This window comes from Genypterus blacodes, unplaced genomic scaffold, assembly GCF_046128005.1.
Source record: "Genypterus blacodes isolate CSIRO-AG114 ecotype Tasmania unplaced genomic scaffold, CSIRO-AGI_Gbla_v1 ptg000022l_1, whole genome shotgun sequence".
In the NCBI taxonomy this organism is placed as follows: domain Eukaryota; kingdom Metazoa; phylum Chordata; class Actinopteri; order Ophidiiformes; family Ophidiidae; genus Genypterus; species Genypterus blacodes.
Window position 1 is genome coordinate 5,408,312 of NW_027466835.1, and position 69,885 is coordinate 5,478,196.

General features: G+C 45.1%; 7 protein-coding genes across 9 annotated transcripts in view; 3 read left to right on the top strand and 4 right to left on the bottom strand.

The window, feature by feature from the left end:
* Nucleotides 1–3,345: 3,345 nt before the first annotated feature.
* pctp (phosphatidylcholine transfer protein) lies at nt 3,346–8,965 on the bottom strand. The gene is made up of 6 exons (XM_076143272.1): nt 8,754–8,965; nt 7,729–7,846; nt 5,690–5,769; nt 5,377–5,548; nt 5,219–5,286; nt 3,346–4,306 (listed from the first exon to the last, which is right to left on the bottom strand). Exons 1-6 carry the CDS (start codon nt 8,880–8,882, stop codon nt 4,232–4,234), a joined length of 642 nt encoding a protein of 213 aa, XP_075999387.1. The 5' UTR covers nt 8,883–8,965; the 3' UTR covers nt 3,346–4,231.
* A 2,464-nt stretch (nt 8,966–11,429) lies between these two features.
* Nucleotides 11,430–14,532, top strand: tmem100a (transmembrane protein 100a). Its single transcript, XM_076143000.1, has 2 exons — nt 11,430–11,673; nt 13,083–14,532. Exon 2 carries the CDS (start codon nt 13,180–13,182, stop codon nt 13,582–13,584), a length of 405 nt encoding a protein of 134 aa, XP_075999115.1. The 5' UTR covers nt 11,430–11,673; nt 13,083–13,179; the 3' UTR covers nt 13,585–14,532.
* Nucleotides 14,533–23,908: 9,376 nt separating this feature from the next.
* LOC142992565 (small integral membrane protein 36-like) lies at nt 23,909–27,440 on the top strand. Its single transcript, XM_076143045.1, has 2 exons — nt 23,909–24,772; nt 25,854–27,440. The coding sequence occupies exon 1, from the start codon at nt 24,319–24,321 to the stop codon at nt 24,619–24,621; it is 303 nt and encodes a 100-aa protein (XP_075999160.1). The 5' UTR covers nt 23,909–24,318; the 3' UTR covers nt 24,622–24,772; nt 25,854–27,440.
* Nucleotides 27,441–30,166: 2,726 nt separating this feature from the next.
* Nucleotides 30,167–35,057, top strand: mmd (monocyte to macrophage differentiation-associated). Of its 3 annotated transcripts, XM_076143042.1 has the most exons (7): nt 30,167–30,601; nt 31,178–31,259; nt 31,431–31,591; nt 32,112–32,186; nt 32,270–32,371; nt 33,038–33,107; nt 33,743–35,057. In XM_076143042.1, the coding sequence occupies exons 1-7, from the start codon at nt 30,576–30,578 to the stop codon at nt 33,944–33,946; spliced, it is 720 nt and encodes a 239-aa protein (XP_075999157.1). In that variant the 5' UTR covers nt 30,167–30,575; the 3' UTR covers nt 33,947–35,057. The 3 variants fall into 3 exon arrangements, with proteins under 3 accessions (XP_075999157.1, XP_075999158.1, XP_075999159.1); XM_076143043.1 differs by lacking the exon at nt 30,167–30,601 and having other exon boundaries at nt 31,456–31,591; XM_076143044.1 differs by lacking the exons at nt 30,167–30,601; nt 31,178–31,259 and adding an exon at nt 31,266–31,388 and having other exon boundaries at nt 31,456–31,591.
* A 251-nt stretch (nt 35,058–35,308) lies between these two features.
* Nucleotides 35,309–36,663, bottom strand: LOC142992569 (GTPase IMAP family member 8-like). Its single transcript, XM_076143050.1, has 2 exons — nt 36,365–36,663; nt 35,309–36,273 (listed from the first exon to the last, which is right to left on the bottom strand). Exon 2 carries the CDS (start codon nt 36,107–36,109, stop codon nt 35,363–35,365), a length of 747 nt encoding a protein of 248 aa, XP_075999165.1. The 5' UTR covers nt 36,110–36,273; nt 36,365–36,663; the 3' UTR covers nt 35,309–35,362.
* A 2,445-nt stretch (nt 36,664–39,108) lies between these two features.
* Nucleotides 39,109–47,569, bottom strand: hlfa (HLF transcription factor, PAR bZIP family member a). Its single transcript, XM_076142867.1, has 4 exons — nt 47,329–47,569; nt 46,441–46,800; nt 41,436–41,650; nt 39,109–40,841 (listed from the first exon to the last, which is right to left on the bottom strand). Exons 1-4 carry the CDS (start codon nt 47,441–47,443, stop codon nt 40,626–40,628), a joined length of 906 nt encoding a protein of 301 aa, XP_075998982.1. The 5' UTR covers nt 47,444–47,569; the 3' UTR covers nt 39,109–40,625.
* A 17,901-nt stretch (nt 47,570–65,470) lies between these two features.
* foxk2b (forkhead box K2b) overlaps nt 65,471–69,885 on the bottom strand; it is a 9,845-nt gene continuing 5,430 nt past the window's right edge. The window contains exons 3-9 of the mRNA XM_076143036.1: nt 69,235–69,388; nt 69,000–69,146; nt 68,719–68,912; nt 68,400–68,602; nt 68,023–68,307; nt 67,711–67,920; nt 65,471–67,277 (exon numbers count right to left, since the gene is read on the bottom strand). Coding sequence (XP_075999151.1) covers nt 67,066–67,277; nt 67,711–67,920; nt 68,023–68,307; nt 68,400–68,602; nt 68,719–68,912; nt 69,000–69,146; nt 69,235–69,388 — 1,405 coding nt within the window. The 3' untranslated portion in view covers nt 65,471–67,065. The remainder of the gene's footprint in view (nt 67,278–67,710; nt 67,921–68,022; nt 68,308–68,399; nt 68,603–68,718; nt 68,913–68,999; nt 69,147–69,234; nt 69,389–69,885) is intronic.

Below are 69,885 nucleotides of genomic sequence, written 5' to 3' on the forward strand. Positions count from 1 at the left end.
GCTGATATTGGTCTGTTTTTCCATCTGATGAAATTGATTACATTCATTACATCCCCATTATGACTCGCGGGGCAACAACTACAGAAGTTTAGCCGTAGTAAATTAAAGCATCCTGACATAACTGTGCTCGTTTTCAGAAAGAAACTGAATTTATTACAAAGAAAATAACTTCAGGGGTATAAATTGCTAATCTGTCATTTTGTTTTTCCAGACACTGATCGATCAGTAGTGAGGAAGAAGCAGAGGCAAATGTCTGCGCATATTAAAAACCCTCAACCTAAATAGAGTTGAATTTGCACAGGAGAAAGTAACAAAGAGGAAATGTATAAAAAGCCTCATTCAGGATCAAGGATTCCCATGAGAACACCAATATCTATAATTGTAATCTATTAAAAATCACTAAAAAAACACCGTTGAAGAATAGGCTTCCAAGCAGAGCCATTATTTTGTTACCTCTGGCAGACAGCGAGGCACCTGGGAAATCTGAGCTGACGTTAAGGGGGAGCAGCAGTCCAGCAGCAGAAGAAGAAGAGAGGAAAAAAAAAGCAAAACTATATCACTTTCTTAAGCTAATTAGCTCTGTATATTACCAATCAAAAGAACCTCGCTCTAAAACACAATGGCCAGCCAAGGAATATATTTGTCTTCCAGTTGTTGAAGACTGGCAGTGGAAAAACTCCAGGACTGAATATTACTCACCCGAGACATTCCAGGGGATAAAATGTTGCGTTAAACTGGGATCTCTGCGTCTGAGCTTTGTCACTGCTACTGCTGTGGAACCAAAACAAACGGACGGCCGGGGCTTTGCTGTAAGTCCATCGGACCGTTTTAGATGGAGTTAGGAAAAGGAATAGTCGTATTAAAAATGTATAAAGGTATGATGTCACCGTTTGTGTGACACTTTGAAGTATTGTTTTCCATAATAATCGACTTGCTTTGTAAATCTTAGGGTTGCGATTGCAGACACTCAGTTAGAAATAGGAGCTGCAGGACCGACCTATTTCCCTGTCAATAATCAATAATTGAACCCCTTTGCCTGTGATTTGAAGACATCACCTTGCACTCACGCAAGATCATGAACACCATTTCCAGCACCCATTTTTATTGAGGAAATAGGAACTGATACATTATTAATAAAGCCTCTGGCCATAAATACAAAAAATCAACTGTAAGGTATGTTACTCTTCTTCTACTGAGATTGTAGAAAGTGTGAAGTCCTCAAAAGACCTGCATTGATTAAATTTTTTTGACATTCCAAGGCTTTGTAATACTTCAAATGTACATTGGATAAATTGCCGTAGGAGTTGAGGAGTTCATAGCCAGTCAATGCACTCCCTACACCACAAGAGGGGGTAAAGAGATCAAGTAAAGGATCAGGCTCAGTGGTCAGAGAGTGATGGTCTCATGTCAAGCCTGGACAAACCGCTAAACTATCATGAACGGTAAATGTGTGTATTTAAAGCATAACACCCGCAGGAAACAGGCTTACTATTACTTCACACTATGTACTGTTTGACATCAAGATATTTTTCGAAAGCTGAAGATCAGTCTGCAAACCTTCATCTAATCATCTAACCTGCATGCGTTTGTAGGTAGGAGGAAACCAAAAATGACCATCATTCACGTAAAATGATCATTTACGCTGTGATCTCCAAAAGCAAGAACCTTAAGTAACAAAAGGGAATGAAGCACTTCATTTGTGGAAGGGAATGCTTGACATCTCTGCATTTTCAAAGACTAGAGGAATGGAGTTTCAGTTTCTCCCCATTGTAGGTGACTTTTAAGAGGGAATACAAGAGAAAACAGCCCACCAAAATGATCATTATATACCAACAACCAAAGTGATGTCATAGGAAACCAGGACCATCGTCTTCCCTCAGGAAACATCTGGGCCAACGCTCCAGTTTAACAACGAGTCAGCAGAGAGAAAGGAGGTGGGAGGTATGTCACAAGCCAGGGTGTGTGTAGGGACACACACACACACACACACACACAGACACACACACTCTGAACTGTGAGGTAAAGTGGCAATACAGCAGATTATAGGGGCAACGAGGAAATGACCCTTCAATTCATTGTTTCCACTGAGACATCCTCTGAGGGGCAGTAAGAAGACGGCTCACATCTCTGGCCAAGATTAGCTCTTTATTATTAAAATATCCTGTTTAACTGATTACACTGCATTATATTTTCATCTACACTACATGTTTTTTCATTGAGTGGATTCTGCCCTACAAGCATGAATTTGGATCTTTGTATTTGTATTCATCTTGTGACCATCATCAACTCAAATTAACTAAAACAAACTAAATTTGATTAAAAAGGGAATGTTTGGTATAAAGCTATGTTAAAATTACATTTCAATGACTATTTGATTTGTGTCAGGGTTCATATGACAAATCAGAAACACTATGTTAAGTCTATACATGTAATTAGACTTAACATAACATCTTCACACACATCACCAGTTTAAAGTCACTTATTTTAAAGTCACTTACCTCAAAAGTGAGTTTGAGCTTGATCCAGACTGGCGACTTGCCTGATGTCATTACGTCCAAAAAATCCGTGACGCAATATCGACCGCTAAATTCTGCGTCCAAACATTTTAAAAATCAATCTATAAAACTAGAAAGGGTAAAATAAACTCAAAACAAATCTGCCAACTCCAAACAAATTCTGTCAGGAGTTACGTCACGTATGTTTAGCAAACATTTTAGCTTCGTCACGATTTAGCTAATCATGATCAAGCTAGTTTCGAGGAAAGGTTCGTCTTTTTCGACATACGTGTTGTTTTAGTTTGCACTTGTATTCAATCATGTTTAGTTTTACAACTTATCTGTCCTCACAGGAATGAAATCTGCGTTATTCTAAACTTCTGAGAGCAAACACAGGAAACACAAAGGTGTGGCTAGTAAAGGCAATCACGGTGTCTCCGTCCCATTTAGATTATATACAGCTGTGCAGGTGACCCTTGAACTCTGACCCTAATCCAAAGTATCGGGGTTTTTTTTGTTATTTTATTCATTTGTTAGAGGCTGTGTTGTATCAGATTGAGCCTTAATGTGAGTGTGTACTGTGTGTAAATATTTACTGCAGCAAACTTCACTTTACCTGTCAAATTACAAGACAACTCTAAAACAGCGACAGAGATTGTGTAGCTCTCAGTGTGTAGCTCTCTGTGCGTAGCTCTCAGAATGTCTGACTTTCAGTGTCATTTCAAAAATTAAACATCACTGAATGTTGTGTAATGGTGAATTATTGCTTCATTGACTGGGTTAAACCACAGTATTTGTGATGAAAACATTGTGATGTGCGTTTTCTGCAAAAATCCAGAGATAACACAACATTTTTAACCTTTTTATTTTTTAAATCAGAAGAATATTACACAGTAACATCTGAATCAGGATCAGACCAAACAGATATTCTGCAGAAACAGGACAACCGATGGCCTGAGGTTAGTAGTCAGAGATCCTATAAATCATTACAATATTAGCTGAGATACATTTTATCCAGTGCATAATAGTGCATCCATAACACTTTGCATCACAACATGGCCCTAGCAGAGGTTAAGCACCTTTTTGAAGGGAATATCAAGATGCTTATGAGGTAAGACTCTCTTTAAAGTCACAGCTGCTGCCACATGCAGCTGTACAGATTTGTTATTTGCACATCATTATAACAAATGATGATTCCAGTGAACTGAAGTAGATAACTATACATACAATCAATTTATATTGCATCTGTCACATATTAAAAGATCAAATTTAACAAGAAAACATTTTTTTTAAATCATAGAATGTTTTTGCAAAGAGCTGCAATTTGTCATTATCATTCTAATTTTCATAAAACAAAAGGCCCATATTCTCTTAATAAATAATGAACTGGAGTATTCAAGAAAAAGACACAGTAAAACATCCCAAAAAACCTCACAAACCCTGGAGAGGTTGAAGCCTTATTGCACAGAGAGACATTACAGTACTTGTTGATACAGCACAATGGATTAACATTGATTTCCCACCAGCCCTTTAATGAGGGCAGCTCGTCATGCACATGTCCAGATAAACAGCAGCTCCACATCATGCCACTTCCTCCTGCTACACAAGTCATCATGAAAACATACTGACACCCAAATGCCTCCCATAAAGCAACAAAGACAAACAAACTGATTCGACTGAGAATAGCGGGTAAAAGTAGCCAATGTGCATACAGACCAAGTGCCAATGGATCACATTCATTTCTTCTGGCAGTAATTTGCATAGCCTTTACAGGCCTTCTGCATGTCCGTTAAGAAACCTGGAACGCCGCTCTGTTGAAAAAACAAACAAACAAAAGAACGTCTATATCAATGAGCGTCACGGACACATATGTCAAGGAGACACACCCAGGAGGGACAACGAAGAGAGGAACTGCTGACATCACCCAGCAACACATCTGCTACCAATAATCATGGAAAGCCATAAAAAAGGCAGCGGATGGAGCTCTCTCAGGCCTGCGAGTGAACCCTTTTAACACCCTCTTTAAAGCCGTCATCAAGGATTTTTTTTGAGTAGGTCAACGATGAACATATGTGTATTTTGAAGATTATGACGTGCGAGTGGGAAATGGTTTCTTTATGACTTCCACATGCCACTGAAAGTTAATATTCGTAGCACTCAAAGTGTTTACAATGCCTGCAAATCTAAGCCTCACCAGACATTTAAAACGCCATTCTGTGTATTTAAAAAAGGACACCTTTCTTTATGAATGTTCACAGCAGAGACCAAATCTCTGTTCTGGATGAGGTTTAAGCCACAAAGCAAGCAATGGGCCGGAATGCTTTAGGGCACAGAGATATAGGTTTACATGACAAAACAGGAAAAGGAAGCCGTTCTCCTAGAGCAAACACGGCAAAAGCTCTCAGAGTTTCTGACAATGGCAAATTGGACCGTCTGAGGGGGGGAAAGAAAGCGCCTTTGGCATGTTTGTCCTCTTCAGCAAAGAGAAAACATTTATTGTGTGGCCAGGAAGGAGGCAGAAGTCCACAAACAACATCCGCTTTGTGACATTGTTTAGGCTTTTACTTGAAATCAGCATAAATCCGAATTATGCTTACTCCAGGTTCCATCCCTTTTGGGACTCACCAGCCGGATTCTTGTTACACCAACAATCATTGATCAAACATAGAAATTCATTCATAGAGAACACGTTTGATATGACTATGAGGATATGAAGGACGCACCTTAGCTGCCCAGTTCACCAACCAGGGAGGAATCATGCCACCGGGGTTGTCAAAGTAATTCATGAAGACTGAAACAAAGGAACACGTATTATGAAGCAATGTTTCCTTCCTCATCAGGTTCTAAGACGTTAATGTGCGAGAGCGTACACACGCTTTACCTTTAGTTCCGCAGCCACCGTCGCTCTCCAGCGCCACACTCTGCTTATAGTCCTTCACCCTCAGCACCCCGCTCTTCTCCATACACGGTGTGACTGTGGAGCTTTTGGCCAGGATCACCCAGATCTTCCTGCCGTCCATATCGAGGTCTTGCCTCTCCCTCATGTATACATACTGACGGTGGGGCTGTTAGGGAAGACGGGTGAGGTAACCATGTGTGGAAGTATCAGATCCCTCCCCCCCTCCTTTCAGCTCTATGAAACAAACCTGGTTTACTTTAACAGGAGATATTCTGAATAGTCACAAGAAGGATACATCTCTGTTAGACAGCGGGAAGGGGTACTTCACTTCCCAATAGATTGCTTTCTGTCCATCGAAGTCCTTCTCATGGAGCTCTGTATGGGAAAAATGACAAAACGCTTAATGGAAAACATCAGAATGAAATCTAGAATAACTGGAGGATGGTAGATGGGCGGTGTATTACATTTAAGTATTTTTTCTTTAAGAATTCTGTTTTTCAAAGAACTGATCAATCTGAGAAGGGGTTCAATAAGCTGCAGTGGGGTTGGGTTGCATTGAAAAAATTAAAAGGAAGAAAATCAGATAGAGGCAGACACACACACACACACACACACACACAGTCAGGACAGCTAATTGAGTTAAGAGAATAATCTAATTACAAATAATAACAACCGCCGCCACAACAACAACAACAAGCTCAGTGCTGGATTAATAAGGGGAAACCTTCACTGCTTCGATGTCACAATAAATACAAGTTTTTCTGGAGGCCTCCCGAGTTCTGCAGAGGGGGAAAAGTGATCGGTGCTGGCGGCGCGCTCGGTGCTACGAAACACGGCCAAGAAACAAGTGGAGGCTCCGAGAAGGCCCCTCAGCAACACTTAAACCTTAAAACTCAGATGATCCCTGTCAAATGAATGTGACTAACGGTACACAAGTGGAGGGGGAAACCACGCCGAGTGATTTAGGTCATCGCGACCTCCAGCCAAAGTCGTGCTTCCAGTAACACAATTACTTGCTTCTTCTAAGGGATTCAGATGTGTGGGGTTGTGTTTCACTTCAACGTGTCAATCATCTCCCTACCCTGAGTTATGTACGCCTCAGTAAGCCAATACAGTGAAGTACACTCTCACGCTGCTAACCACAGTTGTGTTGTCATTGGCTTTGGCTATACGAGTTTTGTTTTGAAATGTTAGTGTTCCTCTTAATGCCCTTAGTTAAAGACATTTGAGCTTTTGCCTTTCAGTTTAAGACAAATTCACCAGCTTCATGTTGTTTTGTATCACAACAATTAATCAGTACATCTACACGCACTTTTCCAGACTGCGATTTAAGGGGAAAATGCAATTAAGCCGTGTACATGAGCGAGTACACAAGTCTTCGCTGCTAAGGGATGCATGTGAAGGCAGCATACTCGGATTAAGATGTTTACGATCACATAATCCCGGTCTGTTACTTAAAATGAGTTCACTTCTATTTGTTAATTCACGTTTGCCTTAATCCTACATTCCTGTCCTTAACCTCTACTTTCTCGGTCTTAGGAATCCCATAGAAACCTGTTAGGTAATTGTTAAAAAAGACAGTAACTTCATGTGTAGAATCCCAAACCCACGTCGCAATCTACCCTGAGGGAGGGATGATGAATTGTTACCAATGTACAAAGGCAATCTGTCCAACAAAGAGACTCCGCTCATATGTTTCAGATATCCTGCTGACTCAACGCAGGGGCTTTCATGGGTGGAAAACAAATTACTGTGATGCAAAGTGCGAGTCCCCTGATGCCCTTCTTCTCCCAAACTCCCCTCGCCTTTGTTCTCTGAGGGGGTAAATGATACTATATGATCGCTGCCACCACAGAGAACAACACAGTCACGAAAGAAAATACTTCTATTCTACTTTTACTGGAGGGGAAATACTACCTTAAGTCTCATGTAGCAAGGAAAAGCATATGTGGGGCCTGTTTTTGAAAGACAGACCCAACACCAAGTGACTAGTCTAATCTTTAGGGTATTTCAATAACATGTTACCTGCTGTTTACTGTAGAGGCACATGAAGACAAGGATAAAGACATGGAAATGGGTTATTCTTTGGTGGGAAATCATGTGTGTACATACAGATAAGAAGACAATAAAGACTTCTACACAATCTAATGACTTCCAATCCAATTATTTCAAGTATCAATTTATGGTCCAGCTATCAAGTGTGTGTGTGTGTGTGTGAAGTACAGGAATGACCAAATTACTAATGCAAACGTGAGAGTTGATGATTCAAAGATGGAAATCTGGCTGCTGAGGTCCATGACAGAGTGAACCTTGCCTTACTGCTTGTTGTTTTACCTTTGACATATCCATCCCATTGTTTCCGATACGCCAAGTCCATGTAGACATCTGCACAGAGCTCTGGAGTGCAGGCGGCCAGCACACCAAAGACTTTGTACTCATAAAGTCCAGTTTCCTGAAAACAGCACATGAAAGTTCTCTCTCTTCCAAATGCCACACCCACAGCATGCAACTAATCCCAAACCACAAGACTGTGATTATAACCAGTCCGCGTTACGCCCTTTCTCACTCCGAGCGAGGAAGTGTGTTGGATTTGAATCAAAGCTCGAGCCACTGAACGCTGAACTTTAGCTGGATTTGTGGAGGACGGTTCATCTCTACTTAAAGATCAACGTTCAGGCATTATAAAGGCATTATTAAGGCATATTAAGGCATAATCATGACATTTTGCATGTGACATGACTGGAATACAGCAGATGTCAGATGACCACTACAAAGTACATCCTATTATTACAGGAGCTAATGTGATATCTGGCATACGACATTTCTAAATTGTACCTCATTTAATTCCATCTTGTTGTATTTTGTTATATTACTTTATTACATTTTTTTGGGTCAGTTTACTGCTTTGTGTATTTGCTGTGAAATACATACAGTCTTCATTGCATTAAAACAAGTAACATGTTGCTTTTTATCTACGACGTATAGAAAAGCGGACTCTGTTAATGTTAAATATTAACGCAATCGTGTTATACGCGTTCTGCCGGTATGTGAATAAGCAAACAGCGTTAAATCGCTACATTTCTGAACGGGGTTATGCGCTGCACTCAATTCCGGATATTTCCCAAACTGGCCACTGGGGCGCCGCTCCAGACTTTACACACACATAAGCGAAATACAGTGAAAACATGGTTGTGAATAGACAATAATAACAGAGAATAAGTGGGAATTGTGACACACTGATGTCTCCAGCAGCGCACAACTGGCACCGAGGCAAACTCGTTGATCTGTGTGCGCGCGTGTGTATGCGTGTGCGTGTGTGTTTGTGTTTGTGTGTGTGTGCCAGCAGCTGGGGGTGTTACCTCGTCGTATAGCCGGTGGATCTGGACCCCCATCGTCTCGGTGAAGAGCTCCCATCCCCCGTCCAGCTGCGGCTCATCCAGCTCTTTCCAGGCGCTCTGGAAGTCTCCGTCGGCAAACCGCAGCGACATGACCGCAGGAGCACCGCAGGCACACACACAGACACACACACAAACACACCGACGAGGAGAGAGAGCGTCACAGCCGCGGTGTGTGAGGAGAAACACTGCTTATCCGGTCAATGATTTCAAAATAAAGCAAGTAAAACTAAATCAGCGATAACACATTAAGTGGATAGTTAAGTAGTAGTATTAGTATTGTTAATACATTGTTGTCTGCCTACTTCCTACCTCGGACAAATAACATTCAACAGTGACATGTGGAATCTGAGGACACATGGAAGATAAGAAATAAATCACATTTAATCGACCAAGACTTCTATCGAGTCAGATATGTTTTAATATGAGAGCACTCACATATGACAGTAAGAAGAAACGTCAGATTCGTCCAGTATGACGTCGTGATTTTCTCTCCCCCCCCGGCTGGAAATAATCTGAAAGCAAGGACAAGAACATGTTGTCCCTGACGTTCCCGGCGCCCGCGCAAAACTGGTGCCGGGTTTAATATCTTACCCCCTGTAACCCCTCTGTAACCAGAGGTTTCAGGGGGAGTTACAGGTAACCCGTCTTTAACCAGAGGTTTCAGGGGTAGTTACAGGGGGCGCCATACCCACTGGTGGTTTCGGACGTTGGTCCCGGTGGCCGGAAATAATTTAAGGCAAAAACGTGTTGTCCGTGATTTTCACAGGCAAGTGTGCCCAACGGACGTTCCCGGCGCCCGTGCGCTCAAAACTGGTGCCGGGTTTAATATCGTCCCCCCTGTAGCCCCTCTGTAACCAGAGGTTTCAGGGGGAGTTACAGGGGGCGCCAGACCCACTGGTGGTTTCGGACGTTGGTCCCGGTGGCCGGAACAAATCTAAAAGCAAAAACGTGTTGTCCCGCGCTGGCAAAACCGGTGCCGGGTTAAATATCGCCCCACAGGGGGGCGCCAGCGCGCAAAACCGGGAACAGGGAAGGTCCATTGCCAGTGAAAATCACGGACAACATGTTTTTGCTTTTAGATTATTTCCGGCCACCGGTGCCACCAGCCGAAACCTGCTGGTGCGTTTGCAGGTGAAAATCACTGACAGCAGGACCCCCGAGACAATATAAAACAATACGGGACTGCTGATCGGTATGACTGGGGGCGCTCTGGATGCTCATTCTCCTGCAGCGAAACTATCGCCTCATTCATTTTCCTGGAATGGTACTTAATCATATCGCTATAATCATATCGCTATTTTTCCGGTCCCACGCCCCCCCCTGGAGTAGCTATGCGCCCCCCCTAGAGGTCGCGCCCCCCACTTTGAGAACCACTGCATTACATAAACATGCATATTATTCCAGTGTCATTAACGTGATGATATGATGATAAATAAAAAAAAGATGAACTTGGTAGAACACAATCTGTTACTCATGTACTCATAGGTGTGGTTGTTATTGCATTGGGATGTCTCAATGAGTTAGATGAAGTAGATAACAAACCCCAGTCAATAATTATATGACTAAGATGAACTCATATTGTGCAAAATATGAACTCTTGAACTGAAAGGGGTGAATTGCAGTGCATTTGTATTCCCCTCAGACACACACTCCCATAGCTACAGGGGGACCTCCAGAAACCATGTCAACAACAACAACAGGGATCCCAGGGACAGCCTGACATACTGGGAATTTTTGCCAGCGTAAGGTCAGCGTGTATATCCAGACACAAGCCATCATGAATGCTGCTTGGCGGCAAGTGTGACATTCGTCTTTTGCTGTCTCGTTACAAATATCATACGTGAGCCAGCATGTGTACGTGTGTGTATGTGTGGAGTCTGTGTGTGAGAGGGGGGGGGGGGGGGGGGGTGTGTGTGTGTTTCCTAGAGCAAAAATGTATCAAAGTTGATGTTGACCAAAATGAAACTGCAGAATCCATGTGCACTTCACTTCAGATTGAATTAATTATTCAAAGTACTACAATACTCACAATAGGTGTGAGTGATGTTCTCCAGAAGTCCCAGAAAGTCCCAGATAATGTGTAAAAACAAAATCAAACAATAAGGGAACATCCCCGAGATACTATATGGTAACACAACAAAAACATTTAAACCCAAGGCTTCAATGGTCCCATGGAGTAATTATTTACAGATTTGAAGGAAAAAACAAACATGCATAATTGGGCATTGTAGTATTGAGGTGGGCATTGATTAAATAACAAAGCCCACACGAATTAAACATGAATCCCCCCTTCATTTATTAAAGAGTGATTAGATGTTTATTCTTGGTGTGGATCCAAAATGACCCGGTCCACACTGTGAAGGGACAGAACAAGAACAATGTGGAAGGGTTAAAATAAAAAGTAACTTTAGATACCGGTGGTGACAAGTTATTTCAGGAAAGCAACAATAACAGAAATGAGCGTGCTGTACTTTCAAAATAAACTTGACCACAACTAAGTGCAGGTGGGATCACGGAGGAATCATAAGCTTTATTTTGAAACGCATAACCAGAAGCACTTTTCTTTATTTTTTTATTTGTTAACTTGACACTAAAGTCATCGGTACTTGAAATAGTCGTTCTCAATGGGGATGGCAGTCCAAAAGAACCTGAGGAGCAGCAGGGGGACGTTTCTCATGAATGGGAGTCAAATTCCACCGCTTGGTGAAGCTGAATTCGGCTTCAGGGGAGAGAAAAAAAAGACTCTAAGTTCAAATTAGACCTATTTGACTTGTTAATGAGGTAGAAGAAGGAGATAGGAGTCGGTTTACACACAGCAACCAGCTGACTTTTCTGCAGAGGAGCACTTAAAAAACGGTGCGACATGGAAAACCGCTGCGAGGTAACTAAACCCTCCACTTTTTCTGGACCTTTGTCTACTAAACTGATCACCAAGTCGCATGTTTGCAGCTGAAGTCAGTTTTCATGCAGATATCAGTTATTCCTATACTTTATATGGTAACGGCGCGAATAAGTGTACTTTTAAAGGCTCTTAAATATAATAAATAATAAATGTACCATTTACAAGGTTCCCTTGTTTGAGCAGTTTTAACCCAATAGTGACTTTTACAGCTAGTTATTGCAGTTCAGCCCCATTTGCTTTCTTTTTGTAATTGTTTTGGTTTTGAAGTTTTTTTTATGTGTGCTGGCATTTATTTAAATGTATCCAAACAAAAGTCTTACTCATTTCTCCAATCTGTCTTTTATTTTTATGTCGTACAGTAAAAGCACATGTGCATTAAATTACATATGTTTCACTTCACCAGTATTCACCTCTATTTACATAAATGGGACAAAATACAAACACATCTTAATGCCACAACAGTCACTAACACAAATATGACCTCACAGTTTCATTAAGTACAAAAACTGACCACAAAAAGGTTTACTTCCATCAGATCTTTGCAGCAATTGTGTGTTGAATTGCATTAGGTGGCTCTGGTGTACATTGTAAAATGTTATGTGTGTGTGTATTAATACACAAGAAGAAACCACTGACACATTTCTGTTATAACAGAATTCTTTATTGTTTTACCTGAGATTTGCAATATTCTTACAATGAAAGAAAATATATAAATAACTGACTTTTCTGAACTGCAATCTCAGATTCTCTGCTTTTCTGTTGTGGGAAACAAAAATAATAAAAACCCTTTTTTCTGCTGGTTCAGCATTGTTTAAATACAAACTTGGTCAGGTACAGTTCATCTCTGCAGAACAGAAATTTAAGTAAAGCTTTATGTGGCAGTATAACCGCTGTTTACACAACTGACAACGTTGTAAATCATAATTAACATTGTGCTCCTCTTGTATTGTCACTTGGCACAACCTCTTAATCACAACTTTCCACTTAGCAGACATGAGGGGAAGAATGAGTGCTTGTGAAATTGCTGGTGATTTTCGAAGCTCCTCTCATTTCACACTGCAGTTTGTAATGTCATATCCTGCGCTCTCCAGGGAATGTCTCAGCTCGTGCTGGGCTGAGGCCTCCTGCGTCATTCCGACAACTTTTCTGACTGGAGTGAGGCGGCTTAGATTGTGCAAAGAGGTTACATGGTTGTACCGCACGGTGTGGTGGTGACAGATTGGTGTCCAGTTGTGAAATACAGCTCTCGATTGCAACAAAAAGCATCTGGAGGATCAGAGTCTGGGGGTCGTTTTTCTTCATCAAAGCTGTGTTACAGTGTTGAGCAACAAGTTTGACACTGTCCATTTCAGCGTGTTACTTAATGACTTGCTGCTTTCTCCACACAGCCTGGGAGGTCCTGACGGAGAACAAAGGTAAAAATTCAGCACCCAGGAAACATCTCGCGGTTGGTTACCAAGAAAACAATAACTGCTGGATCTTGCAATGCCAGAAGAAGCCAATAAGGACGCCATGAGAGTGCCAGCAACCCCAGAGAAGGTCAACAACAACGAACGTCCCGCTCCCACCCCTGCGTCGGTAAGCATCCCTCTGGTTAACGAGGTCCAGCTCACGGCGGCTACTGGGGGGGCAGAGCTGTCCTGCTACCGCTGCACCATCCCGTTCGGTGTGGTGGTTCTCATCGCGGGCATTGTGGTCACGGCCGTGGCGTACAGCTTCAACTCGCACGGATCCACCATCTCGTACTTTGGTCTGGTGCTCCTGTCGGCCGGACTGGTGCTGTTAGCGTCCAGCGCCGTTTGCTGGAAGGTGAGGCTAGAGAGGAAGAAGGAGAGGCGAAGGGAGAGCCAGACAGCCCTGGTCATCAACCAGCGGAGTATCTTTACTTGAATTTGACCCCAGACAGTACCGACGTTCAGAGTCCGAATAAGGTCCGACTCTGGGATGGTTTAAAGATGGAGAACAGCTGTAGGCAGATGTTTTCATGAGCCAACATGTGGAGGATTGCTGACCTGTGAAGCTTTAACTACGGACTCTCAAGGCCTAATGTGGCAGAATTGAAAGCTTTTTGAGACATTGCGAGGGATTTATGTTGTCAACAGACGCCGTGCATCTGGCCAGCCGGGAACGCAGCCAGAGGGAATATATCACAATTAAGATGAATTACCACTGTGCAAAAGCAATGTTAGAGGAAGTCTCCCATTAATCTGCTGTTGCATGCGGTGGCTTTGATTTGCAATGGGAGGGATCGCGGTTTGGAAGCCCAGGAGAGAAGAAGAGGGAAATTGGAAAATCCAGGACAATGATTCATGCCTCATTTACCACGTTTCTATCTTGCACATATCTTTTATAAAGACTCATTGTACTTGTTCATCTTACAGGAAATGGCTTGGAGTGGCCTGTTGAGGAAGTATGGTACTTACGAACATATTAAAAATGTAGCTGTGTGTGGAGTATTACCCACACTCTTCAATCTAACATGTATTCCATCCAGCAATCCACTTTAGATCATGCCTGAGAGAGTTGATGATGGAATATGACGTGTATAAGTCAAATTTATCCTTTTACTATGTATCTTCTTAAAGCACTTTGACCCACACTTACTGTACATACTCCTTATGTACAGCGTTGGCACAAAGCTAAACGCTATGTGATAACAAAATTTGGCGATTGATAGACCTAACTTGTCATTGTCCACATTGCATTTCCATGACTGTAAAAGATGATTTAAGTGTAGCATATGTTCTGTTATGATGTTATCATGTATGTCTCTTCTAATAACAGTATATGAAGTGTTAATCAGACGACATGAGGTTAAATAAACTCATTATGACTAAATATGGGATCAGTGTCAATTGCGTCACAGTTGGGAAGCCAGATTTGCCGGGTCATTTGATTTACACCTTACAATCTGTGTTAACAAGGGAAAACGGTTCTTGTCATGTTGCTGGTTCTGCAATTAAAGCAGCAGTGTGTAAGATTCTGGAGCAGCTGGAACAGACAACGTGAAACACGATTGACAGCTGCTGTAGTGATGCCCCCTGTGGTGAACTGTGGTATTTTTGGGGGTTTTCTTTCATCAGTAGCGACACAATAGTTTCCACAGAGCTCACAGTTCATCGATTCCTATCAAGATGCAATTGGAGAATCCTCGATAATGGAGAAGAAGTTGTTTTAAAAGCCTTTGCCGCCTCAAAACAACTAAATATCAGTTTTACAACTTGTATTCATATTTATTTTTCATGTATCTGGATAGAGATTGTCTTAGTTTAGTTTAATTTAGTTTAGTTCTTTACAGCTGAGAGTGAATGATTGTATGGGCGTCTTTGCTCTGGGGTCACACTGCCCAAGAGTTTCCCAGAAGTCATTAGATGCTGACCGATCCTATTAACAATCTATTCCTGAGCCGCAGTTTTTATTTTGTTATCTTTCCATCACGTGGTCAAATTGCACGTCATCACATTACATTGCCGGCGTCTCGACCCCAATCTCTGCGTGATCCCATACATTCACATACATTTCATATTACCTAAGGCCTAAATAAAGATCACCTGAGGCGAGTTTGTAGCTTTTACACGTGAAGTAAACATTTCAGGAGGTAAAATTCCCAATGGTAAAAGGAAGTTGAACTCTCCTGTTTGACCCTGGTATAGGTTTAAAATAGCCTGGACGTGGAAGTATATTTATAGGCAGCATTTGCGTTGCTATGCGTCCCTGTGACACCAGACACTACAACTAAACGGCTTCCTTGCGTCAGAGGAGCACCTACAACACACTTTGTCACTTTGGGGAGATCACCGTTGGCACATGCTCACATTGTAGGCACCCGGGGGGTTCGATAGTAACCAGTAACACACAGAAACATAGAAACGCCGCCCTCCCTGCTAAGTCAAGTGCAGCAGAGGCCACAGGGGGAGCGGAGGGTATAAAGACGGGGGAAACGGAGCGACTTGACCTGGAGTTTGACAGGTGCTCGCTCACTGGTCATACCCTCCTCACACACTTTCTGCCACCTCAGGCAGATACTCTGAACCGGAACAAAAATTCCGTAAATGAACTGAAGTGATTGCACATTGTTCATATCTTCGGACAGGAAACAATTAAAAGTAATGAGCTCAGCGTTACAGGAACCCCGGTGGAGTCGGTCGAGATGGAGCGTGAACAAACCTGAAACAGAGCCGCACTGACAGGTATCTTCATCAGCTGCTTCTATCGCCGGTGACAGCCAGTCGGAGGACAAGTGAGGTCGTCTGATTGTTCACATTATTCTGGCCTGCTCGTGCTGCTGGAGGGGAAACACATACTGGGCTGATAAGTATCTGATCCAAAGCAGAAGGCCACCACCAAGTGCACGAGACAGACAGATGAAAAGGAAAGTCCTTTTGAGAGAGAAGGATGGCTTTCGTTTCACAAATGTGTTATACAGATTTCCCGGTTCTTATTTTCATTTAGGGGTGTAGTTTGAAACCTTTCCAAATGCCTTAATGCACCAAGAAATGCTTCAATTCACTTCTGCTCTCATTAGCTGCAACACTGCTGTGCACACAGAGTGAAAAAAATACTAATTTGAATGTTGAAGCCCTTCTAAAATGTATATTAATGTTATTATTATATATAACTTGCTACAGAAGTTAAAGATGAATTAAGGGTATCTCAGGGTAGTTCAGTACCTTTGGGTTCATCTTGCAGGGATTTATTACATATTTTTGTGGGTAAACTACTAAACAGCCTTTATGATCCTTGTTTGCTTTTTCTACACACCAAATGAGGCATGTATTTAAATCTTTCTGTAAATAATGAAAATTAGAGGACAATAGAAAGAGTATTATATAAAATCTGTTAGAATTAAACAGTGCATTCTAAGCTTTTAAGCTGTGGTGCAGCTTCACTGAAACCAGCTGTTGTGTCACTGAACCTTCCCCATAAACGCTGCCAAAGTCATTGTGTGAGTCTGCGTATTTCCCTCACAGGCTTTTGTGTCTCAGCAGTGTCTTGAGGGGTCTTTGGGGTGTGGATCTGCTCAAGCCTGTACACACAAACAACAGCTGTGCAGCAGGAGGGGGGGCTGGTGAGCGTCGCCGCTCCCTCGCCCCAGACAGAACCTCCGCCCGAGGGGAGGCCGTCTCTCTCCGCAGACGCTCCGCTCCAGACCCAATGACTGGGTGTCAGAGCAAACACCGAGATGATGGTCCACATCCCAAGAGCCACTTTCAGTTGCTTCACACCCTATGAAGCACATCGATACCCAATGTGTTTGTGTACATAAGTTCAATACCCAAATTGGTCAAACGAGACATTTCTGGGACACACTGCTTCCTATCAGTATAAGGAAAACACCTCAAATTGAAGACACAACCTATTTCATCCAGTAGCACAAAAAGCCTTGTGTCATTCAGTTTTGGGGCATTTGGATTGAAATAATGAGGCTGAGATAATAGATCACAATAATATTATTTAACCTGTTCTAATGAATGTAACGGATTGAAAATACAACATTCCCCCCTAAAACGTAGCAAAGATGAAGCTGAATTCTCTTGTGCGAGGGCGAAGAACACAAGCTTACCACAAGCACGCAGACGAGGAAGAGGAACTTTGAAATTTTTTGATAAAGCAGACATTGGAGCTGTGTTGTTTTAACAGTGTGACAGTGAGCGGCCATCATCACCTATTCCTTCGCTCTTTGGCTCTTTCATGTGCTGCCAGTGGGTTTTTTGGAGTGTGTGAAGTCTTGCCTGCCCACAGTCCCGAGGGTGCTGCCTGCTCGGTTTGCCCTCTTTCCCGCACATAATAGAGGGAAAGCTCTTCCTGACCGGTTCAGCCCATTTTTAAATCCCACACCAACAGGACTGCCGTGTCAAATCCCATGCAGGCGAAGGTTGTACAAACAGTCTTCTGAAAAGCCTCCAAAAAGAACTGATCACTCCTAAAACAATCCACAATCCTCACGGAAAGAGATTTGCTTGGTTAAATTCCACAGAGTTTGGAGAATAATCCATTTTGTGTTGAATAAGCTTTTTTTTTGCAGAGAATCACAGCAATGTCTGTTTCCTATTTATTCATCATTAAACTATACTTGCCACAAATCCCACTTATTCCACTAAAAGTTCATTTTTTGGACTCAAAATAAAGAGGATGGGAGATGTTGGCGCTTAGGGCCCCCGGGTTTCTAAATTCCTGGCCGCGGTCCTGCTTGCTCCTGATATCACAGACATGGGAGCTTTGTTTTAATGATCGCAGTTGAGAGAGAGAAGTTTCTTCAGAAGCAAAGACAGCCAAGCAGACTGAAACCCTAGAGTAACACGCTTTAGCCAGAGCGTCATTAACTCCCATCAGGCACTGTGAGTGATTGCATCCATGTGGATACACACACACACACACAAAACAACTAACAGCTAAAGACCCATATGTGTGTATCAGACTTGAGCTGGAGTTATTTCAACTTGTTTGTTTCACTTTCCCTCCGAGGGCGATTTGTATCATCTCATATGACGCACAAACCAATGCGTCACTGCGTTGCTCATGTTTTACGGGAGGACGATGAGATACTGTAGATGACGAGGAGACACGGAGACAGAGGGGACTGAGTACTGGGATAGAAAACAGGAGCAAACACCAGGAGCAAAGCCGGTGCTAATCCACCATAACCACAGAATTAGGCAGATTAATTAAAGAGTTAAAGAACTGCTCTTACGTTGTTGAGCTCTCTCATGCTGAGCTCTCTCATTATTAGTTCGGTCTAGTTTAGCTTTGCAAAGGGTGCACCAAAAGTGCACCAAACTGGCTGCAGAAATAAGTAATAAATATAAAACCAAGGCAGTAAAGTTTAAATACAGGGTCAAAGGTGAGTTTTTAAAAGTCAGTTTATGTCTTTAATTTAATCTAGGAGAGCAAAATCTACAGAGGCCGGGGCAGGAACACAGAGCGATAATACGGCGTTTCAGAGGAAACAGATAAAAACAGATGACTTTCCACTGCTGCTCGACCAGCGGCTCAATCTGAAACGTTTTATTTTCATATCTGACGTTTCCCAGGGTAAACTTTGGCAAGCAGGAGCAGACATTTCCCCCGTCTGTAAATGAGCTATACGATATGAACGGCTGCGGGTGGAGAGGGGAAGGTGTGTCTGACACGGCCGCAGAGGTCATATAACAAACACAATGATGTCATGGGAAGTAGCTTCTTCACTGTGCTCGGTTTCCTTTCATCTGAACAGCTGAGCAGCTTTGTGGAACTGAATTTTCCTGCCTGAACCCCATAAACCTCCCAACATTGTACCGAAACGCACCGTGATCGTGTTCAACTTGCTGCAGACAAATAAAGTGACTCTTCATTTGCAAGCCAAATCTGTATCCAACGCATTTCAGATTCGTGTCTCACTCTGATGTTTGCATGTCTGAATAAATCAGTTCCGAAAATGCACAATATAGATCTGTTAAGGTGTTTACACAATGATTTAACGCCTTAATTGCCCTGTAATCAAAGTTTTAACGTGGATGTAAACAGACTGATTATTGACCTTCGTGTAGCAACTGCCTAGCAACAACCTGAACCGTTTGAGACTAAATATACGATCGTACAAAAGAGAAAGCCAAAGAGAAAAACACTACTTTGTCACGGCTTGTCAGGTCACTTTAACACGCCGGAGACCACGGATACATAAAGCAGCAGGTTCACCACGCCAGATCCTGCTGGGAGAAAGACCGGCTGACGTGATCTCAGGGGGTTCTTTGTGATCTTGGGGTTGTTCTCTGCTGTTTTAAAGAATCAGCATTCTTGTAAGTGCTGCCTAGGAAAGAGCGTACAAGCACATCTGATCAAGTAGATGGGACAATGGTGAGGACAGGAGTGTTTTACAGCTCCCCACGGACACACAAAGGGCAACCAAGTCGATTCGAACGCTCAAAGTAAACAACATCTTGAGCCCAGGTTCTGTCAGAGATTGAAATAAACAGTTTGAAGGATTTGGGGAACCTCAGGATGCTGTATTTGTATGTTCATATTGTCATGCTGTGGCTCTGAGGCAGCCACTTGAGTGCCAACTCCACTATGATGAATGTGGAGGGAGGTTTTTTAATTTCTTTATTCCAGTGCCGGACAGATGACACGCAGACTGGTCGTGGGTCCTTGACGAGAGGAAACCATGAACTCTGGGAGGAGTAGGTTCCCACACCCAGAAGAAGAGATGCAGAACGGCCTAACACAAACAGTCGGCCGCTCAGGAAGGAAAGGGCTCTCTTTGGGCCTTTATCAGATCTGCAAGATCCTCAGCCCGTCCGTCACCCGCTGCTGTCCGAGAGGCGCGACCCCACCCATGTCCAGTCTCTGGTCTTCTTCTTCATGCGAGCCACGAGAGCTGTTTGTGACCCTCGTGGACCTCAGACAGACAGGGAAGCAGGCAGGCAGAGACAGGGCCATGCTCCAATGTTTACTGGTGTCTAATCTGTGTTTTGATTATCACCAGCAGGATTTTGTTTGTTCAGTTAGACAATGTCAAAAATTGAGACACATTTGTCCATCAGATCAAAGAGATATTTTCTATATTTTTGGCACAGCAACAGTGACAAAAGCTCGTATTCCTTAAGTATTCCATTGGTGTGAAAACAGAAAAAAACAAATACAGAAGATGAATCAGTTATCAAACTAATTTTTCATCTCTACGCCTGTATTTTAGTACAAAGATTGTCGTTCAGCCACACGGTGGCGCTACATCAAGCAACCTGTCTTACCCAAACATATTTAAACAGATGCACGTACGTTTGGACCTTCTCTGATTCCACCCTGCATTGTGGAGGACATGCACCAGGAAACATCAGCGAGGATTGCCTCAGTGCTTCTTTTACGATATTCAAACCTGCAGTCATAAAGTCTGTCTTAACTTTCACACTGCATTGATTTATAGTGAAATCTTACTCGAGTGTCAGCTTGTGGACGTGGTTGCCCCCTCTCAGTGTCTCTGGATTTGGCCCCGGTCAGTGCCGCAGAGCAAGAGCTGCCCTCAGCTGTCTCCTGGTTACGTAACAGCCATCTCCTTGCTTACCTCATGGAACATCTCTAGAGTAACTCAAACAGTCTGGAGACACAGAGAGAGAGAGCGAGAGAGCGGGTGAGTGAGTGAGTGAGTGAGGATCACATTCAATACCCCACCCCCCCTTACTGCCCTGTAACCCTGAAGGCCTGTTTACAGTAAAGTCAGAGCTCCCATTTCCAGATTTCCTACCAAAGACATTTGCTCGATTCCTGTTTAAAAGAATGGAATCTGAATCACCCGCCCGCACTTTGTGCTCCGATTTGGCAATGGTGGTTGATATTGACAATTAATCAAATGGCTTTTAGTAAATTGTTTAGTTTTTAGGTCCACACATTTGCTCAATAGTTTAGGCTTAGCTGCTTTCACCAGAAAAACTGCTGTTTCTATTAAAACAGACAGACATGCAGCATGACTGACTGCACGATGATGTGAAGCCTCCAACATGACGAAGGCCCAGATAAACATCAGAAGAGTCAATATCTGACTCTGAGTAATAGCACTTGGTTGGATAGGAACGTGGCATTAATTATGTGATAAAACTTATATCAGTATTCTCAATGTACATTTAGTAGACAATAGTTTGCTAACATAAAAAAAATTTAAACTCACTTTTCTGCCCCCTAGTGGCTGAACTTCGACTTAAAAACCGGAGCCCAGAGAGAGGGAGAGAAAGAGAGAGAGAGAAAGAGAGATCATTATTATCACAGACATTATTTCTTCATTACTTTAGTGATTTATGATGCAATTTATTCTTTATCAATCATCAATCTGTTCTCATTCAGGTTGTGAGAGGCTGTAAGCACATGAACCAAAGTGTTCCATATGTATTCTCTGTGTGCTCAGCTGTTAAAGTTCACATCCAAAGGTCAGAGGAGAGGGGAATCTCGTGTGTTTCTTGTCCCTCATTTGTTTTTTAGGTAGGCTGAGGGTGGGGGGTGCAGAGCGAAGGTCAGGATATGTTTGATCAAGAGGAGGATCACCGCAGGGAAGCAGCGCCACACTGTGAAAACGAACAAACAAGCTGTGGGGCTTCGCCTCGGCATGCTTGAGAGACAAACCCTTGACATCCTCAGCGCACAGAGAGACTCCGGCCCCGAGGAGCTGCCTCTCCCCTCTGGCCTCCCATCATTCCCCCCCTGCTGTCTGTCTCCAGGTTCCACAGCGGCTGCCGGACTCCCTGGCACCAGTGTCTGGCGCTGGGGAAGATCGATCTCCAAGATATGAGCAGGAGAAACTCCACCCAGGCGGCCTGGTAAACACACAGACAAACCTGTTACATCCTCTTCACTAATCATTCCCTGAGAACACAACACACAGCGTGGACAGGTCCCACAAAATCCTGCATTCACACAAAACTCACTTTGCATTTCAGCTGAGTTGAGTGTGCAATTGTTTTTTAGAAAGCTTCCATTTTTAATAGGAATAAAATAAATAGCCCCTTTATGTTCGGGGCCTTTCAAACCTGCATTTGTAGCAGGAAACCCAGTCATTCATCACAGAGTGAAAAATGTGTTGATGCTCTCATCGCTCAGAGACTCCCCAATTCCATCATGCCGAGTGCACTTTGACTTTTCCAGATGCTGAGTTTTGGAGTGGGACCAAGATAAGTGACGCACAGAGGCCATCGTTTCTCAGTGACAGATGAGTAGCCGGCGAGGCCACAGGTCGCCGTTTGTTGGCTCGACAAGCCCACTGTCAGTTATCATCCGGAGGGTAAAAGAGGTCAGGCAGGATCGGGGTCAAGCCTTTGCTTCTGACCTGTGCTTCCTGAACATATAGAGGGATTACAGGCCTTAACATCAAAAAGCTGGATGAGGTAACTCAGTGCTTTGCTGCGTTTATGATTACACCAGGAGCCGTGAAAGAGACAGAATGACAACGTTCGGCTCCTTCTGCAGGGGAAGGCAGTGTGTTTTCATTGTTTTGTTTAAGTTGTGAATACTTTTATGCTTTGGTGGAGAAATCCAATATGTCAGAAATCAATAAGTAGAACTGGGCTGCATTATGGAATTTATGTATGAATAATCACAAACTATGGAACAGGATCTTATTTGTGAATACAGCTGTATTAACTGTACATAGTTCTTATTGTGTTAGATACATACTGCACACTATTTGTTGTGTTTTGTTTTTCTTGCTGTCTTCTTATGTGAGATATTCCTATTGGACCTAACTTCCTTATTAAGTAATCAAAGTTTTTTAAAGTTTCTTAACATAAAGATTCCAGTCTGAATTTAGTAATTGTGTCAAAATGTAATGCACTTTCCTAAAAACACTAAAAAGCTTTACTCATTCACTCAACATGTTGTATTTACATGCATAGTAAATGGAGCGTTCATCCAAATTGACTTAAGAATAAAGGGCTATTATTTTACTTTGACCAACATAACAGTAAGTTTACAAGCAAAATTAGGCTCAGATTACAATGTTGTAAAAGATTGTGAGAGATGTGGAAATTCTTGTTTTAAATGTGTTCAAATCAAAATACCAGTGCACATGTTTCGCATGTTCTGCTGTATGTACTTCCCCCGCTTCTCTGTCGGGGTCAAAGGTCAATCTCGGCTCCGTTCCTGATGCTTCGCTGGGCGCTCTCACTGCTAACGTTGCCACTTGCTGCCCTCTGCTGTTCATGAGCGTCACAATCCTCTCCAAAAGCACACAAGCGTATACAAAAGTCTTACATTTGGTGAAAGAAACGCATGTCACCAATGCGCGAATTTACATAACTGCTGTTTAAAATGCATATGCACACGACATGTATTGTCATGTTTCTGCAATGATTTTAAACCTGAGGAATTCCTTTCCACTGTCATAATCCCACGTTTGATGCCTTCTGCAGGCTGCACACAGGGATCTGGCTCACTCCATTCAAACCCTCAGTCAACCACAGCCTTAATTTGTTTGGATTAAGTTGTCAAAATGTTTCCATTTGTGGCCCCAGATTTGGGTAGAATGCGTTTCACCTTCCTGTGTGAGTCTTTCTGCATTCAAACATTTTCTCTGTGGCTTTGCAGTTCAGCTCTGTGCTCTCTGCTTTAGCCAGATGGCTCCCTCCGTCAATCCCCACTCACAATCAAGATTAAGATTACACGACACACATGCTTGCACAGGCATACACACACACAGAGAGAGACATGCGCTGACATTTAATACGTCAGCAGCACACAGAGATGATAGAATCTGATGTGCCCTTACACTTTCATTCTGAGGATGATATAACACACAGGACAACGCAGGAAGCAGAAGCCCTTAGTTGCTGAGTTAGGAGGGAGGATTAAGTTATTAAAGCGAACCAGTGATTGCGGAAATTCAAGGTTAGAGGAGTGAGTGTGGATTAAAGTATTTTTACCACAATGCTGCAGATCCACAGCGATCATCTGAGAGTAAGAAGACAAGAAGAGAGGACGAGAGGGTGAGGAAGGGAGCGAGCAGAGAAGGAGAAAGGGCAGATTGAAGAGGTTAGAGAGGTCGTCCTGCTGTCACGGGCTTTCCCTGCGCTTCTCAAGTCTGTGTCAACCGCCCGCTACCTTCGCTCACGGAACCCCGCCGTTCGTTCTTTGGAGGCCCAAAGGTCGTGGCCGCTTGAGGCAGGCGCCATGGGCTTTCTGGAGAACTACCAGGAGATCGACCCCGTCACTTTGAACCTTTGCATCCTCATCGCCAGCTACGTTATCTTGCTCCTCGTCTTCCTGATATCGTGCATCATGTACGATTGCCGGGGCAAAGATCCCACCAAGGAGTACGCCCCGGACCCTCAGCCTACCCAATCTCCCATCAGGCTGGTGGTGATGCAGAGCTCTCCTGCCCCGATGGGACGGTGGGACGCGGCCAACATGATCACCACCTACCACGAGCCGCCGCACACAGACTTTAGGGAGAAGAAGAGCACGATGGTGTGACAGACGGACTAACCTTTGTATATACTGGACTCTTTATTTTTTATTTTTTTTGTACATATACTTCTTTTTACGTTCCCTTTTTAAGAATTGCTTCTGTGCTTCTTGTCCGAACCATGTTTGGGTTTGACCTACACAAGACCAGACTTAAACGGTAAGGGACGGTGACGTGTGTTGGTGTCTTTAAGTGCTGTGTGTGTGTGTGTGTGTGTGTGTGTGTGTGTGTGTGTACGCGCGTGAAATCCCTCTTTACCTCAAGGATGGCTAAAGCCTGCGGTCAGTCGACTACGAAGAAATGTCACAACTGATAAAGGAATAAATGGTCCTCCCTGTCGTAGAGATTAATCTTCAACATTTGTTTCAGCCTGAAGGGACAGAAAGCTGTTGAGAGTGTGTGGTGTTCACTTCAGGCCACCGGCGACAGCGTTTGTTCCATTTGTCTCGTCCCAGGGCGGCAAAAAAATGAAAATGATCACAGAGGCTCCACGTTATCAAACTGATAAGCACAGCAAGTTATTTCCTTTCTTGTATCGCTCAAGTGCAGATATGGTACATGAGGTAAACGAGTGAAAGGGCTGTATAAACCTGATAGCTGTGTTTAATGAGTCAATAGACAAAGGCGTTCTATCAAGCAAATATTCTGTTATCTTTAGTTAGTGGTATCAAGGAAGCAAAGTTGACACCAGATTTCGAGGAAACCGAGGAACAAATACACTACCATGAGGTTAAAACTAGTCATGAAGAATTGAATGTTAGCCAGTTTGGCACATTTTCTTGGCTTTATTCTGCTTTGTTCTAAGGTACTGACGCTCACTTCCTCAAAGAAGTTGACAAGTTACAAACAGATAATACAGGAATATCTATTTCACTCCACTGGAAGATTTTCCAACTAGTTTTAGGAAAATAAAGGCCTCAATCTCAGGCAAGAAGGCTGATTAAGAATATACTATCAAAATCATCATCCGATACAAATATGCCCACATCCAATTCATTTCTCAGACCAGGGTACAGTCAGATCAAACCGAAACCTATGACTCTAGTTTTTATTATAGAGACAAGTCAAACATGAATGTGTGGAGCTATAGGTTGTCTGGTAAGGTAATGTTACCATGACAGCCGTCCATATTCACAATCGCCTGATCCATATTCTGTGATTGTATTTATATTGTATTTGGATCTTAGAGTTTCATCTTTGCTCCAAAATCCTCCTTAAAAGTTCATTTTCTCTCCTTCAGAACACTTTCCCCTCCAAGACAAACTGGAAATCCATTCAAACTCACTCAAGTGCATTAGGATGGCAGCACAAATGGGCTCCTATTCCAAAAAGCAGGTTTACTGAGTTACCCGGATCATTTTACTTGGTAAAATCTTGGAACCCCATATGATTTGGAACATGGACTGATGTTCCCGATTTTTTTCAAACGCTGCTTCTTGGAAGACAACTTCCCATGAATAAATACACAATCACACCTGATTATTCAGAGTAAGATTACAGCCTGTGTACTTTGGGCTGCCAACACCCAATGGCAGTTATTCCTGGAGCTCGGATAATTCCAAGTACACACGGATGCTTGGGTGGCTCCCAGTGTAACTCCAGCAGGAAGTTAAACTATCACATTCTGTGTAAATGTTCGGTAATAAATGAACTACCAAAAATACAAACATGGCTTATTGACTTTGACAATGTGAGCCAATGTCTTGCTTCAGGTTAGATTAGACAGGATTATGTTCAATGTGAGTGCTTTTTCACCAGGAACATCGTTGATACTTCATCTTAATTATGAATTGCTCATGTTTAAATGTCTTCAATGCAAGTTTCACCTTTTCTTCTTCTGCTGTTACTGAACTTTAAGATATGAAGCAAACACACATGTGTTCTGGATTAAGTTTCATTAGGACATAGTGAGTAGCTTCATCATCATCAGTATCATCATGTCTGTTATTGTCATTCAGAGTTTCATTGGATGGGTTTGGTCCAATTTGAATATTCTGTCAACCTGCATCAAGCTTATATTAACGCATAACACTTTCGGATTCAAACTTAATTGTCCCGGTGCAGTCAAAGGAATATTAATGTGACATGAAGGTGTAAAGTGAACACAGGAAGGCTGCTATGCCTGGATGCATACACTGTTTCTGTAATCCTCAACCAAAAGCGCCGACGTGTGTGTTCCACTAGAGCACGCTAGGCTCAGCTTGTTGGCGTCGGGCTCAATTAACCCCTCGTATCACAAAACACCAGAGCTGTAGATGTTGTTTCATCCGTTACAACTCAATCTGCGTGAGCGTGTCGCACAATCAATCTGTGGTGATTCATGCAGAATAATGTCCTCGGAATCTGCAGCACTTTCCCAGTTCCAGTCCCTATTAATGTACAGATGTTTTATGCTGCATTTTGTGATTAGTTACATTTAATTTTATTTCTTTGCCATACAGAAGTACAGCAGATTCCCTCCGTTACACTTTCCTTATCCTCCCTAGTGGAGATACGCTATGTGTACTGCATTCTAGCATGAAACAGTAAACCAATTACAAAGCTGGTTAACCCCTGGGTCACGTGTATACATAAAGCCTCTTTTATTCTAAAGGCATTCCCTCCTATTTGTTTGTCCCACAAGAACAGTACAAGTGGTTGTACAGACGGCAAAAGCTTTAATCGTCTACTGAACTCGTGTTCGTATCGCGCTGTGCAGGATTTTGATGACAGGATTTCACATTCTTTTGTTTTGTTGATGGAGCCTTTTAGTAGCAGTGAGTGAGGAACAGTTTAATACCCTGCAGCAAGATGCAACAAATCCTACAGTAGATGTCTCATACTTGTATCAAGGGTATAAATAAATAAAGTATCTAAACCAACTTGAACCCTGATTCCTGCTTATCACAGAGCTCAGACACAATCATTTCATTTAAAACCTGTATTTTAGCTGAATATACATCAACATAAATCGAGGACTCTGAATTCTTTTCCAAGACTCTAGATTTACTCTATTTGTAATGTAATTCTGCGATCATATCATAAACATGGCATAAGGATAAAACTGTGCAATGTGTCCACCACCAAGGACAGAATGTCAATGAATCATCACCGTCATTTGATAACAGCTAAATCTATGTTATAAATATTTTACTGATGCTGAAAAATGTTTGTTTACATCAGCAATGTCTATGTAAACTATATATGTTGTGAACTACAATCTGGTTTATTTTCTGAAAGTCTGGTCGGACAGGAAAAACATAGAATGTTGGGCAGCAGGTTTAGCTCTCTAGCTCTCAGTTTAAAGCCCTGAACTTCTGACCAGGAAACCCCACACAAACAAAGCGCTCTACGTCACAAGAAATATATATTCATATAAACACTTGCACACAATTTCTATAGTAACCCAAACTTCAAGCGCAGACTTCAAAAGGCAAAATTACAACATGTACAGTATATATACGATGTTAACATTTAAACGTACCTGAAAGTCAAGGTGGGACAGGACTAACTTTGAATGTTGGGCAGCAGACTTGGCTCTCTAGCTCCTTGTTAGCGTGAAGGAAAGGAGGAAAAAGGATAATTGACGGATGTGATTGACATTAAACGGCATTTAGGATTATTTGTTTTAGCTCAAAATTGATTTAAAAAAAACAGTGTAAGATAGCAATTAGCAATTAGTGATAGCAATTAAGTAATGAAAAATAGGAATAATCCAAATTTAAATTTATTAATTAAGTAAAGGGAGAGAGGCACGCACGCACGCACGCACGCACGCACACACACACACACAGCGTGTCCGCTTCCGGCGTTCCGCTAATTAATGCCCCACCGTGACAACAATACACGGAACCCAATGTTACAAATAAAATGGTAACTTTGAAGAAGTTCACTGCAATTCAGTAGGTTTATGACATCTCAGCTATGTCTGCAAGTATGGGATTTTTCAGACAAACTATTTTATTGTGTGAGTGATTGAATTAAAGATGGAAAAAAAAATGTGAAAAAAAAAAAAGTGCAATAATACTGTTGCTCTGTCTGGCCTGGTTGGTAGCAGTAGGAGCTTTGAGCCACACGTTCGCTCTGTCTTATACAATCATAAAGAGACTGGCTGTGTGCTCTGTGCGGTGAACAACAGGGTTAACTGATACATCTGTCTGTGTGTGGCGAGTGTGACAGTTGAAACATCATTCACAACACACTCAGGAGGGGGGGATCGGTGCGAGTCAGACACTAGATTGTTTACACCACGACAGGAAGCTATATTGAGCCGCTGAGAGCCTCTGATAACCTGCAGCTCTCAGGTCTGTATCACATTAGAGGTGTTGGCGTGGCACCACAGGGAAACAGGCACCTCAGCCAGAAACAAGGAGATACTATTCTCCTGACGTGTGGCCTTCAGCACTCTCACACTCTCTGCTCTAATGTGCTTTTAGAACCCCAGAGCCTGAACATTAGCCACTGTTCACAGACAATGAGCTCTTTCTCATACTCTGAATCAAACCCCTTCCCTGCTTGTACTGGTAATTGTTCCTCCGGACGTCGCACAGCCAGATATATCAGATTTTTAGGCTTGTTCGTTCAGGTATGTGTACGAGCCTCTCAAGCTGCGACACAGACTGCACAAGGAGTTTGGATTCGTCAAATAGCTCTGGGCTTCATTTCTGATTTATATGTTGTGTTCAGAAATATTTACAAACACAACAAAGCAAACTGTGTGAAATTCATTACACACTGGGTTTGCCCTTCTGGTCTTACATAAACACTCTAGTTTAACAGTCACTGATCAAATTACACTGTTATTATGTAACTAGACTGGTGCAGTGTTCATTGGATACCTGTGTGGATCAGTGTCTGCTTATGTCACATTGTCTCCAGCCATATCAGAGTTATCTGTTGTTGTAGTCATATTTAGTGTTAAAGTGCTTTAAGGGCAAAATTCTGTCTGTGGCAATGCCCATAAGAATCTTTGGTGTCTTTGTGTACACCTAAATCTTTATGATATAGGTCTAAAAAGTTGGAAATAAACTGTAAGTCAGTTGTTAACGCAATATGTAATAATGGCAGATGTGGAAAAATAAACACACAAACAAAAAATTACAAATAGTAGAACATACCCGCAAAACAATTGAATGAAACAATTTTATATATTTAATAATATTTAATAATATTTAAATAAACACAGATTAGAATAAAATTCAATGACAAAATAATAATACAAATAATTCAGCAAGGGTATTTCCAATAACAACTTGTGTAAATGTGATACAAAATTATTTCCAACTGGTATTCTCAAAGTACGTATCATGACATTAAAAACAATATTTATGTCAATATAATTGTTATCAGTTTTATTTATTTCGTCTTTTACTGTGTTAACATGTACTTATTGTATATTTTTGATTTTAAATGTTTTTGTCGACAATCAGACCGTCTCACAAATAAACAACGCCCATCTTACTTATGATTGGTGGAGGGTGCGTCATTCCGGCAGCTCATTGGTTCAAATTGCTGACAATCAAAATGCAAGCAGCGGTTGTTAGGGGTGGAGGTACATAACAAATTTGTGGCGAGTTGTGCTGTGGGGAGGGAGCAGTTCATTGATTGCCGTGGTTCGCTTGCCTTACCGGAGTCGTGTGGGTCTGTGCTGCCTTTGCTGGCGCTTATGGAACCTTCTAGCTTACAAGAGGGGATCTAAGGCAGCTTTTGGTACAGAATGCTATTAAGAAAAAGACTCAAACGGCGCCTTTGTTGTAGTATTAGTGTCACCGGCGAGTCGCTGCTGCTGCTGCTGTGAGCTTGACGAGCGAAAGTTAGCATGTTAGCCGCCTAGCTAGGCCTTCCGATTTCTTCTTTTTTTATATTATATCGGTTTTGCCCGAGAAGCTCGTTGTTTTCGTCTTTAGGAAAGCTTTCGGGAGATTTCTTTGCTTTGTTGGCATCGCCTCTGTTTGTATTCGCTCCCTGACTTTAACGCGTTGAGATGAAGAGAGTGAGCAGCTTTCACAGGTGGGTCTGACTGCAGGAAGAGCCTTTGGGCTCTCATGCTTGTTTAGCCACATTCACGCATTTTAAGTAAAATAAATCTGAATATTCATCACCACGAACCTGTTTTTCAGCGTTCTGTTGAGCTAAATCCTCTCTCGTGTTGTAATAAAGTTGTTACTGTGTTCATTCTTGGCTGTCATAAAATGAAGCTTATTTAAATGTGAAGTTAAACAGTGGAATCATAATAACTGAGGACAATAACAACAATAAAACACACGTACAGCAGTAACATAGACTGTTTTCACTGTGTCATACATAATGTATTATATCAAATAGTTATTACTTCCCTACATTGGTTTTCAGGAGAAAATACCAAAAGAATCTGTAAGGAAGTGATCCTCCTTTCCATTGCATTAAGGCTTTTGTAGTAGAAACAAACGTTTATCTTTGATATCTATTTCATATTTAAAGGGACATTTCTGCCCATTTTCAGCATAGGACAGACACGTTCCAGACAAAACCAATGTTTGGAAGGAAGTCAAATCCTCCCGCCATGTTTGTTTATGTTGCGATTGTTTGTTTACTTGTTTGTTACAGGTTTATGAACAGGCCGGCTTCTGCTAACCGCCGCTACCAGCCCACCTGCTATGAGCACGCTGCAAACTGCTACACTCATGCGGTGAGAGGCTCAGAACTGTGTGTGTGTGTGTGTGTGTGTTTGGATAGATTGCTCTATCCCACGCAGTCTCTCATCAGCAACAAAAAGGCAGAATCTCAGCGTGGTGCACTTTGCTGCTGATCTGCACTGGTATGTTATTGTAATGGTGCGGTGGTTCTGTTGTCCGTGCAGCCCCTCATTGTGCCGGCCTTTGTAGGCATGGCGCTGCTGTACCGGTTGTCAGACAGCGGATGGCAGAGGATCACGGCGTGGGTGTACGGCATGGGCCTGTGCGCCCTCTTCCTGGTCTCCACCGTGTTCCACGTCATCACTTGGAAAAAGAGCCACATGAGGTGAGGAGAAGCCGAGCGACGCCACAGAGCAGGGCTGACATCTACTCACGTACGGGCGCCGATGCAGCCATTTCCTCTCAATTATTCAGGGGGAGAGATGACAGGGCGGTGTATTGGATGGCTTGTTGGCAGAGTGGCGGGAATTATGTCAATGACCTCATCAATTTTAGAAATCTATTCTAGTCTAGTCTAGTCATTCTTTGTATGAATATTGGCCTCTAGTGAAGCAGATTCACCACAAGCATGTCAGCTACTGAATGATACACCTTTAATCGGGTGGACATCATCCTCTCTCTATTATCTTTGACAGTGACGTTCTGCTTCACTCCATAGTGTCATTTGGCATTTATGGCAGTTTCCATATTGGTGTGAAGCGTTTGCGATGCTAGTTGTTGTCTTTGCTAATATCGACGCCTCAGGTCTTCTGATTGACCTCTAGCGGATCGTCCACAAGAGGGAAACATGCAAATATATGTAGGGCTTTGCATAATGACACACAACCTCTCCACCTTCATTCCAGGGGCGTGGAGCAATGTTTCCACATGTGCGACAGGGTCGTCATCTATTTCTTCATCGCTGCCTCCTACACACCGTGGTAAGTTTGGCTTCCACTGTGATCCGACCCTGAGCACTGTCACTTAAACCTCTTAACCTAAACTGAGATGTCGTTTCACTCAGGTTGAATCTGCGTGAGCTGGGCCCGCTCGCAGCACACATGCGCTGGATTGTGTGGCTGATGGCTGCAGCCGGGACCATTTACGTCTTCAACTATCATGAAAAGTGAGTCGACAGTTACGCACAAATCTTAATGCATGCTTCTGTCTCCAGGACTTTTGTTTGAACAACATGGCGTGAACCATGCTGCCGCCGTGAGCCAATCGTTGTGAAATCGTTGTGAAATCGTTTAAACAGGTTCACGTCCCACCTGTCTCTTTGTTTGCCCTCTTTGGTGTGAAACAGATCTGTTTCCTTGGGCGCCACTGCTGACCTTGGAAGGTCTGTAGCAGGTTTGGCAGGTTCCATCAGTGCTTCATTTCACAATAATGGGCATTTAATCGCCGTTCCTGGCTTTGGTGCGGTTGTCACAACTTGTCCAGCTTGGCTGCTGGCGTTGGCCCAAGAGCCAAACACACAGAACTTTTTTCTTTGCTCTGCGTTTCTGCTGGATTACAAAAAATGGGATTTAAAGTGCAACACCCAGCTCAGTCATACAGTCACTCTCCGTACTTTACTAAACACAAATGCTCTGTCATAATTAATTTCATGCTGTCATTTTCCCAAACTTCACCTGCTTTTATGTAAAACACAAAAAGGCTCTCCTGACTTTGTTTTCCAGTCCCTAAAGGAAATTCTGAGCAGCATTGAAAGGAAGTCTTCATCACCAGCATAGAAACTTATCCTGCACTTTGTGATTCCAGTCGTGACGGTGTTTGTTTGTGTCCACAGGTACAAGGTGGTGGAGCTGGCCTTCTATTTGATGATGGGCTTTTTCCCTGCGTCAGTCGTGATGTCCATGGTAATGTACAAACAATTCTCCTTCGTCATTCAGCTTGTGACTCACACAAAGGTCCGTCAGGCAGCAAACGCCACACAACGCTTGTCGTTCCTTCTGGCCGACACAGGAATGAGTGGGCGTTCTCAATCTGTAGTAAACTAGAGGGACAAACTCTTGTGGGTCCCCAGCAAATGAGAAATTTTCAAACGATCAGAATCAAAATTTAAATGATTTTTGCTCTTAGTGTTAAAAATATTCATTTCAGCAACATAAATGGAACAAATAAGAGAATTTCAATGTTAAAATTGAGTTTGTAGCTTTATATGGCTCTTGTATTCACGTCCTTGTGTTAATGTTTATGAAAGAATTCTACTGTTTGATAGAATTCTACTGCTTTTGTTGAAATTTGACCATTTTCAATCTTTATATTTGAGTGTATAGTGCCCTCCTGTGGTTACAGACGGCACTACATCACAGAGTGCCGTCATACCACCAAGCATTAACATACGGACAGAAATATACCAAAGTGTAAATTATAGGATGTTATGGAAGGAAGTTGTGGCAGTAGGAAATGTTTGTTTCTGCTGAATGTTTGTTTCTGCTTCACCGTTTGGACTCTTCACTTAACTGCCTGTCCTGTTTGTGTGTCTCTGCAGAACAACACAGACGGCATGTACGAGCTGGCTTGCGGAGGCTTCATCTACTGCCTCGGCGTGGTCTTCTTCAAGTCCGACGGCTTCATCCCCTTCGCCCACGCCATCTGGCACGTGTTCGTGGCGATGGCCGCAGCCGTGCACTACTACGCCATTTGGAAATACCTCTACAAGAGCCCGAGCGGCGACGCCCGCCGCGGGCCCTGATGGGACCCCAATGGGACCGTGGCGCCTTTTTTGAGTAGCGCGCCTGGACCCCTCCCCTCGCCCCCAAACTGCCCACTGATGCTGCAGCGATGGCGTATTAAAGTTTACGAAAATGACCAGGCATTGTTTACTGAACAAACCTCACCCAGTGCTGTTTTCTACAACTTCAGTCTAAACCAAAAAAAGGAAAAAAATCATTCTTAACAGCGGGTACTTAACAGGAATTTCGTCTTCCCATTTTCCCGTTTGTACCGGCACATTTGGGAGTTTTCGTGAAATTTGACAGTTTTTTTTCTTTCTTTTTTTGTATTGACCAAAATCACATTCCACATGCAGGGGTCATGCCGTTTGCGGTGCGTTTGTGTGTCCTCGCCATCCTTCACCAATCTCAGTCTGGGAACAAACACTGGAAATGTCAAGCGAGCACTTAGAAGGCTGAAAAATTCAAAAATCATGCTGAGGATTGTTGAGAATCTTCAGCTCTTAAAAGGTTTACACTTTTCTGTCCGACTAGCATCCTAACTCAGATCTCCCTCTCCAAACCTGCGCGTTAAGCGTGGGTGAGTAAGGATTGAGCGCCCTCTCCTGGGTCGGTACGGTACTCGCACTGTTAAGAATACAAATGCTGTGAGATTCAGGAAATGTACAAAATGTGCAGAGAGAGAGAGAGAGAGCAGTTTTTTCCATGTGAACAGTGAGCAGTATAGTGTGTGTGTGTGTGTGTGAGTGGGACCTGTATGCTGTATTCAAATGTTACATTTCCACTGATTCTCCTTCAGACTCACACCACTATGATGACCAATGTTCCTGCACGTGTCCTGGAGAGGATCTGCTCTGTTATGAAACCTCACTTCACGTTGTGTGTTTGACTCCTCCTCTTCTGTAAAACCTGAACAGTGTGTGCGCGTGTTTTTTTTAATCTTGTGTCATGGATTCCCCTTAACCACTGTGTTTTGTAACGTTTGTACGTTATGTGCGCGAGCCCGGCCTTTTCAGGGACTTGTCTCGTCTTCTCTGTTGTCTTGTTAACGGTGCTGCGTTTGAGCGAGTGCTCCTCCACAACACTGACTATCACCTTTCTAATGTGACAATAAAAGAAACCTACATGACCTACAGGTGCGTCTGTGCTTCTTCATCTGTGAGCTCTCATAGGAAACTATAGGCTGGGAGCTGTTTGGAGCCACATGAGGCCAAACGGCTGAAGAAGTGAATCTATCTGAAGCTGAAGGTGGATGGATCTGATTTTCTTTTTGTTCAATTCGTAATCTGATAACTGGATTAGACATAAAGCAGAAGTGATTGAAATTGAACGCATAAATGTAGAAATGACTGAATGATTGGTTTAAACCATTTATTGATGCATCTGCTCCCTTTGGCATTTACTTCCACTGTTATTCTAACTCGGAGACACCAGATTTACTCCCTGACAAGTGTCCACCAAAGGCCTAATGTCTTTGCGCACAGGACTCCTGTCCTCCCCAACGCCTTGGCCGTCTTCACTGCAGCGTCCTGTGGTGTTCTGGATTCTCCAGCGATACGGAACGCTGTTGCCCCTCCAGCGGCTGCTCCGATGCCAGCACACACATACGGCACCGCTGCGTATGCCTCCGTCAGTGCGATGTGTAGAGACTTCAGAATGAGTGCTGCACCTGCTCCTCCAAGCAAAGCACCCATGGGTGCTCCCACCACTAGAGCTCCCGGTAGGGTCAGACGACTTTTGTCTCTCAGTGCTTTTCTGCAGGCTCCTTCGTTCTCCTTCACCATCTTCTCTATTGTGATGAGCAGATTTTTCACCTGGAAGCGGTTGTTCCTGTATTCATCTCGCTGGCCTCCTCTCCAGTATTGGCTGTCGATGACGTGGCACCGGTCGCCACACTTCCTCAGCAGATCCCTCAGATATCTATTCTTGCAAACAAACTTTTCGATGTCCATCTTTTTATCCAGCCGGTGGCCGTGTGTGAAGACCACCACAGTGTATTTCAGGGCTTCTTCAGAGAAATACTGCAGTATTTCGTTGACGGCATCTTTATTCTCCTGTGTGAACATCTCCACTTTCAGCACAAGAAGGAAAGCATGAGGAAGGCACTCGAAGGTGCAACTCAGGAACTCAGACAGGTTCTCCTCATCCATGTGTGCACTAATGAAATCAGGAGCCTCGGTCATCTTAAGCCTCCTTACATCCACAATTTTGTATCCCGTTTGCCGTTCGCTTCTTAAGGATTCCAGGGAGAGTCCTCCTGTCAGCTCTCCAAATATGGTGTATGCCAGGCTGCTCTTCCCAACTCCTCTTTTGCCCACCAGGACAACCCTCCGCTCGTCACCTGGCACTGGAATAACGACAATAACGTGTCATAGCAACTTTGTGCATTTGTGTTTTTGTTATTCTTTCGTACACATAATTTGAGGCTGTATTCAGACCCGGCCCGTGTAGAAACCGGGAGCGTTAACCCAACTAGATCGGGTCCGTGTGTGTGGGCATGTGTGAACACCGCAATCGCACTCGTCCGGGCCAAATCAACCGATCCGGGACCGGAAACGAACACGCTGGCCTCGGCCCGCATGCAATTCACTCCACTGAGCAGTTCGTTTGCAGTGAGAAAGCAACCGACTCAATAAACGATACAACTCACTTCCTGTTCTGTAAATGCTATTAAAGAGTTGATGATGATGTCAATAGGCTCATAAATATTATAAATGTCTAACCAAGCTTACCTGACGCTGAGAAAAGAAGTTGTTTGGCGTGATGAGGGAAAGTATTTCCTGTTAAGAGGGTCACTTCCGTTTGTTTACAAATTTTGGACCACCAGCAAATCAAATCAAGGATTGTTTGCAAACATTATTCCCCGAATCGGAACAAAGCTCACGAACCACAGGTCTGAATACAGCCTAAGTCTGCTGTTACACTGGGCCTCTGTCAGGTCACTAACATACTGACACAAAGAGCGTGAATACAAACTTCAATGCTTTAATACTTTCTTCTTATCCAGCAGCTATCATTTACATTTTACGTGTTCATATACCTCATAAGAGGTAAGGAATTCATATCAAAGCTTAAGGAACGAAAATTACGTCAGTGCGTCTGATGTCCTCACGAAACCGGCTAAGGGATTTAAATATGATTGAAAATAAGCCTTAAAGTTTCCCTTAAAAGGTATAGATGTGTCCTCCTTTAACTTCAGTACTCACCGTCCATGCTGTCAGAAGGAAATTGCTTCAGAGCTGTGCCCACTGTATGTATGTGTGTATGTATGTATGTATGTATGTGTGTGTGTGTGAGTGAGTGTGTGTCCCTGCCACATCTGAGTGCTCCGTAATGCTGCTCTTCCAATATAACTGATTTCTTATGGCGTCAAACATGACGTCATAATATTCCATATGGGGGCTCATCGTTGTCATCATGCAGACGAGATACCCGGACACACACACACACACACACACTTTTGATGGAGCCAGCGCGTCCATCTCTCCTTGTGTAACATTAATAATGCTGTAAAACAATTTCAGCCATTTTTATTCGAATGATTTGCCACAAAAACAGAATTCCTGCATATTTTAATTGTTTTTGAGTCTCAGGCAGACGTCTTACCACCAGGGGGCGCTTCAGTACCACTGTTTGAGGGTTACTGCTTATCGGTGCAGACGAATATTTCTGCTAGACCTCAAACATAGACCTCAAACTATGATTATTGTTTGCTCCGCTATCGTGGCTTCATTATTTCAATAATGAAAGACAACACGTCTTCCTAACGACCAGCATTTTAACTCAACAGCCACTTCAGGACTTCTGTAAACATGGAGAGAAATAAGAGACAGCGAAGAAAAGAATCGGGAGTTTATTCGACACTACAAAGTACAGAGCGGGAGTGGCTGAGGGCTGAACAGCACAAATAAATGCTATGCATCCATTCCATGACAAACAAGATAAAATATTCCTTTATGTATTTGTATACACTCTGAAACAGTCCGTTGGTGTTGCCATGAATACAATGGTTACAGGTCCATTGCGGTGTCCAAAATAACACATGAAAATAGTCGTCTGTTAGATTTGTTGCACTAAAAAACCCTTCAGTGCACATCTGAACCTATACCTAGTGGTGCTGTGATGAGGCTTTACATTGCTGGGAGACTGGGTAACAGTCGCTGTGTTCAAGGCACTGGAATAGACTCAGAATTATGGTTTTCCATCTGTGGGTGAGGTAGTGAAATCACTGGAGAGTGAGGTAATTTTGGGATAAGTATGGATTATTATTGGCTTTATCCTATAGATGATGATTCCATGAAAGACGCTCCAGACAGTCAGGAACATTCCAGTCTTCTCTCTATGAACCCTGCTCATCTCTGTGCAGATAAGTGAACATACTGTATTAGAAAATAGTCATATTACATAACATAAAGCTTTGGATTGGAGTGACGATGCTAAACCAAGTCAGAGTCGACCGATATCAGCGGGATGATAATCTGGGCTGACATCTGAGGTTCGTCTCGTTCCAAACAGTTGCGTCACAGTCTAAATCTAGTTCTCAACTAAACACTGACGACTCCTAAATGTTTATTTGCCGTGAAACACTCCAGTTTTGCAGAAAAGCGACGCTACACTCACTAGACAACATGATACGACCGCGTTCCCGGGAGAAGCCTCCCAGTGTCCATCACTCAGGTACGGGGACACGCCATAACTGCATGGGCTGAAGAGAACCTAAACACACGCGGAGCAGAGATGGTAATCAGCTATAGACTCTCCCATCCTTCACAGTAACTTCATCTCAGAAAGGAACAAGATTCACGAGCTGCACAGCTACAAACAAAAGCGCTGAAAGTCAGAATATTATCTGTTCTTTTTTTTTTTCATCGATAAAAGCGCGATTCATACATTCTCTCCTCTGAACTGCATTTGACCTCATCACAGTTTCCTTCCGTGCCTACATAAGCAGGAGTGTCTTTGTAATAATATGAGTAATAATAATAATAATGCCCCGTTGGTTTGGGGTGCTGCTGTATATCCATGAATCTCTGTAAAACTACCACATCCTAGCTAATATAGAATATCAAAATACCACTAGATCCACATTTCTCCCACTTATAGACTTGGATTCATTATGATAATAATAATAATAATAATAATAATATTCTGAATCTTTTGTGCCTTTAAAATTCATAGTCAGTAATGTATAGGAAAAATACTGTACAAAAAGAACAACTAATAGAATCGTTTCATATAAACATATCTCTTGTCACCAATATATCGTCTCTGTTGTGAATCGTTTGGTCTGTAGTAAACAAATTGATTGGGTGAACCAGAGTATTGGACAACACCATCCAACTCTTTTTCAACATCTTATACATTCATACAAGCCATCTTCCAAAGAGGGCAAAACACACGGCTACAGAGAGAGAGAGAGAGACGAGAGAGAGAGAGAGAGAGAGAGAGAGAGAAAGAAAGAGAGAGAGAGACGACAGGAGGTCCGCATCTATTTCTAAAATGAAAGCGCTCGTATTTAAAATCATGCCGAGGAACAGAAAAGGAAACTGAAGCAAACAAAACAAAGAATTATTGACAAAAAGAAACAAAAACAAGAACATGATTTTCAAGATCGCTTAATGTTTGCATTCAGTGAGAGAAGTCCGCAATCTGGAGTTTAAACAAAGAGGAGGACAAAGAGGATCCATGATAATAACAGAATATTAAAAAGGAAACAACAACAATCTTCCATCTGTGAAATGAAAGATAAATATCAGGCGGGAGGAGAGTTTGAGTGAGAGGAAAGGTCATTGCACCGCATCAGATTGTGAGACACGCATTAGTGCAGAGGTCAACTAAGGTCATTTTAGCTCACTGGGTCTAACCAGGACGGGGCACCAAAATGTAGGGGGGGGGGGGGGGGGGGGGGGAGGGGTGATGAACACTTACGTAGTGAGTTTGGTTTATTTTCCTGACAGGAATTATTGCTCAGTGTCAGGGCGACGAGCGAACGAACACAACGGAAGGAGGAGAAGAAGAAGAAAGTGTTTTTTCCTGTGGCGACTCATTTACAGGACGGCACCGCAGGAAAAGACACGCCAGCGTAACAAAGCTGCAGTTTGACGACTTCATCACAGACAAAAGAAGAAGCGGTGAAAGGACGACGACAGAAACACAGCATCGTGCATCGCTATGGTGACGGTAGGGGAAAACAACATTATGTATAAAATTGGTATGAAAGTGAACAACAAACAGGATGACATCACTGCAGGAGCAGGGACGCCGCGGCTGGTGGGTCGGCTCGGAACTCCTCACAGTACAACTGGGAAGAATGTACGCGTGAATATATATATATATATTTATCTATGTATATGTGTGTATATACATGAAGTTGGATCGTGTGTGCAGAAAAAAAATAAAACAAGGGAAAAAAAAAGAGACGATTAGAAGCTTATGATTGAACTCAAATCCAAAATGATGGTTATAATACCAGAATCATACAGGTTTGTGTCCGGGGGGGGAGGAGGGAGGGGGGGGCCTTGGAGGATGGACGAAGGGTTGAGGAAGAGGGTGTGGGAAAGTAGAGGGGTCGGGGGGTGCCGCCAAAAGAGACACATTGTCCTTCAAACAGGTAGGCAGGTGAGTACGGGGGGGGGGGGGGATTAGAGCGGGTGTGGGTGGAGAAGAGGTGGTCACGGTTGGGGTCCGGGTATCGGGGGCTCACAGGAGGCCGTGCCGGGACTCAAATTTGGCCACAATGTTCTTGCAGCGGCCCAGCTCCTTCCTCAAGTCCGCTACCTCCATGCGCAGCGCGGCGTTCTCCTTCTCCAGGAAGCCGGCGCGGATGGCGATCTGGTTCTCCTTTAGCCGCCGGGCGTCCCGTGACCGCTTGGCCGCCACGTTGTTCTTTCTGCGCCGCGCCCAGTACCTGTCGTCCTACAAAGAAGGAGCAACACACACACGTTAGAACACGGCTAGCAGCTGCACACACAATGATACTAAGCATATTTATATTTACATAAACGCAAGGTGTTGAAATCTGTTCTGTTTGTTTGGTATAAATACTAATCACTAATTCAATGTAGCGGTTTGCCACTTCATTGCAACAACTCCTGCAGTTCCATTATGGCCCTGTAGGAGGCCGAGGACCTGCTCTTCATTGTGGTTTGGGCTTTGTGTTAATGCTGCACCAACAAAACAAAGCTGGAACAGAAACACAAATCTGTTTTAAATGTTCGAGCATCTGTTTGTTTTTCTTTCTTTATATATCTTTTGTCTTTTCTGTTCCAATCTGCGTTTGGAGAAATAAATAAACAAACTCTCCTGGTACGTGGCGCTCAGAACCAAACAGTTGTATCCTGCACTCAAACTCATGAGCTTCCTACGTGCAGCTTGTTTGGCTTTGTCCTCCTCCCTTTTGGGCTTCACCTGCTTACATAACATGCGCCTCCACATCTTGGCCTAAACAAAAGATCTTAATCTTGCGTAACAAACAAACTAGGTCAAACAGGCGTCAGACCAAAGGGTCACCTTCAGGTCCTCGGGAATGAAGATCTTGCGTGCTTTCTTGATCATGGGCTGTGGCTTCAGCTCCTCTGCCGAGAATTTGCGCTTCCTGGGGTCGAACATTTCCTGTCCGGGCACGCTGGACAGAGCCAGGTCTGCGGGGTCGGGGTCGTAGGCCATGGGCACCTGAATGGTTTCTGGGTCGATGGGGCTCGGAGAGTCCCGAGTTGATGACAGGGCTGCGGGGGAGGAAATGGGAAAGTAATAACTTGTTAAATGTGCACAGCATTCAGGCGTTCATTGTGTTTACAAGCAAGCAGGTGGAGATGGCGTGGGTGTAGACGGCACGGAGGCGGCATTCACTAATTATGTGGCGAAAAACAGCAGGGAGCCACCTGCGGTTTCAACTACGATGAAAAGGAAAACAAACAGAAATGGTGCCGAGTTGGAGGCATCAATTCCACTCGGGGGATATTTGCTTATGAAACGTTGCTGCGGCTCTTTCATGCCGAACACGAGGGAGGAGCAGCGACCCTTCGCTCGCCGGAGGGCCTATTGTAAAGGGCAGGGAGCAGGAGGCCACTGTGGGGGGGCGGGGCTTTGAACAGTTGTGGTGTTCTTCTCTCTCCAATTGACATCTGCCTCTCACTTGGCCACGTGCCGTTTTGTTAGACATTAACGGTGGAGTAAAGAGAGTAAACAAGTGACACCATACATAGCAAACACTCTATTCTAACTTGGAGAGGCCGAGTACCAAAACGTAGTTGCCGCGTTCAACCACTAGATGGTGACATAAGCTTGTGGTAAAGACACGCTTCAGCAGATGACTGTGTGACAGCAGAGAGACGGCCAGGGTTTTGTCCCAGCATGGTCACAACTGGGGACCCTCCCGTCGTTGAATGAGGGTGATGTACTTCCCAGTAGTCCCAGCTTTACTAGAAGTTGACTCCAAACATTACACAGAGTGATTCATCTAAGTGATCTGTGACACGAGAACAAGGAGGCACCAGGCACCTTCACGCTCAATGAGAGGAGCGTGACGAAAGCGGCGTGGCGACAGAGCAAACGCCCGCAAACAAAGTGGAACATTGGAGGAACTTGTACAACCTGACCTAGATTGTTGTACTCTTAAGCCTGCTGTGACAGCCCGTCAATGATATGACCTTCAGTCACCGCGAGGGCCACAGGCGGCTTTCTGCTTGGGGCTGTGAGAGGATGTGAGGAGGGGCCGTCAGAAACAAATAGATCTTTGGAAAGCAAGAAAAGCAAACAACATGTTATGGTTTGCACTTTCTGGAGATATTTGACGGTCTCTGTCCGTAGGACTTTTAACAGAGCCTCATGGATTTGTGTTGATATTATGCACACAACACAACAAAAGCTGAGTGTTCCCATTGGTTGGAGACATAAAGATGTTTTAGGGTCAGGTCTTTAGGAAAACACATTTGTTTGGAACTGAACTTAAGTATCTTTAGTAGGATTCTCCATGTCTTTCATGGATCGTGTTCCGTAGATGCTGGTCCGTTCTATCACCTATAGAGCCGGTAGGGTGAAGCTAAAAAGCATCGTCGGCGACCGGATCGGACATAAACGACGCAGCGTAATTCATCAGGCACCACAAGGAAAAACCAAGCGTGTCACTGAACAGACGGGTTTGTGTTCGAATCACGCAAACCAACAAAGGTGGTAATTATCACCTCATTAAGAGCGGAAGGGAGCGTGGAAACATCGTCTCTTGACATCGCCGTGTTCTTGTTCTCAGCCGAGTATGTTTTAAGAGCGTTTGCGCCACAAACACCTACAATGCATTCACTGTACCGCCTCGGGCTGAGGGAATTTAAGAGCATTAGACAGAACATGATTCTATTGTTCTCCATTGTGCTCCATCAAGGCCAGATCGTCACTGTAGATGTGATCCATAAGCACACCCACCATTCATAAGCACAAAGAGAGGACAGGTAGAGTCCGTCTTGGCCAATCTGTCAAACGGAGATCACCTGGACACTTAACAGAGTCCCTCCCAGTGAAAATAACTAGCCTGGCTATAATCGCCTTCATGAGTCATCTTGATCTCCAGATTAGTGTGTGTGTGTGTGGTTGTGGTGGTGGGGGGCGGGGGGGGGGGGCGTTAAACCACTGGGCCACTTTGCGTCGTCTACAAATGGCCACGCACTCAAAATCCCACCCACTGACCTGCGCTCGTCCCTAACCAAGGTACCCTGTTGTGTAGGCTAGAGGAAGCCATTGTCGCAAGTGTATTAAATCCTCGCATAATAAGATCCCCGCCGAACAGGAAATCTAAAATGATCGAGGCAGGAAAGGTAGGACGCGCCATTGACCTACAAAGGCGGGTGATGAGGTCCAGGCTGTGGGGAAGTGAAAGGAAACAGGAATCTGCCTCATTCAAGACCTTCACTCAACTGCCTTCAACAAATTGCGCTTGAGTTTTTCGCAATTTATGAATTTCGTCCAAAGTGGGTCAGTGAATGATTCCCCGTCAGAACCCTGCCCCATTTCTACTACGGCCAGTCATGAACGGCACAATAAGAACAACACGTGTCACAACTGAGTTATTCTGTAATGATGGTTGCTATAGCAACACCCCAGACGATAACGTGACAGGCAACAGCGGGCATTTAAGTATCTAACTCAACCGTTCATGTACATTAGAGATGATCTATGTCTTGCGGTTCTATGCAGGTCCCGGGTGGCCAACACCAATGACACCAGAAAGGCCCCCAACTATCACCGGGACTGAGCTTACGTTGCTGTTTGTTTATCTGTGGAGATGCAACATTGGCTCTTGCGGTGATAAGCGACTTTGAGATGTGAAAGCACAGAGCTCCTGAACTTTGACCTGGGTGTCACCCTGTAGCTCACAAGACACAACTCCAACAAGCCGCTGCAGGGAACAAAGGAAAGGAAAGGAAAAGGGCGGTCTTCCCGTTCCAGAATAAGTACATATGTCAACAGAGTGGACGTACGTATAGAAATATGAGCTCCACATTTAGCTCCTCACATCTGCTGCTGCTTGTGTGTTTTCCATTAAGCCGCTTTTCTTTGATAAACGGCCTGGAATGCACCAAAACACACCTTTTGACCCTTCCTGCGTTTGACTTCGCCTTTAGCCTCTGACCGCATTGCACTCTGATGCATCTACTGAGCCAACACTGAGACAGAGCCCTGACAAACAGCAACGTTCACCGGCCGCTTCCACAAAGACAACACTGAGACGCTACTTTGCTGCGATAACATCGTTATCAGCTGCTGGCCGTGTAGCTTTGAAAAGCAAAGGATTGTGGTTGTTTTTGTGGGTGGGGGTGGGGGTGGAGGCTGAGGCGGGCTGGGTAGACCTGACGAGACTCTGCTCGCTGGAACAATATTACGCACACGTGACAGAAGCACACTAGAGTCCATGTGATCTCTGCAGGGTACAGCCTGTGCCTTGGCTTCAAGTCCAGGCTCTGGCGAGAGAGTCCGGAGAGGGAGGGAGAGGAAGACTCCACGGGAAGTGTTAAAGGGAGAGCAGAGGGCGGGTGAAAGTGAGAGAGAGTGTGGAGTGGAGGGAGGGAGGGGGGAAGAGAGAGAGAGAGAGAGAAAGAGAGAGAGAGTGGCAGGCTCATGCCGTGATAAGCTCCCGTACACAGCACACGGCGCCCGCATGTGTCCCTCACATGGCCCCGCACGCTGCAGGAAGCCCTGCCGCGATCACGTGACCGGCAAATGTGAAAAATGAGACCGAGGCTGACCGAGGGGACGCGCCACCCTCTGACAAACAGAACACACATGGGCTAAAGTTTGGTTTCCGCACAGACGTCTGTGTCCTCCTCCTCCTCCTCCTCCTGATCATGATGTGACTGGTGTCAGTGTTGCTGACTGAAGGAGGGGAGAGGACATGAGGCCAGCAGGGAAGCAGAAGACACTCAAACCCACTTAGGCCAGTCTGGACAAAGCCATACTTATATTTTTAAGGTCATTTTGCTGTGAGCTAATTGATTTGTGCGGTCAAATAGACATGTGTGCATGAGGATGAGAGCTTTCGGGTGGAAAAGTCATAGATTGATTCTGACATATTGAACAGACACCGGCAGTCGCTTTCCGCATCATAAACAATAACAAGATGATTTATTTACCAGTTTGATCAACCGTGTGTAATGCCAACCATTCATCAGGCTTCCTTCTGTCCTAATCTCAAAACTATGAGATGTAAAACGGTCGTTTTACAGACACAACACCTCCATTTGGCATCAGCCATCCCATCACAGCAGATATCATCAGACTGCATCAAATCCTATTCCAGTGCCGTGGTTTGGGTTTTACTCTTTGAAAAGGTGAAGGTTTTTGTTTATGTCATGTTTATGTTTTGTTATAAAGGCCTCATCAGGTCTAACCTTGACATTTTTACAATTATTCTAGTGCCTGGTGATTTCAAAACCACATTGTTATCAGATTATACTGCTCACTATGATAATAAGTCTTTTCCATATTCAGTGTTTAGTCAAATCATGTGATGAATTTAATTGATCAGGGCTCAAATCCAGGACAAGAGCTGAATGAGGTTTAGACTGTGTTTTATTCACACACACACACACACACACACACACACACAAACACACACACACACACACACACGCAGCAAGCCAGCTCCGCCAATCAAAGCTTAATGAATGGAGATTCTACTGCATCCTTGGACTTGAGACTCCAAAGTCTATTTCCTGTCTATAAATCAGAGCTGAAGTGTGTCAGAGGGCATCTAAGCTGTGATCAAACGCTGTGAATAGGACAGAGTGAGCTGCAGGAAAGAAAGGAAAATACCGAGCTGAGAGATGACGCCTTGGGGGATGCAGCAGGTGAGCAAACCAGCAGTACAGCATTGGTCAGCTGTACACAGCGGTAAGAGCGGAGAGAGGTGGAGGAGGGGGGGGGGGCCTCCGTGTGCTCTCTCATATGTTCTCATGTGCAGGTGTGTGGTTGTGTGTGTGTGTGACATGTGTACTGTACATCAGGCTCTGCTGCATGCTTTACATACCTGCTGTGCCGGGGCTCTGGAGGCAGTTCTGGGGCACCATGCCCGTGTGAACCGAGGTGGTGGCCCGGCTGCTGAGGTCCACCACGGAGGGTGTTGGGGGAGCCGTCGAGGGGGCTTGCTGCAGGGGGGCCTGCGGCGCCGGTGCTCCCTGCAAGGCTTGGTTGCTCTGGGCTGTGTTGGCGGGAATGCCGTTCTCGGACAGGAACTCCTCCAGGTCCATGTACTCCAGCTGAAAGTTGTCCCCGTCGTAGGGCAGGGTTTTGTCCCAGAGGGTCGGCCCCAGGAAGGCCGACTGTGGGTGGCTGGCTGTGCTGCTCTCATCTTCCAGCTTTTTCTCTTTCTCCTTTTCTTTTCCAAACGCTGTAAAGGTTTGCACACACACATTTAATTTTGAGTTTCTTGTTCACACTGAAACTAGGCGTGAGTCAGGGCCAGGTGTTGGAGCTATCACAGATTGTCCTGAAGTTCAACAGTACAAACAGAGAGGGGCTCGACTTCAGCATCAACAACAGCTGCACTGGCTGCAGAAGGTGCGCCCTCTATGGACCACTTCTAGAATTACTAATACAAAATCCCATTCAAGGTTGCAAAGGGACCTCCAAGCTGAAAACAGCCACAGGTGCCCTCACACACGAAACACATGTAAACAAGCTGATATTTACTGATAATTATACTTACACAAATAATTACAGTCTAAGCCTAAACAGCGTGAGCTTGACACCTGTCTGTCAAGGCAATAATCACTTTTATCCAGGAAATATACATTCTTACGTTATGTCCTCATGAAGAAGCATCTTTGTGTTTTTTTATAATAACATCACGTCCTTCATGATTTATCGGTCAAAACTATCAATGTCATCAAGTCACAATGTGCAATTTCAAACGCACCTTCATTGTGGTGAAACGGAAGCTTTAGCGGATTCTCCAGGAGGGATTTCAGCACACCGTGGGTCGGCGGTAGGAAAGTTGGGTTGATGGGAAGAGGTCTTGCCATTTTCTCCATATGTCTTGACAGGCAGCTGGAGAAGAGAGCTCAGAAAGACAGAAAGTCCCGGTGAAAAACGCGACCGAGCTCGCCGGTCGGTCGTGGGATTCTTTGCCGGAGAAAAACACACCGGGTGACAGGAGAAGCAAGATCCGCGCAGCAGACTGTGTGTGCGGCAGGCTGGTTGTCTGTCGTCGGGGCGATCTGGCAAATAGCTGGAGGAGGAGGAGCGGCAGCGGCGGGAGGAGGCGGAGGGAGGCCGAGCACTTCTCCGTCCATGTGCGGAGACGGACGCCGGTGACGTCAAAGCAGCGAGAGGGCGGAGACGCCTCAATGCTGCCTTCGGGTGCAGTGCGAATTAATGGCTTCACCGAGCTGAGCGCTTTGCTTGGTACATGCCGCCTTCAGGGGCTGTGGGAGATGTACGTTATTTTAATGTATAGGTGAGCGTACGTGGAAACTGAAGCTTTAGTTCGGTCATCTAATTACTCATTTCACATTTCAGGCTCAAGAGTTATGATCATTCTGACAAAAAATATATTGTCATGCTTATTTTAAATTGATACACAATACATCTCCAATCTCCAATTTCTTTAGCTCCCTATGTTCCTCAGGTGGTTTTGCACATCAGCCACATTCATTTGAGGATTTTAACTTTAACTTAAACAGATGTTATAAGTAAATGATTTCGGAAACAAGAATACAATTTTCTATCTAAACTTTTCAAAATGTATTTGTCACATACACATGCACGTAGATGTCAACATAAAGAGTTGTGAGAGATAAAATATATATCAAAACAATACTATAATAATACATCGATTATATAGTAAAATAGTAAAAAGGTATTTGCAACATAAGAGTAAAACCTAAGTCAAGGGTAGAAGTCTATTACACAGGTTGTGAAAATACTGGACACTAAATAGTTAAAAGACTTCACAGTCACAGTTCAGTGGATACCAAGTAGTACATTTAAAACACAAGCCGACACATGGAGTCCAACTATGTGCCAAATGTACACTGTGTCCTGATGGTGACACTGCATTACTGTGTCACGTCACTTACAAATGTGCTTAGCATTTTTGTCCACTGAGCTTTGTGTTGCTGTAAACAGTAGAGTTCATCAATGTCACTCACAAAACGCTTAATGATTTTAGTCCTCATATTGATTGTCTTGACTTATTGTTTGTATTGAGACCTGATTGAGTCTAGTGTGAGTGCTGCTGCTGTGTTGTCAGTACAGACAGCCCAACACTCATCTCAACATCAACTGGCAATGCAGGAAACTATAGAAAATAGTACAAATCATATAAAACGCTTATTAGGATGCAAAGTCGCACAACTAATTTCTTCTTTCAGATAAAATGTGTTCACAGCTTTAGCAAAAGTCCTCACTATTAAATCTTTCATTTGACAAAACCCCATAAAAAAGACATCTTGGGTGGACGGAGCTTTCATTTTCCATTCAGTGTCCTGACTCCATTGTTGAAAAGCATTGAGGACACACCAGGCTGTAGTGGTCCAGTTAGTAGTGACGTAAAATTAACTTGACCTACTTTCAGCCAATGGCTGTTGACAAATGGCAGTTCTGCCTGGGCAGACTGTGGCACATGGAAACTCATGTGCTCCACTTCATAGTGGCTGAGTCATAGTACAACAAATTCTCTGCTCCCTCCCCACTTGTTTGTTTTTCACAGTTAATTAATCTGTAGCATTATCATCTCATGTTTTCCATTTAAAAAAAACAACCTCTGGTGAGGAAATCAAAGTAAGCGATACAATAAAGAGCTGACTGTGCAGACGTGGCTTAAGCCTGCAGCAGAGCTAATCCATTTATCTGAAAATGTCCTTTTGCTGATGAAACTGACACCATATTAAACTAAGGCTCTTATTCTTCATCAAAGCAAACGTCAGAATACATTAAAGTTCAAAGCAGTCATCTTAAAAACTGAAAGTCAGCCAGGTCAAAACATTGTGATAATTTTCCTTTTAAATTGTGCATCTTAATGAGGAGACACAAAGGGATCAGTTTCCCTGTTCCCATAATCCCTCACTCTGGAATCCCACACAGTCATAATCTGAATTTTAGCAGCGCTGTGATTGGTAACATTTTATTATTTTTTTGTTATTATCAGATTGGTTATGGAGAGACAATCAATCCATTTAAAGGTACAGTACGTAACATTTCAAGTTCCATATTTGGCAAGGGAAATGGTTTGTATTAATCCAATAGTTCAATTACCTGCCTGGGAGTAAAACGACAAAGCAAATATGTGACACATTAACCTCATAAACCTGGTGTGGCAGGGAAAGATCAGCTGAATGCTTTGCTGCAGAGTTCATCAAGGGTTCACTGAAATAAATTTGTGAGATTTTGTCCTGTGAAATCAGACTACAAAGACACGCGTGTGAGAGCAGAGAGGATTACACGGTTTAACAGAGGGTAACTGCTCCTCTGTGTGAGGGGGTTCATTACCATATGAATGTTCATTATTATGATGATTACACTCCACAAAAAAAATCACTTCCCATATTGATGTTGGTCAGAATTGTAAGAGTCATTTTGGTCCGTGGTTCGAAATTGGTCTGAACGACATGCTGGCCATGCAAATCTACCAGCATCCTGAGCACTGCAGGTGAGTGGGAAGTGGGAACACAATGGAGAATTCTTCAATGCAGATCTCCCGCAAATGAAGTAAACAAAGAGTCATGGAGCCGCCCGGCAGGAGCGGGCGAAGCCACTGGGACGGTTTACGTCATTTCAAACGCCCTTCAGTGCTCACTGAGGGATAACTGCCAGAGTACATGTGTTACATAACAGCAACAGTTAAATTGGAGATCAGGGTCATTTCAGCAGCAGAAGGAACTGAGGCCTTAATCCTGATCTCCATCTCTTTTTTTTTGCAATTTGCTTTTATTGAAGCAAACATTGTACATGACATTCGAATACAGTTGTAGGATATTTTGGAGATCATTTTTTATATAGAAAGAGGGGAAAGAGGAGAGAGCGATAGAGAGAGAAGGAGGGAAGGTTGTATTATCACTACTATTGTTGTTAAACTTTATACATAGACCCTGAGGTACAGTACAAGTAGATTAGAATTGCAATGATGTCATATGGTACATACAGTTCTTATAGTTCTTCCAATCTCCATCTGATGGATTATTCCAGTACGCCGTAGTTAATCAGCCTCCTTTTCTCTCCATTTTCCCTTTTCATAGAGAGAAATGCCATTTTTGGCATTAGGGTTTTTGTGCACTCAATTTTCCTTGTGGCAAGTGGCCTTGATTGGAGGGGCGTACGCAGCCTGCAGCGGTCTTTAAGTATTTTTCCTTTGCCCCTGGCCCAATATCCTTGTATGATAAGATGAGCACCACTTAGGACTTCTCAGCTTGAAAAGAGCTGTGAAAGGCATTGGTGGGTTGTCATGGCGAAATTGAGAGGTAATCACAAAGAGCGAGGCTGCCAAATGCAGCCGGAGGAGAAGGTACAAACCTGAAGGATCTAGACACCAAAGCTCCCCAAAACCATCATCAAATTGAATCAACACCTCTGGCGGTCGCATCAAAACCCAAACACGCTTCAACAAACTGGTATTTCCTCCGTGTAAGCTGCTTTTGTTATTTCATCCGCTCCCTGTAGCTTCTCCAGCACAAATTGTCTCAAACTGAGGCTTTGTGGGTAAGTGCAGCCTCGACACTTTAAGGAAAAATAGGTCATGAGGGATATGATAACGAGATCTGATTTCAAGGGTTCTACAAAACCTTAATTCAGCTGCTGGGTGGAACATAACAAAGGCTCGTGTTTTATGACCCTGCCAGGCAAAGGGAGACTTTCCTTTGAAAAGTGACACGAATCCTAAATAAGAGGAGAGTACACCCTCATACTTTGCTTTATTATGTTTCATTTGAGAGAGGGTCTGGTTCCTTCTTTCCACAGAACCACAAAGTCCTATTTGTTTATGGTGTGAAATGGATAATTACATCCGACCACCTTATCCTGTTTCTGAATGGAAAAGGGACAACTTGTTCCCGACGCTGCCTCAGGCCCTCGCAAAACAGACAGTTATTGCTGATTTGACTGTTTACCTCCAACTTTTCGCCCTGACGCTGCCTACCCGCTCATCATCTCCGCTCGTCGGGATGTTCCAGGTGTCGAGGCGTGAGGTTTGTCATCCCACACGCTCCATTAAATCCTCACAACCCTCACCTCCCCACTGTACACACGGGTGCCCACACACGGGAGGTGAAACAGGTGGCTGACAGATATATTTCTGGAGCCTCTACAGCTACAGAGGCAAGAATGAAGCGTGGTGCACAGACGAGATGGACGCTGTGCTCACAATTGTTGTCGAATTTGTTGTTGTCTGTCATAAGCAATCTTTTGGTCTTGACGGACAATTACACGTGAACACACAGACGTTGTATATAATGGAAAATGGCCTGCTTGTCCCCCTGTTGCTGTTGCCATGGTATCACTGTCACTGAATTATAAAACAATGGCACGTGTCAACTCTCGGATTAGAATTTTGGCCCTGGATAAAGAGATTAAACATTATGGATGGATATTTAAAATAAAAAACAATAATAAATTAATAGAATAATAGAATAATTCAAAAATAAAATGATAAAATGTTACAATTACATCAAAGAAAATGAATTTTTTAAACGTTTCACTCATAACGTTGTTATTGAGGTTATGACTCAGTGGTGAATAGCTGCTGGAAAGTAGGTGAACCTTTTCCAATCACAGCTTCAAAGCTCGGGCTTCTCTCAAGGTCTTTTCAAAAATAAGCTCAGGATTCACGCCGACGAAATGTAAACATATTGAGGATCCTTTTACAACCGGTCAATCGGCGGTTCTCAAACTGTGTGGCACGGCTGAAATGTGAAACAGTGGTAAAGTCGGACAAAAAGGCACTCAGCGAATTCATACCTCCGCCGAGACGAGTAGTCCAAAGGTAATGACAAAATGTAACTGTTGCTGTTATTGCGCCACCATTAGGAGTGATTGATTTCTTATTTCAAGTGATGAGAGAACATGTTTGTCAAGATTGGTTACTGTGGACTGGTTCACTCATGAGGTCACTTTTTGAGGGGATGAGCCACGCCCACTCCACTTATGCAGCCAATTACAGCACACCAGTTTGATCGTGATGCTCCATGTCACCTTGGCGGACGTCATGTGGCGCCTGATACGTTCTGGTTGCACAGGTGTGTGATTCCTTGTGCCAAAGATAAGATGCGTAGTACTTTGTAGGTTAAACGTGCACGATTCAGACCAAATCAGATTCAGACAAACAAGCTGGCAAAAACATCCTTTGAAAAACCTGAACACAATCATACACACACAGTACGTGCTGAACAGAATGAGACTCTCACACACACACACACACACACACACACACACACATACTCGCATCAGGCAGGCAGCCTCCCCTGCTGTGTATCACATGCTGTCAGCCTGGATTGACACGTTTCCGAGCACATGGACTCTCACTCTATGTCTGCCGTCTCCTTCTCTCTCTGATCTCTCCCTCCCTCCCCGACGCTGTTTCCTCCTCTCAGCTCTCCCTCTAAATCCCTCCATCCTCTCCTCTCGTCTCATACACAAAGACATTGTGGTATCGACAGCTGCCTTGCTCACGTTTCCGACCTGTTTGCGAGCATGAGATCATATTGACACGGGCTGAGTTGGAAATAATACACACTTCCACAAGAGCACCGGGTCACTAAGCGGAGGAGACCACATGCAGAGCGTTCACACCTATTTTAATTTGACCCATCTCAGTTTTCTGTGACAGAGTGTGTAAACAATGTCGACACAGCAGAGCTAAACAAGCGCTCAACCTGATTGCAGTCATTTGTGTTAAGCCCCGACGTCCGACAGTGAGACGCTGTGAGCTGAAATCAGGGAATAAGCCGTTTTGTCCAACACGCCTGATTGTGTTATCGACAATTGCAGATAATGTGATTGTGATGCCTGCAGGATCCAACGTAACACTCAACACATGTGCAAAGTGTGTCAAGGTCTCCAGTGGGCACCAAGTCCAGATTGACATTCTTGCCCATTTGCAATTAAATGCATGTTTTGTGGATGAGGAAGCACAGGGGACGAAAGCTGACGCAGAAACGCACAAACTCTACACATAAAGGACCAGGGCAGGTGCAGGATTGGAACCTGCACCTTGTTCCAGTGAGGCAACACCACTGTAGAGAAGCCACTTTATCAAGACGCTCTACTACTTCCCCAACACACAATGTACACATGTACTGTGATATCATGTAGGTCACTTGGGGAAAGGTTACATTGATATTGCACAATTAACTATACACTCCCTGCACTGCACTGCATGTTGCCCCTGAACATTAATTATGAAATTATACATTATTCATCTGACTCTCTCCAGGCGGTTCTGACTGATCGTTCCAGACTGCCGTTGCCATGAAACAGTAATTTCCAAAACCAGGGCGTCGTGGGCTGGGTGCAGCTTCCTTCCACCCATCATGCATCTCTGTACCGGCTGAGCCTGTGTGGGGTCGTATGAGGCTGGATTCTCCTGGGAGGGGAAGAACTTCTGAATAATTTCTGGAATGATACGGTGGAAAGACGTCAGAATAAACGTCGGCGGCGGCCGTGTTTGTTTGTACACAGTAATCTGCTTGGCTGAACTCCAGGGTGAAGCTTAAAGCTGAAGCTACAGGGAAAGAAGGTTCCTCGCTGTGAGGATCTGCTTCGTATGGGATAGAGCCAAGCATCTTCCCCCGGGTTTACTCATGTCTACTTAAAAACCGTTTCCTTTGGTAAATGGGTGAAGGAGTGAATGTTGATTCATCATTTGCTCAGCCAAGTGGACGCAGCACAGGCCGTTCTCCCGCCCGGCGCCGCAACCCTGTCTGTTATTTCCGGTGTACCAGCGCAGCAGTTGCTACACTGGCGGTACCCTGAGGGTCCGCTGCCTCCCGCGAGGGCCGAGGGCTTGCGTGCATCTGTGCCTGGTAGGAGGAGAGGTCTGGTGTCCTCCGGCTGTCTGGTGTTGTCACGGAAGCCTCTTGGAAGCTGGCCAGCAGCACCCAGGCCCAGTGATTCACACAGGCGCTAATGTTGTGGCACTAAGACGTAATGAGTATTTAGTTGCTATGGTGCTGGATCTGCTCTGACACACAAAGAACTGGAGAGAAGTGGGGGACAGGAAGTCTACACATAGTCCTGCTATATCCAAAATAACAGGGCGACCATGTACATTGTCAACTTCAACTCAAGATACTAGGTCAAGAGACGGAGATCTCTGGCAAGAAGACGTTCTGTAAGGCGTATCAGTGTCACTGCTTGGCTGTATGAAGGAGAATCCTCCAGCACCACGTGTTGTCCTTCACCTGACTAACCCACATGACAGCAGGACACACATGCACATCAGAGCCTCTAGGGACCCCCTCAGCTCTGAGATCTGGAGCTGTTGAGAAGAACGTCTTTGTTTCCGAGGGATGTCACGGATGGCATCAGACTGCTGCGGAAAATTTGTCTGAAAATGCTTCAAAACATTACTAAGAATCACAGAAGGGGCCATATGATGATGTCACTCCTGAGCAAACAGGGCCAGAGACCCGTAGACAACATGTTGCCCTCTTTACTGCCGGCAGCTATAATTACAGTCTTTATCTTGCGCCTACATGCGGCTATAGAAGTGTCCAGCCTGCACTAAAACAGTCCTGGATTAGTACAGTGGAGTATTTCTAGACAAAGTTTAGTAGACCACAATAGCTGTGAGCTGCTGACGGTGGGATTACTGATTACTGAGTTAATCCCCTGAGGTCCTGGGAACTTAACTAGCCTCCTAATTTTGTTGACACTTGTGGATGATGACGGTTCAATCGAGCAGTCGCAGGTTTGCGGCGGCGCTTCACAACAAGGGGTCTTTGGCTCTTACGTGGCCGTGGCAACAGCATCTGGTCCAAGGCTTTACCCTCATTCCTGTAACACGTGTTTGTGTCACCGCTCTGCGAGGAAGCTCATGTCAAGACTCAAGTTATTGATTTGAGTGAATCTCAACGTGCAATCGGTTCAGAACATCTTAAGAAAAACAACTTGCACAACGTGAGCAATGCCAATCATATACAAAGCAGTTGTGATGCTCCATTACCAATTATGGGGAAATTGCTTGTTTCTAGGCAACCTCCTCCGTGTTCGCGACAAGGTTAAAAGATTGCAGGAGGCCTTTGTGCTCTCACGTGTCTCACGTTCATGCAATCGAATTTCACAAATACATGTGTACACGTCTGCTTCCGAGTCGATGGCCTGCTAATGAGGTGATGCTCCTTCACTGGCTTACATGCTTACTGCACCTAAACGAGGTTGGCCCACGTTCCATCTTTAGCACGCTGGGGAAAAATTAGCAACACTGGCAGTTCAAACATTCAATGGAACCCCTTTGCGATGGTATTACAGGAGGATAAACAGCCGGCAAAGCTGCTGAGTGCCGGTTTGTTATTATTTTTGTTTCAGATGTCTAAGAAAAGGCACACAAGCCAGTTTGTTCATCATGAATGCAGCTTTTAAGGGTCCTATGCTGCCATGAGACATGACAACAAAGAAAGGATTTGTTTGCCTCCAATTGCTTTATCCAATATCCACATGGTGATTTGCCTTTTCAGATATCCACTTTTGTTCAGCATCCCACAACACAACAGCGTCATATGATGCAGAGCACTGAGTACAAACCCAACTGCATATTCATCTGCACCATCAAAGGGGTCACTCAGGGTAACCACGTCTTCTTTAAGGGTGACGTTGAGGAGGCCGCGGCAGATGGCGGCTGCAGGTTCAGCCCGGCTGCATTTTGACCCGGTGCCGCGTCTGCGTCAGCACTGGCGGCAGGACGCTGCAGTGGAGATAAGGGGACAGAGACGCGTTGGACAGGTGCACATAACAGCATACATTAAATGTGATGTCCTCATGTAACCACTCGCTGGCATTCACCCCAGGCTGCACTCTCTCTCGCTCTGCACGCTGTGTGAGCACATTTCCGACACACAGAAGTATTTGAGGCATATTCTAAAGCTTTTATGCAGAAAATAAGGTCTGTGAGGTTACAGCGGGACAGAATGTATGCATATCATAAATACCACAGGTCCTCTGGAAAACTGGCGTAGGAAAGCCGCTCATCCTCAGCTCCACTGGATGACGCTCCGTTTGTTCCCTGAGGATGAGGAGGCAGAGTACAGTACCGACTAAAGATACACCCGCCCATGAGCCAGGCAACGGAGCCTCGTTGGGAAGAGACAGGCAGCTGTGTGGGCAGCATGTTCCCACTGAGCAGATGCGCTTTCCTCGTCTCTGTTGGAAAGAGGAAAGGAAAGGATTCTGTCACGGCTAAATGTCATTAAACTTCATGAAAATTCGTGAGACGTTCAAGTGTCTCCATCACGTGACGGATTCTATGACGCTACGCATGAGACGATGACGCAGGTTCAAACAGTTCAAACAGCTTCAGTTACAGTCAGGAAACTTACAGATCACCTTTTGTTGTTTTTTGGGGTATATGATGATTGGAAATGTAACAACAATGCAACGGAGATATAATTATATGAGGAAAAAGCCTTCAGCAAGTAAATACAGATCATTGCAAACTTTTGAGACTCTTGTAGGTGTGTGAGCTTCTATTTGTTCCTATTTTGTGGGTCCAATGTAGCTGGTTAGCCACTAAAACATAAATAAAGTTGATTTGTAATGATTAAAGCTGTATTATGTACATATGTGTGGGGGAGTATCGGCATCTCTGCACACACACATTTCCCATAGGAACACACTGCGCAGCCTGATGAGTCGGCTCACATTTGTGTTTTTGCGTGTTGAGTTCAGCTTAAGTGCAGTAATGTGCGTGTCTGTCATATTTTGACAGGTTTTGTCACGACTGAAACAATAAACAAACGGGCTTCAAGGCGACGTGGGCGACCGCAGCCCGATGGGAAGCAGCGAGCCAATGTTGGCGCGCTCACTGTGACAAAAGTTCTGTTCTTTTTAACGGCGTCCGCGGCAGATGGAGGCGCCTGTGGGAGGAACGCCGCACCGAAACGCTCTCGGACAGGATACGAATCGACAACACTGCAGGTGTGAGCGAGTTTTCGAGACTTTCAACAAACTTTGGATAAAGACGGAATGCCCACACTTCTGTGATCAAGGCCAACTCAACATCTTGCCTGTGTGTGTGTGTGTGTGTTCTTCTTTTGCGAGTGGTGGGTGTTGAATTTACAACAATCGTTGTGATATGCGTTGAGGAGGTGGGGTGCCCCCGTTGACACATCTGGGCCCTGGTAAACGTGGGTGCGGCCCTGCTCAAAGCCACAGATTAGACACTTAAACTTCTATCGTATAAGACTGCAAACCCATTTTTTTCTTTTCTCTAGCTGTTTACCTCCTTGGGATGTTTTATATACATTTAATTATAATCTACATCATATTCATTCATATTCAGGATGTTCCGCGTCATTCCTTCACACGGTTATGAAGGAAAGAACAGAACGAAATTCAGCAAATCCACAGAGCGAGAGGAGTTAACAAGGCAGCGCGTTTGATAGCCGTTTATCGTGCCAAGATGAAACCACCACAGATAAAAGGACACATCTGCCATCTGCATCTGTTAATGAGGAAATGAAAAGGTTATCAGGAGCCCAACAGGAAATGGGGGGGGGGGGGGGGGAGTTATTCCTCATCATTCGCCGCCTTTATTCTCAGCCGCGTCTCAATTTGAAACCTGCAGCCGATGTTTTCTTCGAGGTGTTCAGCCTTTTCATCTCCGCCGTGATTGTGGTTTACATCGTCTGCTGCCGTGGTGCATTCTGCTTTTGAAGAAGGAGAGAAGGAACAGAAGGAAGGAAAGACGATCGATGAACTTACACAACAACAACGCGGCAGATGGAGATGTACGAGTGTGTGAATCAGAAGCTGCATCGATTGAGACACACATCCCTGACGGCTAATAATAACATTTGTGTAGGTGTCTCTGTGTCCTATGCGTGTGTGTGTGTGTGTGTGTGTGTGTGTGTGTGTGTGTGTGTGTGTGTGTGTATTTTCAGCCTGAGCCAATTTCAGCGAACATGCCACAAAGTGTACAGATCATCTGAGGTCCTCTGTGTTACATAACGCTGCTGCATACCAGGTAGGATCCCGGCCCAGACTAAAGCCCCTGTGGACTGGATACGCGCTTAAAGACCAAACACACCGACCCGCATTCATACACACACCCCCTGTAAACACGCACATTCGAGTACAATCTTAGCACATCCATGGTACACTGCCGCACGTCTTAATTTAGACAAAACCCTCGCCTGATCTTGATCAGTGTACTGAACGCTGCAGAGGAAGGGCTGGGTGAGGACAGGATGAACTCCGTGTGAAACGAGGTGAACTCCTCACGGGTTCATTGCGTTCAGAACAGTGTGTTCGTCTGTGTATGTGTGTGGGTGTGTGTATGTGTTAGTCATATACAGTTGATCCCTCGTCTTGGGTTAAAACATTTCATGACCCCGTGACCTCCTGGCGCTCCGGCCTCCTCTGGTGAGCTCAGTTGGGACAAATATATTCTCTTTGAATATTGACACAGCGGGAAAATGTCTCAGGTGGGATGAAAGAAGCAGAGGGAGACATTAGATCACATTCATGCTGAGTATGAGAGAAGAATGGATCTGGCTCTGGCTTCAGTCGTTCAGGCCAACACCATGATCTTAATGGGGCGCCCCTGGGTGCGTGTGTGTGTGTGTGTGTGTGTGTGTGTGTGTGTGTGTGTGTGTGTGTGTGTGTGTGTGTGTGCGTGTGTGTTGTTGTGGTGCTCTGTCTCATGGCGGCCCCGGCTGCATGTCACCCAGATCACAGTCAGGAACCCTCACCACACAATCATTCCAGTTGCTGAATAATACAAAGCAAACACTGACCTAGTTTTCGAGGTAGGGAACATGCTAAAAAGAAGACCCGGAGCGGAATCCGCCACGGGAGCGGACTGAGATTGAGATTGGAGTCGGGGGCCAGAGGAGGGAGGGAGAGAGGGAGAGAGGGAGGGGGAGGGAGGGTTGAATGTAAAGCAGGAGGTGTCAAAGTGAGGCCAGACGGGTTTGAGGCGGGGGCGAGACCAGAGGGAGGAGGGGGGGACTCCTCATCTCCTCAGTCCACTCCAGGCGGCTTTTAGAGTCCTTAACCGCGTCTTCCAACCTCCTCCAAATGTGATTAAACAGGCAGGCACAAGAATACTGCAGAGCCCCTATCCTGGAGGCCTCCCTGCACCAGGAATGCAGCGCAGAGAGCAACAGGGCCTCACACATGTGTCTCACCATCCATCTGCCCAACACACACTTTCTATAGGCGCACTCACTCTTCTTCAATCCTCCAGTTCAGCCTGCTTTTTTCCACTTTCTGCCTCTTCCTGAACTTGATGGGGGAGTTGTGATGTTGTTGTGGCACTTGTTGCTATGGTGTGTGTGCCGCTGTGTTGGAGACGCACTCCGTGTCATCACGCACACGGAAAACTAAAGTGCAGGGGGGAAAACATTCAGTGTATAGAAATGGAAAAAGCATAGATTCAACCGTTCACACACTTCCAGTCCCTGTAGTCGCAACATTAACCTGATTCTCTCTTCCACAGCAGCGTTGGAGACGTCCCTCGCTCACTGACTCCTGATTGCTGCTGGTTATGTTTCATAACGACCTTTCTAATGAGCGCTCCTGCTCCTCTTATGTTCTGGTGATCCATGGCTCCGTCTGGGGTCGGAACAATAACGGATAATATTCTGGCCTCTGAGCACGGAATGCTAATTTAGAATGCATGAGATTTCATTATGATTCTGCCGCCGTCCAGGTCCAAACACACTGAGACGTCATTCAGTCAAGCCTGCTCTGACACACACACACACCTCTTCTTAGGCCTTAACGGTGCTTTTGAGATCAATCATGTGGGCGAAACGTACATTTGAAGAGAGACTCTGCAACATTTACCGAGTCGATCTAATCTGTTATCTGACATGTAATGAGCATCATCGTGGTTTAAGTGGACACACACACACACACACACACACACACACACACACACACACACACACACACACACACACACACACACACAGCTGTATTCATGACCGGCGGTCTTTCCTCAGACCCTCCTGTTCGCCTCGTGGGTTCGGGCGTCGACCCTCCCCGACAACATGAGGTCACACGGCACAGCTCAGAGAGGGAAATGTAGGACATCCATCCTGCAGCCGCCAGAGAGTCAAACTGCTCAAAAATAGCCTAGCGCAACGTGAATTAGACTGAAGTTCACTGGCTCAGGTGAAACACTCCCACTCGTTTGTTCAAATGAGGGATAATTGAGGAAGCCTGACCTTTGACCCTCAGAGGACAGCGACCTGGTGCCGCCACACACAGACTCAATGCACAAATCAGATTTCACACTCACAGATGGATCGATTGCTCCTCTGTGTGCTCAGGCGAGTTCAAATGGAAATGAGTCAGAGCACTTTGCTTTGCAGAAACCAAAACTAAAAAGAGTTCAGTTTGAATTGAAATTGAAATAAAATTAACTCAACCTGCTGCATTTCCATCACAAATGACAATTTCATGTGAAATTCATTCTAATCCAATTATATAAAGCATAAATGTTATATAAAGTGTGATTTTACCAAAGCAAAGCTCTTTTTGTTCCATTCTCCTGCCATCACTGTGAGCTACAGATGAGCTTTGTGTCTCATGAACTCAAAGAAATCAGACTGAACCATGAAGGAAGGCTCATGGAAATGTTCCTGTGGGCAAATTGTGACTTTGATTTGGGGGGAGGGGGGGGGGGGACAAACCAGGCTTCTTCTCACACATGACACACACACATGGAATAATACAACTAACACTGAGCCACTTCCTCCCGAGTGTGACGATGCCGATCATATGAGAAACCTTTGATCCTGGACCATGCATCCTCCGAGTAAAGCCTCCGTTCATATTCTTCTCCCCATCCAGCGGCAAATGGAAGCTGCAATCTCCTCCCGGATCTGGAGAAGAATGGAATACAGGGTTGTGTGAGCGGCGAAATGCACAGACAGACAGACAGACAGACTCTGTACTGCCGATCAGCATTAAGACCCAGCTGAAGTGTGCTGATCAGAGCTCTCGCAGTCACACAGGTCACACGTGGACCGATGGTTTTGTAAGCCCCCCTTTGATTCCTTCAGCAGCCAACCAGGAGCAGGTTCACCTTCTATATAACTGAGCAGTTATATGGTTCTCCTCCCTGATCATAGAAAATGAAGCACAGTTGTATAAGACGTTTAGATCAATAATAAACTCAAATATCAGAGCCTGACAAAGAGCCAAAACAATATGAGAGGGAATATGTGAATGATGAGGTTTTGTAATGATGTGCGTACACGTGAGTGTGATTCTCTCCAACGTGTGTCTCTGTGTTATAAAAGCCGGAGAGTGAGACGTTGTGTCATCTGGTGAAGTGGAAACGTGGGGCAAGATGGGATGTGCGGTGTCACATAATGGCTCTCATCAAGCCTCAGAGAAACCAGGTTAGTCACTTACTCAAGGTTTAAGTGCGTGTGTGTGTGTGTGTGTGTGTGTGTGTGTGTGTGTGTGTGTGTGTGTGTGTGTCGGGTGTTGGGTGTGGGGGTGCGGAAGGGTGGTTTGGGGGGAGGGGGGGCAGCCCTAGTTTCCTTGGGAACTGATGGCAAGATGGCACTCCATCCCCCGAGATGTGTGTGTGTGAGTGAGTGAGTGAGTGAGTGAGTGAGTGAGTGAGAGAGAGAGAGAGAGACCCACACTCCTCTAAGCGTCAGGTGTTAACATCTCATCAGTGTGTAAACATGAGCAGTAAAGTGTGTGTGTGTGTGAGGACTCTAAGCATCCATCCATTTGTGTGAGTGTGAGTGTGAGTGTGAGTGTGTGTGTGTGTGTGTGTGTGTGTGTGTGTGTGTGTGTGTGTGTGTGTGGACGTGCAGAGCTTCAGGGTGCAGCAGTGTAGAGCGGCTCTCTGCTCTCTGTTATCCAGAGCTTCTGTCTCACCCGCTGATCTCCCGCCGGGGGTCACAGTGATGGCGGCTCATCCACAGCGCGCCCACACAGCCCTCACAGCGCGGGCCATCTCTCCCTCTCTCGCCCCCACACCTCTCTCGCTCTCCATCAGGGCCACGTTCCCTCGCTCACATCTCCATCCTCTCTCATCCCTCCGTCCTCGTTGCCCTCGTTCCGCTGTGTCGGGCGGGCGAGTGAGCGAGAGAGAGCAAGAGAGAGACAGACACACTACACTTTTTGCTGGGTGCGATGAAAACTCTGATATGCAGCGTGTGGATTTGCTGTAATGCTTAATGTATAGACGCGCAAGGTGAAACATGCTCTGCACTGCTGTCATGTGGACAACAGAGGCACTGCAGTCTTATGGCCAAGCTGGAGTCATGTCACTTCTTGATTGATTTATTCACTATGCTTTCGTTTGTCACCTCAAAACGCTTTTTACAATTAGGGATGATAAATGTTTGGCTTGTGAAAATCTTAATCTGCCTTATTAGTAAAAAAAATAACATCGCTGCTGGTTTAATTTTCCTTTCAAGTCTAAACAAAGTAAGAATTTTCTGTAGATTTTTCTAGATTTAGAATGACATTATGAAGCTTTTATTTTGGAGTTTAACTGCTTTTGCCGGTGAAAACAACATAAAAATGACTTAGGAAACAACATTATTAATGCCATTACGTTGCCAAGGAGTTGCTCTATTATGACTCCACTTATGTAACCTAAAACACGATCACAGAAGTGGAAATTTCATGTGGGAAGTGCAACAACACAACACAAAAACCATTTTGTTCATTTTCAGCACAAAGGGAGAGACTTTGAAATCCAAAGCGGCTTCAATCGGTCACAAACCAGCGAGACTTCCTCCAAAAATCAGCTGGTTTCGCTTCTTCATTTAACTTCTAGACGCAGCTCACAAATAAATGCCACATTACTGGATTTATGCTTTTAAAATAGTCGGATCACAAGAGGAAATCCATGTGGCAAAGGGAGATTTTGTGCGACCGCAGAACAAAACAACACTGGCAGCTCAGATTTTGACCTTGATGTCGCTCAACAACTGCTGTTTCTGCTGTGATTCATAGGTTGGTTCTGGAAATAGACTTCAACAGTGAAGGAGCTGCAGGCCAACACGAGGAGAGGGACAGAGAGGAGGAACTCGAGAGGATCAGAGTCCTGGAACTGTTTGATTCTGGGAGCACGGACATCAAGAAACGCCCCGGTGACCTGGATGGAGTGTGTGTCCTTCCAGCATCGGCCACGGCTCTGCTCAAGGGCAGAGGAAGCAGTTCTGGCAAAAACACTCATCCCTCCCCTAATCTCTCCTCCTTCAGCTTCCAGAGTATCTCCACTCAATTCAGGCAGTGGCAACAAGCTCCTAGTTGCTATGGAGACGACACCTACACAGCCAGCAGCAGAGGCAAGGCAAATGTGTTCATAATACCGACCCCTCTCCCCACTCTCCCTGTGTGTTTCTAGTGCTTCCCCACTGTTTTTCCACTTTCTACCTGTGCGTGCATGCGTGTGTGTGTGTGTTGACCATTTGAGCAGCGCCTGGAATGGAATCCATGAATGCGCAGAGTAGAAGAGAGGTCATGTGTGACAGACGGTGGCTGTGGCCTCAATATGTGAGAGTGCACCATGCTGCGCACAGAGAGAGAGAGGAAGAGAGAGACAGAGAGCGATGTTTTGATGGGAGCTGACCTGTATTAAAGCTGAAGGTCTGAGGGTCTGAAGCTCTGAAGGTCTGGGCCCGGGATCAGAGCGTGACCCCTCATCGGTCCGGTGGCTGGGTCGTTACATAAGCAGCCTCATTTCCACAAGCTTAAGAATCAAATTGCTGCCCGAGGGACAAAGAAACAAGAGTGTGTTAGTGTTTAAGATTACATATTATGTGAATGTTTCCATTGGCTCTTATCTATGAGAAGGTGAGGGCCTCAGACTCATGACCTTCCTGTCACCACACAAAATCACTGAAATGAACCAGAGGCTGATTCATCTTCGCGGCCTCGTCTTTAATCTTCTCAGCTTTTGGAAATGGAGATTTTGTGACGACCTCGCTGCAATTGTGTGTATGAGTTCACCCATTAGTCGTGTACACACTCACACCTGCCAGAAGCATTCAGAGGTCACAGGAGCTTCCGGACCTCAGGACCTTGTTGCTGTGAGGCCCTGGCGACTAATCTGTACACACTATTACCGCAAATCACACAGATAACAATGCACATTTGCACATCAGCCAACATCTGTGTACCCGGCATCACAGCAACAACACAGCTGTTCACATCCTTCAAACCTGTAAACTTGCGAGCCGAAGCGCTCTCTCTGTGTATTTTCAGACTTTGATGTTGTAAGCTGAGCCATCTGTGCTCCGTCTCCTCTGCATGTGACGGAACAATGGTGAGGAGATTACAAACAAAACCTTCATGGAGCAACATGAGCAGCCACGTTAGGCATTGTGGTGTATTAACCAGAGGGTTGATTGATAAGTTATGAGCCATGTATGTAATAAAGAGAGGGAAACACTGACCTGAGATCTCAGTCGTGGCCGGGCCGTTTCGGGGGGGGGGAACGTCAGTGCTTTACACATTATTGCTTCACACTTTTGGGATGCAGAAACAAAGTTGAAAAGTTGCTCAGGAAGGTGTGAGGCTGTGTTGCTGAACATCTACTTGCAGCTTTTGTTCGCAAGGAGCCTGCAAGCTAATTGAAGTGAGGAAACGCCTTCAACACTGCAGCTTGATTTAGCTCAGCACACACTAAAGGTGGAACGGATAGGAAGTTAGCAGGAACACACACACACACACACACACACACACACACACACACAGTTTTCAAAAACAATCTTTGTCTTCACGCAGCCATCTTGTGTCAACACTTGTGATAGCGATGATAAGCGGTCCTACACTGATCCCTTGTGGCGAGCAGAGGAACTACAATCCTTTATCCTAATAAACTCCTTTGCTGGTTTGTTTTGCCACAAACACTCCCAAACACCAAAAGGGTTTTAAATTAATTTATTTTAAAAAAAGCATTTCTCCACTGAAGCAGAACAAACATCAATTTTCTTTACTATCGTTTGGAACGCCAGGTCGCCAGAACAGAGTAAAAATAATCAAGCAAAGGGTCTGCCAACACCACAACGTCAACACAGCCGAGGAGAAGGAGGGAGAGGAGGAGAACGAGGAAGAGGAGGGCGGGAGGAGGAGGAAAAAAAAAAGAAAAAAAAAAAAAAAGGAGAGAAATGAATAACAAACATTTCATCAAGTGCAGGTCTGGTATGAATAAAGCAAAGTCTTTACCTCTGTTCATTTTACAGTTTACAACTCTGGTAACTTCTCTTTTGCCTGATACATGCAAGGTCAACATCTGGAACTACACATGGAGATTTCATATGCTTATATTGGTTATCTGTGCAAGTATTAAAATATGTAAGTATAACGAAGCATTTTTCATATGGATATGACAGAACAGGGGGTTCCAAAAAGGGGGCGGGGCGGGGAGGAGGGGGCGGAGTCAGGAGAAAGAAACAAAATACTCAATCCGAGGAGTATTACTGAGAAACTACACCGTTTGTCACCGAACAGAAAGGAACTCAACAGTGAAATAAAAAAGAAGGGAGGTTTCTAAACGTGGTTGGAGTCACAGAAATGTCCCCGACCTTACCATTGGTACGCTTCCTTTCATTAAATTATTACTTATCTATATGAGTGGAAATACATCAACAAAAAAACAAAAAACAAAAAAAATCCTATGCGCCACATACATGAACAACAAAATACTGCATACCTACGTACAGCCGTGATACAGGAAGGTCAGTATTGTGAAAGGCTAGCTGCCAAAGGTTCAGGAATATTGGCTCCGTTGTTGGTTTTTCGATCCCTTTCTGAATCGCTCGTTTGCTTTTTCAGAACGTTGGATGCTCGTCGCCCGCCCCCCCGCAAACCTCGGGGGGTTGGACGGTCGCTTTCGTCCCGAGAGGAGGTCCTGGGGAGGAGGAGGGGGGAGGGAGGGAGGGAGGGAGGGAGGACGCCCGTCTGCGCTGAGGTAGAAAGGACAGACGGGCGGCTTTCCGGTCCGAGCTGAAGATAGAGCCTCCCTCCCTTTCCTCCCCGCCATCGGACGACTTGAGGTGTTAAGGATGAAACTGTTGTTAAGGCTTCCTGTGGTCTTGGTTTAGTCACGGTCCTATTTCAGTGGCAATGTCTCACAGGGGACACCTTTCCATCCCCGGGTCGTCCTAGTCCCGTCTCACCTCTTCATTTTGTTCTCGACCCACATTTGTTTTTCCCAGTCTTTTTTTTTCTTTTGTTTTTGTTATTTTTTTTTCTTTAAAGGGGGGCGGACACACTTTTGACGCTCTGGATAGATAGAACCCAAACTGAAAAAGAGAAAGAAACAATTCTCTCCGTTTGGCACCTTGGGAGTCGATGGGTAGGACAAGGAAACAAAACAAAACAAAGTAACAAAAAAGCAACGACGTGGACGAGAGGAGAACCGTGGGAGGAGAAAACCGGAGGGAAACAAAACAAAACTTAAGAGAGCTGTGGGGGGATGGGGCGGGGGGTCGTGTGGTGTGTGTGGTTGCATGTAAGACTAGTTGCCTTGGTCGTTAGCTGCCGATGAGTCCGAGTCTGCCGCGGCGACCGGGGCCGGCGGGACAGAGGCGCCCTCGTCCTCCGCTTTGATGCGCTTGGCGTCCGGCTGGTCGGCCGCCGCCTGGTCGCCGTTCTGCCGCTTGGTGGGGAGGGAGGCGGAGGCCGAGGCGTGGGCAGCCAGCAGGTGGAGGGAGCTCGCGACAGCTGGGACTGGAACCAGAGGAGGAAGAGGAAACGAGAGGATGAGGGGCCACGGAAGAGACTAAGGGACTGAGAGAGCACTTCAAACTGTGGTTAACCAACATCAGGAAGCGGGAGATCTTGGTGAACGGCGGTCTGGCTCAGCTGCTGCTACTGTGTGTGTTTGTGTGTGTGTGTGTGTGTCAGTGTGTGTACATAAACAGGCGGGAGGGTGAGACGAACACGTGTAGAGTCAAAGCGTTCACCGATCACACAAACACTTCAGTTACAGCCCATTAGCTGAGACGGTTTTACAGGGAAAAATGGTTTCTATGGTTTAAAATAACATCAGAAACCAACAGAATCTAGTGTGTGTGTGTGTGTGTGTGTGTGTGTGTGTGTGTGTGTGTGTGTGTGTGTGTGTGTGTGTGTGTGTGTGTGTGTCTCAGCCTGTGTGTCTCACCTGAGTTGGCTGGTCCCTGGATGGCAGTGGTGATGCTGTGGGTGCCGTTCTGCATGATGGCCTTGACGGGCAGCTGGTGCTGACCTAGGGGCGGAGCCTGCTGCACGATGGTGACCGTCTGCAGGGGCGCGGCCGACTGGGTGCTCTGGATGATCCGCCCAGGGCCGCTTAGAGAGGCGTGGGTGATGGTCGGAACCGATTCTACTTTTACTGAGTGAGAGCGAGAGAGGAGAAGAGTTTATTAGATGTTTTAGTGTTTATTACAACTTTAAGAAGTGAGACGAGTACGAGCGGCTGCAGCTACTTAGGTACCTGGTTGGTAAGAGATCCCCCGGACTCCTGACCCACCTTTGCCCTCTGTGTGCTCTCCGTTTTCCTGCGGCTCGCCCTTGGAGATGATGGTGGCTGGCTGGGCGATCACGGCGGGGCTGAGGGACCCCGCCGGGATCTGCTGCAGGACGTGGACGGTCTGCACAGAGGGCTGGGAGGTGCTGGTGCTCACGGGCGAGGCCATGGTGTAGGTAACTGGTTTGATGGTTTGAGGTAACTGCCGCTGCTGGACTGCTATGAGTACCGGCTGGTTATTAACAGGCGAGCCTGGGAGGAAACAGAACAAAAAGGGTTAAAAGCGAGGCCAAGCCGGGAGCCGAGGTGGCGACATCCAGCGAGACCAGAACCGGCTTCGGTACCTGGTGTGTTTTGTGCAAAGCGTGCTTCCTGGATGACTGCCAGTTTGGGCTGGACTGCCGCAACGGGGGTCGGGGGAGGAGCTGAGGCGGCCTCCAGCTCCAGGGGAACGGGGGAGCCCTCTCGTGATAGGCTGTCGGGGGTCTGGACGCCGCTCGAGTGAGCAGAGAGCACCCCCGAGTGATTGGGCGAGGCTGGGGCGCTCCTGCGGGGGGGGGAGGGCGAAGGAGGAGGAAGTGGGGTCAGAAAAAGCAACTAATCTCATATTTGCTCTGATTGCATCTCATGTGTGTGACAGTAAGAGGAGGAGAGCGTGCAGACCTGGAGGACAGCGGTCCGTGGGGGGTCCTGAAGCAGGGGACGCCCCGGGGCCTTCGTTTCCTGAAGGCCTGTTCGATGAGCTTGCCCTCCGAGGTCGGGTCTATCCTCCAGAACGACCCCTTGCCGGGCTCCTCCTGCGACCGGGCCACTTTGATGAAATAGCGGTTCAGGGACAGATTGTGACGGATCGAGTTCTGCAACAGAGAAACCATAACTGCCGTCACCTTTTCCATCGCCACGACCATTACTTAAGCCACGCCTCAATCTCCACCTAAACCCACCTGCCAGCCCTTGTCTGCAGTCCTGTAGTAGGGGTAATTCTTTGTGATGTGATTATAAATTCCGTTTAGTGTGAGCTGCTTGTCTGGAGCCAGCGTTATGGCCTGGACTATCAGCTGTGCATAGGAGTACGGAGGTTTGGAGTCGTCCTGTGGCAAAAGGGAGGAAGGGCAGATTTGTTAATGAGGCCGTGCGTCGGCTTCACTGCGGCGGGCGCACACCGGTCTCCCGTCTCACCTTGGGACTGTCCCCTCCGGAGGCTTCTTTGTCATTCTCAGGCTGGGAGTTGTCATTTATAAGCTGCAGCTCTGCAGAGCTGACCATACGACCGCCCATCCTGTAGCCTGAAGAGCCTGCGCCCCGCGGGCTGGAGGGGCAGGAGTTAGCAGCACTGGAGGAGACACAAAGGAGACGCGGTTAGATTGCTGCACCATCAGGTAGTTTCAGTGTGTAGATTAAGCCGTTAGCATGCAATTAGCTTGGTCTCAGTTCCTTAAATGATAACAGAACACTGCTTCATTACAGATCCTGGCTCAGAGAATCCAGTGTCTTTGCTGCAGGGACATGTGTTCAGCACAAAACCCTTACACTCACACTACTGAGCGCCTCTTTGGTTGTTGGTACGTGTGTGTGTGTGTGTGTTATGTCAACAATACTCGCAGTACTCGCTCATTAGCATTTTAACCTTGAAGCCAGACTCTGGAGCAACAAGCAGCAGAGAGGAGTCGTGCACCTGACTGGAGCCATCTGGCCCAGATCAGGGGGCTGAGAGGCTCTAAGGCTGTGATGGAGCAGCTCCCCTCTCCCACCAGAGCATTTTGTGAAGTAAGCCTAAGCTGATCCTTGTAGAGGGGCCGCGTCAAGGTCAGGTGACACCCAAAGGTCAAA

Bases quoted from the DNA above. Each gene is read 5' to 3' on its own strand.
- pctp (XM_076143272.1), bottom strand. From the start codon at position 8,882: ATGTCGCTGCGGTTTGCCGACGGAGACTTCCAGAGCGCCTGGAAAGAG. The intron at 7,847-8,753 runs GTAACACCCCCA...TGCTGTTTTCAG, and splicing joins TCCACCGGCTATACGACGAG to GAAACTGGACTTTATGAGTA. The intron at 4,307-5,218 runs GTGCGTCCTTCA...TTTTTTCAACAG, and splicing joins TGGTGAACTGGGCAGCTAAG to AGCGGCGTTCCAGGTTTCTT.
- tmem100a (XM_076143000.1), top strand. From the start codon at position 13,180: ATGCCAGAAGAAGCCAATAAGGACGCCATGAGAGTGCCAGCAACCCCA.
- LOC142992565 (XM_076143045.1), top strand. From the start codon at position 24,319: ATGGGCTTTCTGGAGAACTACCAGGAGATCGACCCCGTCACTTTGAAC.
- mmd (XM_076143042.1), top strand. From the start codon at position 30,576: ATGAAGAGAGTGAGCAGCTTTCACAG. The intron at 30,602-31,177 runs GTGGGTCTGACT...TGTTTGTTACAG, and splicing joins AGAGTGAGCAGCTTTCACAG to GTTTATGAACAGGCCGGCTT. The intron at 33,108-33,742 runs GTAATGTACAAA...GTGTCTCTGCAG, and splicing joins CGTCAGTCGTGATGTCCATG to AACAACACAGACGGCATGTA.
- LOC142992569 (XM_076143050.1), bottom strand. From the start codon at position 36,109: ATGACCGAGGCTCCTGATTTCATTAGTGCACACATGGATGAGGAGAAC.
- hlfa (XM_076142867.1), bottom strand. From the start codon at position 47,443: ATGGAGAAAATGGCAAGACCTCTTCCCATCAACCCAACTTTCCTACCG. The intron at 41,651-46,440 runs GTATGTAAAGCA...CCTCCCCCGCAG, and splicing joins CCAGAGCCCCGGCACAGCAG to CCCTGTCATCAACTCGGGAC. The intron at 40,842-41,435 runs GTGACCCTTTGG...CCTTCTTTGTAG, and splicing joins TCATTCCCGAGGACCTGAAG to GACGACAGGTACTGGGCGCG.